This window comes from Piliocolobus tephrosceles, chromosome 13 (assembly GCF_002776525.5).
Source record: "Piliocolobus tephrosceles isolate RC106 chromosome 13, ASM277652v3, whole genome shotgun sequence".
Lineage (NCBI taxonomy): Eukaryota > Metazoa > Chordata > Mammalia > Primates > Cercopithecidae > Piliocolobus > Piliocolobus tephrosceles.
Window position 1 is genome coordinate 15,497,170 of NC_045446.1, and position 63,421 is coordinate 15,560,590.

General features: G+C 50.2%; 3 protein-coding genes across 12 annotated transcripts in view; 2 read left to right on the forward strand and 1 right to left on the reverse strand.

Annotated features, from left to right (window-relative positions):
* The window catches only part of SMTNL1 (smoothelin like 1), a 7,529-nt gene extending 3,030 nt beyond the window's left edge, over positions 1-4,499 (reverse strand). Inside the window, exons 1-6 of the mRNA XM_026449506.2 lie at positions 3,762-4,499; positions 3,382-3,514; positions 3,220-3,271; positions 1,106-1,261; positions 796-910; positions 491-642 (exon numbers count right to left, since the gene is read on the reverse strand). Coding sequence (XP_026305291.2) covers positions 491-642; positions 796-910; positions 1,106-1,261; positions 3,220-3,271; positions 3,382-3,514; positions 3,762-4,499 — 1,346 coding nt within the window. The remainder of the gene's footprint in view (positions 1-490; positions 643-795; positions 911-1,105; positions 1,262-3,219; positions 3,272-3,381; positions 3,515-3,761) is intronic.
* A 10,343-nt stretch (positions 4,500-14,842) lies between these two features.
* TIMM10 (translocase of inner mitochondrial membrane 10) lies at positions 14,843-17,159 on the forward strand. Of its 2 annotated transcripts, none has more exons than XM_023215582.1 (3): positions 14,843-14,979; positions 15,342-15,516; positions 16,717-17,159. In XM_023215582.1, the coding sequence occupies exons 2-3, from the start codon at positions 15,446-15,448 to the stop codon at positions 16,916-16,918; spliced, it is 273 nt and encodes a 90-aa protein (XP_023071350.1). In that variant the 5' UTR covers positions 14,843-14,979; positions 15,342-15,445; the 3' UTR covers positions 16,919-17,159. The 2 variants fall into 2 exon arrangements, with proteins under 2 accessions (XP_023071350.1, XP_023071349.1); XM_023215581.1 differs by having other exon boundaries at positions 15,401-15,516.
* Positions 17,160-29,735: 12,576 nt separating this feature from the next.
* SLC43A1 (solute carrier family 43 member 1) lies at positions 29,736-60,455 on the forward strand. 9 transcript variants are annotated; one of them, XM_023215583.3, is made up of 16 exons: positions 29,911-30,030; positions 30,243-30,374; positions 31,348-31,514; positions 44,315-44,492; positions 44,601-44,656; positions 44,789-44,865; positions 47,762-47,854; positions 49,485-49,618; positions 51,499-51,677; positions 53,466-53,612; positions 53,703-53,741; positions 53,975-54,113; positions 55,921-56,062; positions 56,323-56,396; positions 58,105-58,228; positions 59,728-60,426. In XM_023215583.3, the coding sequence occupies exons 2-16, from the start codon at positions 30,340-30,342 to the stop codon at positions 59,872-59,874; spliced, it is 1,731 nt and encodes a 576-aa protein (XP_023071351.1). In that variant the 5' UTR covers positions 29,911-30,030; positions 30,243-30,339; the 3' UTR covers positions 59,875-60,426. The 9 variants fall into 9 exon arrangements, with proteins under 9 accessions (XP_023071359.1, XP_023071353.1, XP_026305288.1 ...); XM_023215591.3 differs by lacking the exon at positions 30,243-30,374 and having other exon boundaries at positions 29,736-30,030; positions 44,270-44,492; XM_023215585.3 differs by lacking the exon at positions 30,243-30,374 and having other exon boundaries at positions 29,768-30,030; positions 59,728-60,455.
* The last annotated feature ends 2,966 nt before the right edge of the window (positions 60,456-63,421 follow it).

Sequence of the window (63,421 nt, forward strand, 5' to 3'; positions counted from 1 at the left end):
TTTTTTTTTGAGACAAGGTCTTGCTCTGTCACCCAAGCTAGAGTGTAGTGACTCAATCATGGCTCATTGCAGCCTTGACTTCCTGAGCCCAAGTGATCCTCCCATCTCAGTCTCCCGAGCAGCTGGGACCACAGGTATCCACCACCATGCCCAGCTAATTCTTTGATTTTTTGTAGAGATGGGGGTCTCACTATGTTGCCCCGGCTGGTCTGGAACGCCTGGCCTCAAGCGATTCTCCTGCCTCAGCCTCCCAAAGTGCTGGGATTATACAAGTAAGCCACTGCACTTGACCTAAGCAGAGATTTTTGTCTGTTTCACCCACTGCTGTATCCCCAGAGCCTGAAACAGTGCCTGGCCCTCAAAAAATGTCTGTTGGGTACATGAATGTGTGGCACCAGCATCAGTTTAATTGCCTCACTACTCAACCCCTGTGAATCCAGTCCTCGCCTAGGATCCCATCCAGCTCTGCCAGCCCATGGCTGTGGCTTACTCTGCTGTGGAGAAGGCCAGGGTGAAGTTGTGCCGGCGCTTCGTGGGGTCCAGCTCTGTGTAGTCAAAGGCGTCAGGGAAGAACTTGTGGATGAGGGCACAGAAGGCCATGCCACTGCTCCAGCTGGAGGAGAAGTTCTGGATGTCCACGTGCTATGGCAGGCAGGGCACAGGGGAGGCCTCAGTGAGCCTCAGCCAGATGGTCTGGACTTGGCCCCCTTCCCACCCTCCCACCTTTTGGGGTTTGCACCACTCGAACCCTCCCTGGACCCCTGCCTCACCCATGCAGCTCTGTCCCATGCCCACCTCGTATTTTTTTGTCATGGCTCGGCACCACTCCAAGAGCATGTTCTTGACACCACCAATGGCTGCCCCGGCTGCCTTAGTGTTCCGGAACAGGGCTGTAGGGCCAGACGCTGCCCTGTGAGGGGAGAGGGGTGCAAGGCCAAGCCAGAGAGGCAGGAGGCCATGAAGGGCCCCACTGGGAGGATCCCCAGCCCTCAGGTGTCATTCCTCCTGCCTTGGTCTGGGCTGTTCCCACAGCCCCTGAGGCTACCCTCCCACCAACCTAGGGTTCCTATGGGAAAACCCAGTTCAGCCCCGGCCTGTGTCCTACCCGCCAAACTTGTCCACGATGGCTTTGCGGTTCTGTGCTCGGGGCCCCCGGGGCCGAGCAGGGGCTGATACCCTGCGCTCTGGTGCCTTCTCCTTCTTCTCCCCTGAGGGAGGGGACTCGGGGGGACTCTGGGGCACATCGCTGGGTGAAGACTCACTATATGGAGAAGTCCAAAGAAGCATGAGAGAGGCTGGGACCAGCACTGCAGGACGCAGGGAGGGGGCTGTGGGGCTGGAGGGTGGGCGGCACTGCAGTCTAAAGGGGTGTGTGCAGTTGTTACACACATTTTTTCTGTGCCCAGCACTGGGAGAACATTGAGAAGGAATCGTGAGTCTCGGGCTAACCTGGAGGAGCATGTGGTCTGGTGAGGACATGTGGGTAGAGCTAGGACACATCTGAGGTCTGACCTGAGTTTGGAACCTGGCTTTGCTTCTTTTTTTTTTTTTTTTTTTTTTTTTTTGAGACAGAGCTTTGCTCTTGTTGCCCAGGCTGGAGTGCAGTGGCATGATCTTGGCTCACTGCAACCTCCACCTCCCGGGTTCAAGCAATTCTCCTGCCTCAACCTCCCAAGTAGCTGGTATTACAGGTGCCCACCACCACACCCAGCTAATTTTTGTATTATTAGTAGAGATGGGATTGCGCCATGTTGGCCAGGCTGGTCTCGAACTCCTGACCTCAGATGATCTGCCCACCTCAGCCTCCTAAAGTGCTGGGATTACAGGTGAGCGCCACCGCACTCGGCACAGCTTTGCCTCTTATTTGCTGTGTGATTTTGGGATTGTCACATCGTTTGAGCCTTAGCTTCCTCATCTGTAAAATGAGAACAAGAATACCTACCTGTCCTATGTAAGAAGGTGAATGTAAAGCATCCAGTAGTGCCTGCTCAGTGACTATTCACTGGTTATCTTTCTCTAAGAAAGGGACAAGGAGGCCGGGCACGGTGGCTCATGCCTGTAATCCCAGCACTTTGGGAGGCCAAGATGGGTGGATCACCTGAGATCAGGAGTTCAAAACCAACCTGGCCAACATGGTGAAACCCCGCCTCTAGTAAAACTACAAAAATTAGCCGGGCGTGGTGGCACGCACATGTAATCCCAGCTACTCAGCATGCTGAGGCAGGAGAATAGCTGGAACCCGGGAGGCAGTTTGCAGTGACCTGAGATCGCGCCATTGCACTCCAGCCTGGGCTACAGAGCAAGACTCTATCACAAAAAAAAAAAAAAAAGGGAGGACAAGGAGGCAGATTTCAGCTCCATATAATTCCTCTAATGACTGAAGTTGTGCAATGGCAAGCATAAGCCTCTTATTTTATCCAGCACCTGCCACGGACCAGTCACTGGGCTAAAGTGCTTTGCACTTGTTACTCATTGAAGCCTGAGAATAATCCTACGAGGTAGATACAATTGGTACGCCCACTTCACAGATGAGAAGAGGTTCAGTGACGTGGCCAAGGTCACACAGCTGGTACATGGCAGAATCACTATCCCAACTCAGGCTTTCTGATCATGCTTTTTGGGTGACTGGCACCATGGACACGTTCAGCTGAAAGATAAGGAGCTCCTGTGAAGTGTCAGGGATGCCGCAGGGCAGACTTCAGCCATAACCATGGGAAGTGGACCAGGTATCCTTCGTGTTCCTTCGTGTTGTTTTTTTTTTTTTAGAATGTCTTGCTTTGTCACCCAGGCTGAAGTGCAATGGCACGATCTCGGCTCACTACAACCTCCGCCTCCCGGGTTCAAGTAGTTATCCTGCCTCAGCCTCCCAAGTAGATGGGATTACAGGCACCCAACACCATGCTCAGCTAATTTTTGTATTTTTGGTAGAGACAGGGTTTCACCATGTTGGCCAGGCTGGTCTCAAACTCCTGACCTCAGGTGATCTGCCCACTTTGACCTCCAAAAGTGCCAGGATTACAGGCGTGAGCCACTGTGCCCCGCTATGCCCCTGGCTTCTTTGGTTTCCTGGGCTCTGCCCTGGGAGAGGAAGCTGAATGCCAGGAATCCTGGAATATCTTGAAATCAGGTGCTGGAGGAGCCCAGACTGAGGTGATGGTGGATGCTGAGGGAAGCAGGAGGTAGGGGAATTGGAGCTGGAGCCCCAGAGTTTGACATTACCTGGCTGAAGGACTGGTCTCTGCAGAAGCTACGGAGTCTGGACCCAACCCATCTGGAGGAAAGGCAAAGGAGGGAGGGGAGCTGGGGCTATCCATGACATGTTCCCTGCTCCCTCCCGCAGGTGCCCCTGCGGCATCCTGTGGGCTCTGGGTTCTCACTCACCTGTGCTGAGGTTGTGCCCCTCCCCCGTGGGGCTCTCAGGCCACTCCTCTGGGGAGCTGGGAAGCACCCCTGCCCCTCCCTCTGGCTCTTTTTCCACGTCCTGCTCCTGCTCTTCACTGGGACTGCCTGGCTCCTGGAATGAGCATGATCTGTGTGAGCTCTTGGTCACACAGCACCTGCCCTGGCTTCGAGGACTTCAGAAAGATCTGAAAGGCAGTCTGGGACTACGGTGCTGCACCCCTTGTCCCCACTCCCCGGCCCTGGGCTCTGGAAATCATCAGGAGGAAGACCAGACTTTCCCAACTGACTGAAGCAGAGGGGACTTGTTTCCAGGAGCAGGAGATGACAGAGCCTCCTTCCCCCTTTCCTGCCTCACTCACTGCCTCCTCCGCCTCCTCCACTTCCTCCTTTGCATCAGCCTCCTTTGTTGTATCGTGTTTGGCCTCCTCTTTCCCATCGGACTCCTTGGGTTCAGCCTTAGCCTCATCCTCCACAACAGCCTTCTTCTGCGATTCAGCCTTGGCCTCTTCGTCACTAGCCTTCTCCTTGGGTTCAGTGCTGCGCTCCTCCCTCTGGCCTGTCTCCTTCTGAGAGGCTGTCTTGGCCTCCTCCTCCTCAACAGTTGCCTTAGGTTCAGGCTTGTCTCTGTCGTTGGCATCGGCTTTCTGCCCAGATTCAGGTTTGGCCTCTTTCTCCTCCGCCTTCTGCTTCTCAGAGGCCGGCACGCTCTCCTCCTTTTCCTCAGCCTCCTTGGGTTCAGATTTGGTCTCTTCTTTCCTGCCAGTCATCTCCTGAGAAGCCGCAGTGGTCTCTTCCTTCTCACCATTCTCCTCTTTAAGTTCAGCCTCAGCATCCTCTTTCCCACCAGCCTCCCTCTGAGATTCCACCTTGACCTCATCTAATCCATTTGCTTCCCCCTGGAGTTCCGCTGAAATGCCATCCTCAGCTGGTGCCTTTTCCTGCTTTCCTGCCTCGGCAGGAGGCCCCTCATTGATGGCCTTTCCAGCTGTGCCTTTGGTCTCCTCTGCAGGGGCTCCACCTCCTGACATCTCAGGGTTGTCTGCAACTGGGGAGACGGTGGTCCCATCCTCAGAGGGCTTCCCTTCCTTCTGCTCCATCTCTGGAAAGAGAAGACAAGCAGACCTGGTCATGCCCCATCCCAGCATGAGGTGAAGACCCCATCCTCAGAGAGCTCTGGTCTGGGAGTCAGGAGGTCCGTGGTTCAGTCTTGGCTCCTACCCGGATATGAGACCCAGGCCTGAAGGACAGAGAAGTGCTTGCCCAAAGCTGGGATGGTTGGGCTACATTGACATGACGTTGGATGGTGTTCACCTGATGCCCCTCTGTAGGTTCTGGCTTTGGCTTTAAAGAACATTGAATCACATAATGCCTTTTCAGTCATGTTGCCTCTTTTTGATGAAGCCACTGAGGTGGTCACAATTTTATTGTATTAGTTATTTTTTGAGAGGGGGTCTTGCTCTGTCATCCAGGCTGGAGTGCAGGAGTACAATCTCAGGTCACTGCAACCTCTGCCTCCTGGGGTCAGGTGATCCTCCAACCTCAGCCTCCTGAGTAGCTGGGACTACAGGTGCTCACTACCACACTTGGCTAATTTTTGTATTTTTTTGTAGAGAAGGGGTTTTGCCATGTTGCCCAGGCTGGTCTCGAACTCCTGAGCTCAAACAATCCACCTGCCTCGGCCTCCCAAGGTTCTGGGATTACAAGCATGAGCAGTGCCTGGTCACAATTTTATACTGGCATCCTAGAACACCTGTGGAACAATTGCTACTCTCCCCTGAGAGCCTAGGCAAGCAGAAGTATCTAGATAGAATTGAATAACACCATTTTGTTTCCATTGTATTTATTTTTACAGTTACCTTCTATTTCTGGTAAGTGATGTTGAGTTTCCATTTCCAACAGTGATACAGTGTCTTTTAAAAATACATTTACTGAATTTAAAAATAAGTTGATTCAAAGGAAGCCATTCAGGAAACTGGAATATAGGTGGTGCAGATGTAGCAAAATCATAAAGGTGGTGTATAAAAATGGCTGAAATGGCCGGGCGCGGTGGCTCAAGCCTGTAATCTCAGCACTTTGGGAGGCCGAGACGGGCAGATCACGAGGTCAGGAGGTCGAGACCATCCTGGCTAACATGCTGAAACCCTGTCTCTACTAAAAAATACAAAAAACTAGCCGGGCGAGGTGGCAGGCGCCTGTAGTCCCAGCTACTTGGGAGGCTGAGGCAGGAGAATGGCGTGAACCCGGGAGGCGGAGCTTGCAGTGAGCTGAGATCCGGCCACTGCACTCCAGCCTGGGCGACAGAGCGAGACTCTGTCTCAAAAAAAAAAAAAAAAGAAAAAGAAAAAAAAAAAAGGCTGAAATTTAGGAACCCCAGGGCCAGCTGGTCTCTGGAGCCTTGCCAGCTCTGCCAGCCTATGGTTTTTGGAAAAGGTGGACCTGGGCGAAGAAGTGTTTCCTTGAGTGAAGAATGAAGCTGTACTTTCCCTGGCTTCTGCTTGGCAACCTGACCCTCCTACTGCCCCCAGAAAGCATGCGGGCAGATCATGACATCTTAACTCGGAGTTTCCTATGTAAGTACTGTATATACCGGAGGATCTACAAAACAGGTGTGTAGGGGCCTCGGGTTAGCTCCTTCATGCCCCTGCCCTTCTTGGGGGGTGTAGTTACAAAGGAAACAATCCCCAAATAGGGCTCAGGGCATGACTCAGGCAGTAAGAAAAGTGGACACTCCTGTCACGCACTAAAAATACCCCTTGCCCTTGGCAGTACCATCTTTCTCAGTGATAGTACCGAGGGCACCTGGGTAAATGGGCAGAGGACAGGAGGCAAGAAGACGGACAGGGCTCTGTTCCCACCACCCACTTGGGTCTTACCTAGAGTCCTGGGGTTCCTGAATTCGATGCCCTCACTGTTTCCTAAAAGTAGGCTGGGATTTGTAAAGATGCTCACACTGTTCTATGATTCCTGCTAGAGCCCCCTTCCTTGTTCAGTGGCTCCAGCAACGTCTTAAAGTAAGAAAGAAGATGATACCAGGCATGGTGGCTCACGCCTGTAATCCCAGCACTTTGGGAGCCCGCGGCGGGCAGATCACAAGGTCAGGAGTTCGAGACCAGCCTGGCCAATATGGTGAAACCCCATCTCTACTAAAAATACAAAAATTAGCTGGGGGTGGTGGTGGACACCTGTAATCTCGGCTACTTGGGAGGCTGAGGCAGGAGAATCACTTGAACTCGGGAGGTGGAGGTTGTAGTGAGCCGAGTTCGCGTCACTGCATTCCTGCCTGGGTGACAGAGCGTGACTCTGTCTCAAACAAAAAAAAAAAAAAAAAAAAAGAGGGAAGTTGAGCCAGGGCGATGGATGTACATCAGCAGATATGCTGGGAGCCGGGAAGTTGTGGAACTGGCTGTGACCTGCATCTTCCAGTCCCGACTGAGACCTGAGCAAGTCCTTTTCCCTCTCTAGGCCTCAGTTTCGACTGACAATGATGGGGTTCATTTGGGTCAGGTTATCCACACTGTGTTCTGTGGAAAACTAGGGTCTCCCGTGACATGGAGGGGGTTTCCTGTGGGGTTGGGAGCAAGAGTATTCTCTGGCTAAGGTTGCTCCACAGAAAAGCCTACTCTTTACCCTCTTAGAGATACACGGTTTCAGCCAGGCGCAGTAGCTCATGCCTGTAATCTTAGCATTTTGGGCCGCCGAGGTGGGAGGAGTACTTGAGCCCAAGAGTTCAAGACCAGCCTAGGCAACATATGAAATTCTGTCTCTATAGTAAAGAAAATAAAATTAAACAAAACAAAAACAGATACACAACTTCATTAGCAATTAAGTAGATTTTAGAAATCAGATAGTCAGGAAATCTTAACCTTGCTTATACTTCATTTAACTCACTTTTCTCCAAACCTATTTGACCATGACTTTTTTCCCCCTCCCTTTGTTTTCTTTTCTTTTTGCTTTGTTTTTCCTGAGGAGCATCTACTGCCGTCTCTAGCAGCAGAAGAAAGCATGGCAAATGCTGGTCTAACACCATCCCTTCCCCTTCTGCTCTCTGCTCTTGTTTGGAAGGTGACATGGACTAGTGGTGAAAATCATTGATTCTTGTGTCTTCCTGTGACGGGATCCCAGCTGGCATGGGTTACTAATTGTGTTAACCTTGAGCAAGCTATCCATCCTCTCTGTGTTTTGATTTCTGCAGATAACAGTAGGTCCCATCCCATAGGGATGGTGGAGGATTAAGGAAGCCCATGCTTAGAAAATATTTGGAGCCAGGCGTGGTGGCACATGCCTGTGGTCCAGCTAATTGGGAGGCTGAGGCAGGAGGATCACCTGAGGCCAGAAGGTCAAGCCTGCAGTGCACTATAATGATGCCTGTGAATAGCCACTACACTCCGGCCTGGGCAACAAAGTGAGACCTCAGCTCTTAAAAAAACAAAATAAAACAGGATTCGGAGGCATGCTTGGCATGAATGAGTACTCAGCACCCATCAGCTCGTATGGTGTAGGTTGGCTGTGACCAGCCCTGGGCCAGGGCAAGGTCCTGACCCAGCCTCGAGGGCATTTATCAGTGAGTCAAGGCAGAGAGACCTGAATGCCAGTAGGATGATAACAAGCCCTTTTTATACCTCGAAGTGTGACACTATTTGGCTAAGACATAGGTAATCATCAGTCATCTTTTTTTTTTTTTAAGAGACAGGGTCTTACTCTGCTGCCTAGGCTGGAGTGCAGTGGTTCAATCATAGCTCCCTGTGACCTCGACCCCCTGGACTCAAGGGGTCTTCCCACCTCAGCCTCCCGAGGAGCTGTGACCACAGGTGTGCGTCATCACACCTGGCTAATTTTTTTTTTTTTTTTTTTTTTTTTTATAGAGATAGGGTCTCACTATGTTTCCCAGGCTGGTCTCAAACTCTTGGCCTCAAGCGATCCTCCTGCCTCGGCCTCCTAAAGTGCTGGGTTTATAGGCATGAGCCACTGAGCCTGGCAGCTCTAACCATCTTTCTTTCCGTCTACATGCTGCATACTTAGGGTGGTGGAGGGGAAGGGTAGATGCACGCACACGCACACGCACACGCACCTAGGCTATCCTGCATGTTTATCACCTCAGCTTTCCACCCTCCAGGCTTGTCACAAATAGAAAAGCAGTGAAGATGCTCAGAGTGCTGAGAAACCAGGACGCCACCACCCACCGTCAGCATTCATACCAGGATGCCACCACCCACCCCCAGCATTCATAGCCCTACTGTAGTTTACAGCTTACGCTGCAGACGCCCTGCTTTCTCTTGGTCATTTCTTGCTGTGATCCTTCAGAATAGGTTATTGGGCCCATTAGGGAGCCAATAGGAATTTGATGCTCAGGGAATTGAAGTCCCTCGACTAAAGTTATAGGACAAATGGCCTGGCCCTATCTAGAATCCAAGTGTCCCAACTTCCACTCCAGAGCTCACACCAAATATATGCTCCCACTAGCTCCTCAGCCCAGTGTCCCTCCAAAGGCCCTGGCCCAGAGTTGGGGCACCCCACCAGTTGGGAAGGGCAATCAGATTCAGCCGAGGAGTTTCTCTCTCTTTCTTCTAGGTGCACAGTAGGCCCTTCATGAAAGTTTCTCCGCCCCTCCTATCTTTCTCTACTTTCCTTCCTCCTTCCTTCCCCAGGAAGCCTCCAGACCATCCCTGTTTTGTGTCCAAAGCAGCAGTGCAGATATCTACCCCCCCTCTCTTCCTGTTTCTTCTGGCAGACCAGGAGGAAAGGGACCCAGGAGCCCAAGAACCAAGCCCCCAGTAGTATAAACACTGGATGTTCTGTGATGTGTCCGCCACCCACTGCAGCGTCCTCTGTCATCTCGTTGTCCTTCATGCCCTCCCTTGGAGAAGCCGATCTCAATTGCTTAGTCTAGGAGTGCCCAATCTTTTGGCTTCCCTAGACCACACTGGTAGAAGTAGAAGTGTCTTGGGCCACATGTAAAATATGTTAACACTAATGATAGCGGATGAGCTAAAACAAAAATTGCAAAAAAAAAAAAATCTCATAATGTTTTAAGACAGTTTATGAATTCATAGTGGGCCACATTCAAAGCCATCCTGGGCTGCAGGTAGCCCATGGGCTGGACAGGCTTGGCTTAGACAGTCTACCCCCCAACCCAGCTTGACTCTCGAGACTCCCAAGGTCCCCTCCCCTGCTCTGAGGCCTCCTCATGGATGGCCACTGGCAGTCTGCTCTGTAGGTGCCCTGGTGCAGGGCTGAGACCCCTGGCATCTAAAGAGAGTAGATATCGTGCTGGAGAGAATTAGAAAGGAGCCCGGATTTCTCCAGCTGGGGGGCCCTCCTGGGAGGCTCTGGCCCTTGGAAGGTGGGAGTGAGAATTGGCAGATGGGGAGGGGCCCTTAGAAAGAGGCCCCGGGCTTCTCCTACCTGTGGGGCTTCTGTCTGTGGCTCAGGAGCTGTCTTTCTTCCAGCTGAGCGGCCTCACTCCCAGGCTGCCTTTAAGCCCCAGTGGCCTCTAGCCCCCAGCTCTTTGGTCCCGCCTCCCCCCTTCCTCTCCCTCTTCCACCCCCCCTCCCCCCCACTTCAAGAGGCTTGGGCTGCCTGAAGAGCATTGTTTACTAGCCTGTTGGTACAACACTTTCCCTTAGACTGGGAGGCTCGGATTTCCCGTGGAAGATCTGACAGGTGGCACCTTTCAATCACGGCACGTCCCTCCCGCCCTGAGCCTGGCAGCATCCGTCCTGTGGTCACCTTTCTTCCCAATGGATTCTCCTAACCATAGGGACCTTGACAACCATCTTCAGGACCCATTTGGAGCATGGCCCTGGCCTCCACTGCTCAGCCAGAGCCCATGCGAGGCCTCCTCTGCTCCCTTCACACCCGCCCCTGCCACGTTCCTTACATAGGCCCTTTCCCTCGTCCTCAGACAAAAGCAGCTGCTTAAGGCTGGGCTAAGGAGGGGATGAGTGGGGCAGCTGCCAACACAGGGGATGTGTCTCCGGGCTCACAGCTGACTGAGAGATTTGGAGGGGGAGGGGCAGAGAGGGCAAAAGTGATGGGACAAGCTGACAGATCACTGGATGGAGCCTGGAAAATACAAAACTCCTGAGTTCTATTTTGAGCTGAAGTGACAGGTACACATTAGGCTCTGAACACATTTTTATACTAAGAAAAAATTGAGTATTTTAGCACATTTTGCTAAGAAAAAAAAACAAAACAAGCCTGGGCTCGGTGGCTCATGCCGGTAATTCCAGCACTTTGGGCGGCCGAGGCGGATGGATCACTTGAAGCCAGGAGTTCAAGAACAGCATGGCCAACAGGGTGAAACTCTGTCTCTATTAAAAATACAAAAATTAGCCAGGCGTGGTGGCGCATGCCTGTAATCTCAGCTATTTGGGAGGCTGAGGCACAAGAATCACTTGAACCTGGGAGGCAGAGGTTGCAGCAAGTCACACTGCACTCCAGCCTGGGTGACAGAGACTCCATCTCAAAAAAAGTCTTCACTTTCTTTGTGTTTTTTATGATCTAAGAAAGGCACTGCTTTTGGAGAATGGGTGCAGGGGACACTCTTACTACTACGAGGCTTGGGACCCCCCAGTCCTCCTACCCGAAGGCCCACCACTGGGCCACAGTGGCCTCCTTCCTATTCCTTAAATAAATCCATCCCTTTTCAGACTCAGGACTGGTTTTCCTTCTACTCTTTGTAAGACTGGCTCCCTCTCACTCTTCTGGACTCAGCTGAAATTTCATTCCCTCAGAGACGTTTTCCATGACCTTCAATTCCTCTCCATCATTTCAGCTGTTTCTATTGTCCTCATAATACTGTTTGTATTGTCCTCATAATACTAAATCTCAAATTACCTTATTCATTTCCTTATTATCTGTCTCTCTCACTAGGCTTTAAGCTCCATGAGGGCAGGGATTTTATCTACCATGCTTGTGGCTGTATGCCCAGAGCCTAGCAGAATTGCCTGACTCATAGTAGGTACTTGATAACTACATATTGAAGGAAATAACTAATTAACAGAAATATGACAGGAACTTGGAGGTCTTACCCGGGATGATCTGAAAGAGAGATCTTTTTGTGCATCTGCGTTTGGGTACTAGTGATTAAATAGTTCAATATTAATGGTTGCCGGCTGGCTCTAGTAATACTTGAAACCCGGCTGGGATTATAGGCATGAGCCACCATGCCCAGCGTATTTTGCTCTTTTCAATGTTTAATGACAGTAGGACAAGAGAAATGAGTTTAAACAAAAAACCAGTAAGCCAGAGAGAAGATGTGGAAGAACTCACCAGTCTTGGGCAGATACACTCTGGATGGTGCTGTTTTGAGAAAAAAGTGAAGAAGCATAGATAGAAGTGGGGAGAGCAGTCAGGAGACAAACTCAGTGACCCTGGTGCAGGATGGTGGTGACTTGGACCACAATGTCAGCCATGGAGGTGAGAAGAAGTGATGGGAAACAGTAATAGTGCAGAGAGTGATTTGTTTTCTTTTTTGTAGTGATTTTTAAAACTTTTTATTTAGAAATAATTATAGGTTCACAGGAAGTTGCATTAATAGTACAGAGAGGTCCTGTACCCCCTTTAGTAACTTCCACTAAAGGTTAAATCTCACATAACTATATTCAATATCAAAGCCAGGTAATTAACATCGGTATAATGTGTGTGTGTAGTAGTTCTATGACTTTTCTTTTTTTTTTTTTTTTGAGACAGAGTCTCACTCTGTTGCCCAGGCTGGAGTGCAGTGGCACAAACTCGGCTCACGGCAACCTCCACCTCCCGGGTTCAAGCGATTCTCCTGCCTCAGCCTCCCAAGTCACTGGAGTTACAGGTGCCTGCCACTACACCCAGCTAATTTTTTGTATTTTTAGTAGAGATGGAGTTTCACCATGTTGGCCAGGCTGGTCTCGAATTCCTACCCTCGTGATTCGCCTGCCTCAGCCTCCCAAAGTGCTGAGATTACAGGCATGAGCCACTGCGCCTGGCCAGTTCTATGACATCTTATCACCTGTGTAGATTCTTGTAACCACCACCACAATCAGGATACAGAATTATCCAGCAACACAAAGATCTCTCTTGTGCTACCCTTTATAGGTACACTTCTATCTCTCCATCAACCCTAACACTAGGCAATCAGAAATCTCTTCTCCATCTCTATAATTTTGTGATTTTGAGAATGTTACTTAAATGAAATCATACAGTATGTAACCTTTCATAAGGTCCAGTATATATTGCAAGATTCCTCTTGTAAGAACCCATCTCCTTTTCCCACACAGTTTCTTAACTTTCCATAATGTTGCCTATATTTTTTCTTTTTTGCAGGGGGATCAGAGTTTCACTCTTGTTTGCCCAGGCTGGAATGCAATGATGTGATCTTGGCTCACTGTAAGCTCTGCCTCCCAGGTTCAAGCGATTCTCCTGCCTTAGCCTCCTGCTTAGCCTCCTAGGTAGCTGGGATTACAAACATCCGCCACCACACTGGGCTACTTTTTTTTTTTGAGATGGAGTCTCCCTCTGTTGCCCAGGCTGGAGTGCAGTGGCCTGATCTCAGCTCACTGCAAGCTTCGCCTCCCGGGTTTACGCCATTCTCCTGCCTCAGCCTCCCGAGTAGCTGGGACTACAGGCACCCGCCACCTCGCCCGGCTAGGTCTTTGTATTTTTTAGTAGAGACGGGGTTTCACCATGTTAGCTAGGATGGTCTCGATCTCCTGACCTCGTGATCCCCCCCGTCTTGGCCTCCCAAAATGCTGGGATTACAGGCTTGAGCCACCGTGCCCGGCCCGGGCTGCTTTTTTTTTGTATTTTTAGTAGAGATGGGGTTTCACCATGTTGGCCAGGCTGGTCTCGAACTCCTGACCTCAGGTCATCCACCCGCCTCAGCCTTCCAAAGTGCTGGGATTACAGGCGTGAGCCACCACACCTGACCAATGTTGACTATATTTTCAAAAGCAAACCAAGGCAAGATATGTCCATCTTTACAGGAGTATCATAGCAGCATTATTGCATAATAGGCAAAAACTGGAAACAATCCAAACATCCATCAACAGGAGAATGGATAAATGAATTGTGGCATACTCATACAATCAAACACTAGACAGAATAAAACAGAAGGAATAACAGATACACACAACAATATGGAGGAAATCTTACAGGTATATTGAGCTAAAGAAGTCAGGCACAAAATAGAAAATAATTAGTAATTCCATTTACATGAAGTTCAAGAACAAGGAAAACGAATTGATGGTGATAGAGGTCAGAATAGTGGTTAACTTCAAGAGGGAGTATTGATGGGGAAGGAACACGAGATAACTTTTTGGGGTGCAGGAAGTATTTTGTATCTTGATCTGGGTGGTGGTTATACAAATGTATATATACACATATATATTTAATTAAGCTTGAGATTCGTGTATTTTATGCACTTTATGAATATTATACCTCAATCTTTAAAATTCAGGGCACAAGGTTTGACAAAGATGAGTCTTCAAAGCAGAAAGGTCAATTGTTTAAAATCGGGATGGTCTTGGACAATTAGGGAAGCATATGATGACCACACATATAAAATGTCTAGCTCACCTTTTCCAATGGGCAATGTGCCCTTGCGTCATCAATTTACATCTTGTAAATTTATTTTACTAGGAAATTGTGTGACAAATCAAGGGACTGAGTGTTGTTTCCTTCTTTTTAGTGGGGAATGAGTGAATGGTGCAGTTTGAAGAACACATTAAGTCTTGAAAGTTGAAAAGTTCACCAGTACCCTCCTTCTCCCTTACCCAAGATTAGCCCCGGTGGCAGCCGAAATTGCTTTTATTAATCTCTTTGTGGCTCAGGACCTCTGACTGTTGAAGAAAACATATTTTACACGTCTTGTCTTTCTACGAGCAGGAAGCCTATCTCGCTTATCGTTGCAACCCTAGAAGGAGCTTAGTGTGACCTACACACAGTAGTAATCGCACAACGTCCCATGGAGCACTGCTTCTCAAATTTGGTTGTACATACGAATCACCTGGGGAATTTTAAATTGTATTGATGCCTGGGTCCTACTCCCAGAGATTCTGATTTAATTGAAATGAGGTGAGTCCTGGGCACTGGGACGTTTAAAAACGTTCCAGGGATTTTAACGCGAAACAAAAACAGAATCGCTGTTTGGGGGCGTTCTTCCTTCTCCACGCCTGATTTGCGCTCAGGAGTCGGCTGTCAGGAACCGGGATGAGGTTCACTGATATCTGTCGCCACGCCTCTTCCTACAGAACCAATAAACTGAAGCGGCTCTGTGACATCCCAAGGGACTTGAATTATAAGCGGGCCGTAGACGCTCTGCACCCCGCTCAAGCCTCTATGGTACTTTGGCGTCCCCTCTAGCACTGACAAGTCGCCTTCCTCTTCGCCCGGCGCCGGCCGCTCCCTCTCTATGATCGCCGAGTTCCCGGCGCCGTCTCGTTGGTATTTAGTTCCGGAAGCGAGTTTGAATCAAAGGAGAGGCTGAACTTCCCTCCCGGAAGTAACCCACGTGCTTCCGCTGGATCCTTCTATAACGGTAACGTTATAGTTTTTGTCAGAAGTTGGGGTCTCCGTGAGCATTGTGATCCGTCCCAGGCAGTGGTGAGTGACCGATGACCTCTGAATTCAATGTGGCCCTGATTATGGCGTCGCCATTTCAGAGGTGCAGCCTTTGGGCTGCGTCCCGGTCGCCTCTGTTTAGCGTACGATCTCATTCCCAGGGCCCTGGAGGTTCAGGCTCATGGGTTAGAGCGTTCTGCCTCGGTCTTCGATCTTCTGAATAGAGGTGACCTCCAGGGACTGGGGCATCAGAGATCCGGGGCTCGATTTCCAGGCTCGCCATGGACGTCCTGTGCGACCTTGGGCGAGGCCTCAGTTTCCACATCCGTGAAATGGGGTGGTTAAGCTCACTGAGGTTAGTGGCCCGTGGTGGTCTGGCGCCGTGAGTCCTCTGTATCCTCTAGCCCCAGGGGTAGGAGAGTGAACGGCGGCGGTGGATGCTGATGGTGATGTCTGCTCCCAGGATTAGGAGGCCAGAAGGAGATACTTTCCACGGTGCTAGGCTGAGATGGATCCTCTCAGGGCCCAACAGCTGGCTGCGGAGCTGGAGGTGGAGATGATGGCCGATATGTACAACAGGTAAAGAGAGCTATGTGCTACCCTGTCTTGGAAAATAAGTCTTGGTCACCCATATCGAAGGTGAATGACTTACAACAAATTCCCTCCTGAATGTAGGGGAGCCTGAGGCCCGTGCTTACCCTCCCCATACCCACCTCCAAGGTTGATCCTAATGTAGGTGCAGTCACTAGAATGGGTTGGGCATTTAGATGGGGATGGAACTGGCAGTGCAGGAGCTAAGCAGAAAGAGAAACTCCAATCCAGGCTCTGGTTAGGTTCCAAGAAAAGCTGAGTATTTGCCTCTTGATAAATAGCTCATAGCCAGCCCATTTAGTAGTTAACATTTTAAAACCCTTTATTCTGTGTCAGGCTCTTGTTAATCTTAAAAATAATCCAGTGGGTTAATTTTATTAGTCCCATCTTAAAATGAGGAAATTGATGCTGCTAGAGGTTAAGTAACTTCCTTAGGGTCCGCAGCTGGTGGGTAACAATGCCAGAACTAGCACCTCAGTCTGGTTCTGCAACTAGTGCTCATAACTATTTGGCACATTTGGGAACAAATCCTGGCTCCACCAATCACCAGCAGTATACTTGGACATGTTACTTGCACTGTTTGACAATTGGTTTCCTCATTATGAAAAAGACATAATGATACCTACCTCATAGGGCATCATAAATATTAAATCTAAAAATATATTAAAGTCCTTAGCCTCAAGCCCAACACTTAGTAACAGTGAAATGTCTGCTATTTTTATTGGCTTAAGCTCTCTTGATTGGTTGGTTTATCCTGATGGCTATAAATTAGAAGGATTGTTAAGTGTAGACTGTGAGGTCAGATGACCTGGGTTCATATCCCAGCTCTATGTGATTCTTAGAAAATTACTGAGCCTCTGTTTGCCTTAATTTTCTCATCTGTAAAATGGGGATAAGTATCTCTTGGGGTTATTATAAGCATTGCATAACAGAATGCAGGTAAAGCACTTAGCATGATGCCTGGCACATAGCCAGTCCTTAACAAATTGTTTCTACTTAATTAGTCATATACATGGGCTCAGGCAAGTTTCCTACTTGCAAGGACCTTCCAGTGGTTGAGGTGTAAACTGAGGATTTACACTGCTTTCTTGGGGAAGGTGAAATCAATATAGCAGGGCTGGAATGGTTGAGGGTTCCTGGGATGTCACAGGATGCTGCTGACATGACCTTGCCCCTCCCTCCCTCCAGAATGACCAGTGCCTGCCACCGGAAGTGTGTGCCTCCTCACTACAAGGAAGCAGAGCTCTCCAAGGGCGAGTCTGTGTGCCTGGACCGATGTGTCTCTAAGTACTTGGACATCCATGAGCGAATGGGCAAAAAGTTGACAGAGTTGTCTATGCAGGATGAAGAGCTGATGAAGAGGGTGCAGCAGAGCTCTGGGCCTGCATGAGGTCCGTGTCAGTATACACCCTGGGGTACACCCCACCCCTTCCCACTTTAATAAAAGTGCTCTCTGTTGGGTGTCATCTGTGAAGACTGCCAGGCCTAAGCTCTCTGTTGCGAGTCTTCAAGATCCTGGAGTGGTAGCGCTCTCTCCTGGTGAAGGAGTATTTGTCACACTGGAATGTGACTGTGTGTGTATGTATGTGTGTGTATATATATATATATTAAAACAAGTTTATTGACACCTACTATGTGCAAAGCAGTGTGCGTGGCATTTGAGAGTAAAGAAAACAGACACAGCCCCTACCAGCAGAGGGAGACTAGTGTAGTGTTTAAGAGTAAGACAAGCCAGTCACAGTGGCTCACACCTGTAATCCCAGCACTTAGGGAGGCTGAAGTGGGTGGATCACTTGAGGTCAGGAGTTCAAGACCAGCCTGGCCAACATGGCAAAACCCCGTCTCTACTAAAAATACAAAAATTAGCTGGGTGTAGTGGCGGGTGCTTGTAATCCCAGCTACTCAGGAAGCTGAGGCAGGAGAACCGCTTGAACCCAGGAGGCGGAGGTTGCATGAGCCGGGATTATGCCACTGTACTCCAGCCTGGGTGACAGCGAGACTCCATCTCCAAAAAAATGTAAGACAGCTTAGGTATGCCTGCTGTCTGCCGCTTTTTGTGTGGCCCTGCACCTGTCACTTTTGTGTGCTTTAGCTTCCGGATCTGTAAAATAGGGTTAGCCCCCTGACTAATCCTGTTTTACAGATGAGGAAGCTGAGGATTTAAGAAGTAAGTTGCTTGCTGGAGGTCACACAAGCAGAGCAATAACATGGAGGCCAGACCCAACTGCTGCGTTTGCTGTATCCAGATGGGATTGTGGTTGACACCAGTGCCACTGTGACAGTGGTACCTTCAAAGTGGAGCTTCCTGGTAGAAGTGTCCGGGAAGTAACTAGATCATTGGAGTAAAGGAGATAGAATAGAGGCAGTGAGTTTGGGACTTGTGAGTGCAGGTTCAAGCCAGACTGCTTAACTTGGAGTTTCTACTGAAATTTTCTAGCAGTGTGATCTTGGGTGAGGCATTTTAACTACTCTGTGCCTCAATTACCCCATCATAAAATGGCAGTAAGTTTACCTACCTCATTAGGTAGTTGCAAAAATTAAACGTGTTAATAACCAAAGCACTTAGGAGAGTACCTAGCATACACTAAGTATGCAATAACATTAGCTTTTTTCATTGCTAAGTTTGGTGGGAGTGAAGATACCGGATGTACTGGAAAACTTCAAAGCCATTACTCATGTCTTAGGGGTAGAAAGCAATAAAGCTCCTTTCCAGGTACTGAAGTGCAGATTTTGGTCAACAGGTGGCGCTGTCTGCTCATGGTCGGCGCTGCTGTGGACAATTCCGCACATTTTACCATTTGCCTATTCTCTGCTGGCCTTGTTCTTGGAAGAGAGGACAGGTGAGGAAAATCGATGTTGTGCATGCCCTCAGGTTTAGCAAGAAACATCAAGAATTCTCTGTTAGCACATAGACGGAACATCTAGAAGGGGTGGTAGGAGCGGGGATTAGAGGTTCCAGCTGGAGGCAATGGCACTTGCAAAGGCTTTGTTGAAGTGGCGGTAAGTGTGGAGGTGGAGCATTCAGGAAAGGAAAGCTTCAGCTTCAGTGTGGCTGGAGTGCTGAGTGTGAAGAGAGGTGAAGATGAGACTTGGAGGCTGGGCAGACAGCTCCACAACAGCTTGGTGAGCTGTGATAAGGTGTTTGGATTTTCTCCTACTAAGGGCAACAGCAAACTATTGAAGAGTTTAAATCGTTCAGTGATAATGACGAGTTTGCGTTGTGGTGGCTCACGCGAGCTGCCAGCCAGGTAGACAGTGGCAGAAGATAGTCGATAAAGGACTAAAGGGTGATGAGGCAGGAAGCCAGTGAGGAGAGAAAGGGGGTGGATGATGTGAGTGACAGTAAATCATTTATTGAGTTGCTGTCGTGCGCTAAACTCTGTGCGAAATTCTTCACATGTATTATTTCAGCTAATCCATCTAACAACTCTCTAAGGCAGGTACGATTGTTCCCAGCTGAGGAAGCTGAGGCTCTCAAAAGCTAGTAACTTGCCTAAGGTTGTGCAGCATGCAAGTCATCCAGCCAGGATTCTAACTTAGACACCAGAGACCACTTTTAACCCCTGCCCTAGGACAGGGGGAAATATGTGAGATATGTGTCGAGTTTCATATTTCATTCAACAATATTGTTGGCCTGCGACATGCGAAGAGCTGTGGAAAGTGCTCAAAGTGAATTAGATCCCTATGAGCAAGTGGGACGGGGGTGGAGTGGACAGTAAGAGAGTTGGAACACACATAAAAGGGTATAAGAAATAACAATTAGGCCGGCCAGGGGTGGTGGCTCACATCTTTAATCCCAGCACTTTGGGAGGCCGAGGTGGGCGGATCAGTTGAAGCCAGGAGTTTGAGACCAGCCCGGCCGACATGGTATAACCCTATCTCTACTAAAAATACAAAAATTAGCTGAACTGGTGGTGCACGCCCGTAATCCCAGCTACTTGGGAGGCTGAGGCATGAGAATCCCTTGAACCTGGGAGGCAGAGGAGGTTACAGTGAACCGAGATTGCACCACTGCACTCCAGCCTGGGAGACAGTGGGACCCTGTCTCAAAAAAAGAAAACAAAACAAAACAATGAAGTAGGTACTTTCTGCCATAGGGAGGAGTCATAAACTGCTATAATAAATAATTAATAAGATAATAAACGGGTGTATTTTTGCTTATCCATTTTAAAAATCAGAAAATGTCTCAAAAAATGAGGGTGTTGGCTTCTTTTGAAAATTTGGGCCGGAAGTGGTGGCTCGTGTGTGTAATCCCACCACTTTGGGAGACTGAGGCAGGTGGAAGGTGGATCGCCTGAGGTCAGGAGTTCGAGACCAGCCTGACCAACATGGCGAAACCCCGTCTCTACTAAAAATACAAAAATTAGCTGGGCTGGTGGTGCGCATCTGTAATCCCAGCTACTCAGGAGGCTGAGGCATGAGAATCACTTCAGCCCAGGAGGCAGGGGTTACAGTGAACCGAGATTGCACCACTGCACTCCAGCCTGGGAGACAGTAAGACCCTGTCTCAAAAGAAAAAGAAAAAGAAAATTTGGAAGATCTGACAACAATTGACCTGCATTCCTGCTTGGCATCAGCCTGATGGAGGGTGGGCAGAGGCTCAGTTGTCTGCCAAACCTCCCCCGACCGATGTCTTCCCTCCCTGTCATCATCTGCTTGACCTGTAGGCATTCAGTGTGTGCCTTCTGCTCTGGGTGCCCAGATAAATCGGATGCTATATGAGAAAACATTCTGTACATGTCTTGCAGTAGGCAGCCTCAAAGATTGCTGGGGCCTCCAATGATCCCCCCTTCCTGGTATTCATGCCTGTGTATAATCCTCTCCAATGAGTGTGTACTAGACCTAGATACGTGCTTCTAATAAGCAGAACACAGCAAGGGTAATGGGGTGCTACTTTTAAGGTTAAATTACAAGAGTGTAAAGTCTGTCTTGTTTGTTTCCCTCTCTTGATCTTCCTCTCATTCTCTCTCTCCCTCTCTCTCACTCTCTCACTGTCTTGTTCTTTCCTCTTGTTTACTCTGATGAAGCAAGCTAGCAAGCACCCATGTTGTGAGCTAAGCTGTGAAGAGGCCCATGTGGTGGTAAGGAACCGAGGGCAGCCTCCAGCCAGCAAGGAACTGAGTCACTCACCATATGGGTGAGCTTGGAGGCAAATCCTTCCCCACTTGAGCTTTCAGATGACTGCAGCCCTGGCTGACGCTTTGCAGGCTTGCGAGAGACCCTGAGACAGAACACTCAGCTAAGCTATATCCTATCTCCTGACCTAGACAAACTGAGATAATACATGTAGTTTTAAGCCACTGTGTTTTGGGATAATTTGTTACTCAGCAGTAGATAACCGATGCATATACCGTCTACATAACTGTTTCAGTTGTCTGAGACTATATTTAGTCATTTTACACCTACATCAAGAATATGCCAGGCACCATTCTAGGTACTTGGAATACATCAATTAACAGAAGAGGTAAAGAGGCCGGGCACAGGGCTCACATCTGCAATTCCAGCATTTTGGGAGGCCAAGATGGGAGGAATGCTTAAGCCCAGGAGTTGAGACCAACCTGGGCACAAGCGTGAGACACTGTCTCAAGAAGAAAATTAGTTGGGCATAGTGGCATGTGCCTCTGGTGCCAGCTGCTCAGGAGGCTGAGGTGGGAAGATCGCTTGAGCCCAGGAGTTTGAAGCTGCAGTGAGCCATGGTCACAAAACTGTACTCCAGCTTGAGCAACAGAACAAGACCCTGTCTCCAAAAAAAAAAAAAAAAAAAAAAAAAAAAAAGGTAAAGGTCCTTGATTCTTGCCCTCTTGGAACTTGTATTCTAGAGGGGGATGGTTTTTCATAGTAGAAGTCTGTGTTGGCAGCGCTGTTTGAAGCTCCTTTAGCATCTGGGGAAAAGGTTCTTCTTTCAGATCTTAGGCCTCTTGGAAAATCTGACAGAAGTCACAGCCTATCTCCTGAATGCACATAGAATTTTGCATGCAATTTTAGAGATTTACTTTTTTTTCTTTTTTTTTTTTTTTTTTTAGACAGTCTTCCTCTGTCACCCAGGCTGGAGTACAGTGATGTGATCTTGGCTCACCACATCCTCCGCCTCCCAGGTTCAAGCAATTCTCCTGTCCCAGCCTCCCAAGTAGCTGGTATTACAGGCACCTGCCACTGTGCCCGGCTAATTTTTGTATTTTCAGTAGAGAGGGGGTTTCACGTTGTTGGTCAGGCTGGTCTCAAATTCCTGACCTCAGGTGATCCACCTGCCTCGGCCTCCCAAAGTGCAGGGATCACAAGCGGGAACCACTGTGCCCAGCCACAGTTTAGAGATTTTCATAAGAGCTCTTGTGGGCTGACCTGAGAGGAGTCTTGTGACAAGCATTGTTTTAGGTGCTGGGGCAAAGAAGATAGAAAATCTAAACCAGTTGTGGCCAGATACGGTGGCTCACGCCTGTCATCCCAGCACTTTGGAAGGCCGAGGCAGGAGGATCGCTTGAGGCCAGGAGTTTGAGGTCAGCCTGGGCAGCACAGTGAGACACTCATCTCTACCCGCCCCCCAAAAAAGAGATGTTCAGCAGGGTGTGTAAAGGAATGTGTCCCGTTGTCTTGGTGCTCAGGGAAACTGCCCTCCAGAAAGTAATAGGTGAGTGGGATTTGAAGGATGGTTAGGAATTTGTCAGGCAGGAGGCATGGTGGGTGGTGGGTTCTGTGTTACGTGGTGAGAGGAGAGTGGTGAGGAAGGTGGACACAGGCCCTTGCCCTCTGAACTGTTGGAGGAACAAATGTATGATGAGTTTTATCAAAGGGAAACTCAGATGTTACATAGGTTACATTGCAAAAGGATTTATTGCTGGAGTCAGTCAAGTTACTACAAGAGGTCAGGCACTTAAAGGAAATGACCATTAAGATCTGAAGAGTTGCCTGGGCACAGTGGCTCACGCTTGTAATCCCAGCACTTTGGGAGGCCGAGGAGGGTGGTCATTTGAGGCCAGGAGTTCGAGACCACTGGCCAACATGGTGAAAACCCACCTCCACTAAAAATACAAAAATTAGCTGGGCGTGATGGGGGGTGCCTATATTCTCAGCTATTCGGGACGTTGAGGCAGAATAATTGCTTGAACCCAGGAGGCGGAGGTTGCAGTGAGCTGAGATAGATTGCACCATTGCACTCCAGCCTGGCAACAGAGCGAGACTCTGTCTCAAAAACAAACAAACAAACAAACAAAAGATCTGAAGGATTAGTTGGCTAGGCTAGTGCAGAGAATGTTCCAGGCCCAGGAAGAACTTGAGGTAGGAGAGAGCATGGAGTATTAATGGGTGTGAAGGAGGTTACCATGGCAAAAACACAGAAGGCAGACCCAGATGGCACAGGACTCAGGGGCCATCACTGGGAGTTTGTGCATTTCCCCAAGGGTCACAGGAAGCCTTTCAAGGGATGTGGCCTGATCAAATCTGCATCTCGAGTAGTCCATTCCGATGTGCTGGTGGGGTCATGTGTGGGTGGTAGGATTGGGAAGACCAGGTTAGAGGGTTGCAGGAGTCCAGGCCTGAGCTGATGGTGATCTGGGCTTGGGGGACAGTAGTGGCTGGAGATGACAAGTCTTTACGTGGTAGGACCCACAAGCTCGCTGATAGGCTGGATGTGGAGAGTGAGGCGGGGAGAAAGCCTGGGATGACTTGAGTTTCATGTCTTAAGCCACTGGGTGGAAGAGGGTGGTGCTTTTATGATACGGGCAACAATGGAGGCAAGGCAAGTTAGGGAGGAGGAAGGTCAGTTTCGGTCATTCGAGATTATTGCATACTCTTTATTGTCTCAGAAGATCCAATGTAATCAATCAGCTGGTTACCTTTCCAGCTGGCACCTCACACCACAGGCCCTGGATCCTATGTGTTTTGTTCACACCATCCCTCTTTTAGCTCTCGGAATGTCTCTGCATCCTCCTGTTGTAAGATTTTTCATTTGCTGTTTACTCCTCTGGAGGGTTGATAAATTCTACTGATTCTGACATGGAACATTCTTAGCACAAGCCTCACCCTGAAAGATTCCTCCCTGAGCCCCAGTCTAGATGAAATCCCCTTCTCTAAGCAGATGTTCTCATGGCGCCATGTCTCTCCTCCATGGTGCTTCCTGTAGATGACGTAACACTTGATTTGTCTGTGACTCTCTCCCACTGGGCTCTGTGTTCTCTGAGGATAGGGTCTGTGTCTTATTCACCATTGAATCCCTAGTGCCTGACACATGCAAAGGTTGTTGTTGTTGTTGTTGTTTTAATTGAGATATAATTCACACACCATACAATTCACTCTTTTAAAGAATACAATTTAGGCCGGGCGCAGTAGCTCAAGCCTGTAATCCCAGCACTTTGGGACGCCGAGACGGGTGGATCACGAGGTCAGGAGATCGAGACCATCCTGGCTAACCCGGTGAAACCCCGTCTCTACTAAAAAATACAAAAAACTAGCCGGGCGAGGTGGCGGGCGCCTGTAGTCCCAGCTACTCAGGAGGCTGAGGCAGGAGAATGGCATAAACCCGGACGCAGAGCTTGCAGTGAGCTGAGATCCGGCCACTGCACTCCAGCCTGAGGGACAGAGCGAGACTCCACCTCAAAAAAAAAAAAAAAAAAAAAAAAAAAGAACACAATTTAGGCCGGGAGCAGTGGCTCACACCTGTAATCCTAGCACTTTGGGAGACCAAGGTGGGTGGAGCACTTGAGTCCAGGAGTTCAAAATCAGCCTGGGCAACATAGCAAAATTCCATCTCTACTAAAAATACAAACATTATCCAGGCATGGTAGCACATTCCTGTAGTCCCAGGTACTCGGGAGGCTGAGGCAGGAGGATTGCTTGAGCCTGGGAGGCGGAGGTTGCAGTGAGCTGAGATCTTGCCACTGCACTCCACCCTGGGTGACAGAGCGAGACCTTGTCTCAAAAAAAAAAAAAAAAATAGAATAAAGTATACAATTCAGCCTGTTGTATATTCACAAAGTTTTACAATGATCACCATTATCTAATTGTACAACATTTTCATCACCCCAAGAAGAAACCCCATACCATTAGCAGTCATTCCGCATTTCCCATTGTCTCCCCTCTCCAGTCTCTGGCAACCACTAATCTACTTTCTGTCTCTACGGATTTGCCTATTCTGGGCATTTCATATAAATGCAGTCATACAACGTGTGGTCTTTTATGTCTGGTTTCTTTCACTTAGCATAACGTTATCAAGGTTCATCCATGTTGTAGCATGTATCAGTACTTCCTTTTTATGGCCAAATAATATGACATCGTATGGGTATACCACATTTTGTTTCTCCATTCATCAGTTGATGGAGTACTGGGATGTTTGCACTTTTTAGCTCTAATGAATAATACAGCTATAAACACTTGTGTACACATTTTTGTGTTAACAGATATTCTCAGTGCTCTTGGGTGAGTGGAATTGCTGGGCTATAGTGGTAACTCTATGTTTAACTATTTGAGGACCTGCCAGACTGTTTTCCGAAATGGCTGTACCATTTTAGTTACATTCCTCATGCAGATTTTTTTTTTTCTTTTTTGAGACGGAGTCTTGCTCTGTTGCTCAGGCTAGAGTGCAATGGCGCGATCTTGGCTCACTGCAACCTCTGTCTCCTGGGTTCAAGTGATTCTCCTGCCCCAGCCTCCTGAGTAGCTGGGATTACAGGCACCTGTCACCACACCCAGCTAATTTTTTGTATTTTTAGTAGAGATGGGGTTTCACCATGTTGGCCAGGCTGGTCTCAAACTCCTGACCTCAGGTGATCCACTCGCCTTGGCCTCCCAGAGTGCTGGGATTGCAGGCGTGAGCCACTGCGCCTGGCCCAAAGATTTATAATAACTATTTGTTAGGCTAAATAATTCATTACATACTGAATTGAATTGGATACTTTTATTTTGAGCATTTAACAGACTGGAAGAATGAGGCTCATGAGATGGAGTGATTTGGACAAAATCGCACAAATAATCACCTGCAGGGCCAGGATTTAGACCCACCCTGTCTCAGTGTTCTTGTCCACTAAGCTGTGAAGCAGCCACTAGCCAGGAGCCCACATGACAGCAAATGTGATAATGCTGTTATACGTAACCTATGAGTACTGTCAGGAGAACAGAGTTGAGGAAGGAATTCATTTTGAGGGCAGGGGAGAAGGTTGATAAATCCTATTGATTCAGATTTGGAATCTTTCTGGTCTCTTTCCTCTTCTCTGTTTTTTATTATTTTATTTATTTATTTAAAGACAAAGTCTTGCTCTGTTGCCCGGGATGGAGTGCATTGGCGTGATCTCAGCTCACTGCAACCTCCGCCCCCCAGGCTCAAGTGATTCTCCCACCTCAGCCTCCTGAGTAGCTGGGATGACAGGCATACACCACCACTCCTGGCTATTTTGTTTGTTTGTTTTGTACTTTTTGTAGAGACAGGGTTTTGCCATGTTGCCCAGGCTGGCCTTGAACTCCTGGGCTCAAGAGATCTGCCCGCATTGGCCTCCCAAAGTGTTGGGATTATAGACTTGAGTCACCATGCCCGACCTATTTTTTATTATTTTAAATGTGAATCATTTTTGTTTGCTTGTTTCTTCTTTTTCTTTGTTTTTTCTTTATTTCTTCTAAAAACAAAACAAAACAGGATCCATGTGCAGAATGTGCAGGTTTGCCACATATGTATACGTGTGCCATGGTGGTTTGCTGCACCTATTGTCCCATCCTCTAAGTTCCCTCCGCTCAGCCCCCACCCTCTACTCCTCAACAGGCCCTGGTGTGTGAGGTGCCCCTCTCTGTGTCCATATGTTTTCAATGTTCAACTCCCACTTATGAGTGAGAACATGCAGTTTTCTATTCCTGTGTTTTTGGTTTTCTGTTCCTGTGTTAGCCTGCTGAGGATGATGGCTTCCAGCTTCATCCATGTACCTGCAAAGAACACGATCTCATTCCTTTTTCCTTTTTTTTATTTTTATTTTTATTTTTTTGAGACAGAGTTTCGCTCTTTTTGCCCAGGCTGGAGTGCAATGGCACCATCTCTGCTCACCGCAACCTCTGCCTCCCAGATTCAAGTGATTCTCCTGCCTCAGCCTCCTGAGTAGCTGGGATTACAGGCATATACTGCCACACCTGGATAATTTTGTATTTTTAGTAGAGATGGGGTTTCTCCGTGTTGGTGAGGCTGGTCTCAAACATCCGACCTCAGGTGATCCGCCCTCCTCCGCCTCCCAAAGTGCTAAGATTATAGGCATGAACCACCATGCCTGGTCTCATTCCTTTTCATGGCTGCAAAATGTGATTATGGTGGTCTCCTACTGCTTTAAGGTTTCTGTCCTTTCCAATATATCCTCCATTAATTAAACACAAAAACCTGATGATAACTCTCGCCTTCATTAAAAACAAACAAAACCGGCCGGGCGTGGTGGCTCACACCTGTAATCCCAGCACTTTGGGAGACCAAGACGGGCGGATCACGAGGTCAGGAGATCGAGGCCATCCTGGCTAACCCGGTGAACCCCCGTCTCTACTAAAAAATACAAAAATCTAGTCGGGTGAGGTGGCGGGCGCCTGCAGTCCCAGCTACACGGGAGGCTGAGACTGGAGAATGGCATAAACCCAGGAGGCGGAGCTTGCAGTGAGCTGAGATCTGGCCACTGCACTCCAGCCTGGGTGACAGAGCGAGACTCTGCCTCAGGAAAAAAATAAAATAGAAAAGAAAAGAAAAAAAAAAAAAAAATCAGCCTGGGGGTGGTGCGTGCCTGTAATCCCAGCTACTTGGGAGGCTGAGGCATGAGAATTGCTTGAACCTTGGGGGTAGACGTTGCAGTGAGCTGAGATTGTGCCACTGTACTCCAAACTGGGCAACAGAGCTGGAATCTGTCAAAAAAAAAAAAAAAAAAAGAAATGAAGGAAATCTGTCATTCCCACAAGAAGGGATAGCAGGTATAAAGACTGGGAGGTGTGAAACCGGCTGGCTGACTCTTCATCGCACATATGCTGAGTGCCCCTTAGGTGCGGGTGCTGTTCTGGGTGCTGGGATACACAGCAGTGGATGAACACACCAAATGAGGCCTGTGTCCTCATGCAGCAGGCAGTCCAACCCCTTGGAAACGTGGGTTGGGATGAGGTAGAGCAAGTGTTCAGCCATGGGGGTCCATGGACCACTAGAGTCTCATGGAAAGGGCCCATGAAAATCTTGAAATGTGAATGTCAATGAGTGTGTGTGTGTCCATGTTCACACAAGCATTTTTGTTGAGAGTAGATCAATAACATCTTTATTCTTTTTTTGTTTGTTTGTTTTGAGACGGGGTCTCTGTCACCCAGGCTCAAGTGCAGTGGTGAGATTTTGGCTCACTGCAGCCTCGACCTGCCGGGCTCAGGGATCATCCTACCTCAGCCTCCCCAGTAGCTGAGACTACAGGCACAAACCACCATGCTCAGCTAAATTTTTTGTAGAAATAGGGGTCTCACTATGTTGACCAGGTGGGTCTTGAACTCCTGGGCTCAAGTGATCCTCCTGCCTCAGCCTCCCAAAATGCTGGGATTACAGGCATGAGCCACTGCCACCGTGCCCACTGTCTTTTGTATTCTCAAAGGGATCCATGACCCTCCTAGCTTAGAAAGTTGACTCTAGGGCCCCCTGTGCAGAGCTGAGGAGTTTGACGTTGATCTGGACGTTCTGGGAGGCAGTACTGCATTTTAAGAAGTTAAACCGTCAGAGCCTGATGTGTGCTTTGGCCAGTGAGAACTCCTTGTGCCTTTCCCACCGCTAAGCCTTTGCTCTTGCCGTTCTCCTTCTGGGAGGGGCCGTACTTGAATGCTGGGCCGACCTGACTCTGCATCCTACCTCTAACCTTGCTCCAGCTGCAAGCCTACAGTTTTCTCCCTCTGTGAAAAGCTATGAGGTTCAAGTGAGACCGTGATGTCTTGAGGAATTAATAACAATATTTTTATTTTGGAAAGTGTTCTGTCTATGGTAGCCATTAGTTCCTCTCTTGGCTTGGTGGCTCATCTGTTCAGGGGTTCCCTTTTATCAGAGGCCTTCTTGGAGCTTTCTGTAGTCACTCTTGTTTTGTTTTTGAGACAGAGTCTCACTCTGTCACCTAGGCTGGAGTGCAGTGGCATGATCTTGGCTCACTGCAGCCTCCATCTCTCCAGGTCTAGTGATCCTCCCATCTCAGCCTGCTGGGTAGCTGAGACTGCAGGTGCGTGCCACCATGCCTGGCTATTTTTTTTTTTTTTTCTTTTTTGTAGAGATGGGATTTCATCATGTTGTCCAGGTTGTTCTGGAACTCCTGAACTCAAGCGATCCTCCTGCCTTGGCCTCCCAAAGTGCTGGAATTACAGGCATGAGCCACCGCACCTGGCCACCACTATCACTTTTTTTTTTTTAATTTTAATTTTAAGTTCTGGGGTACATGTGCAGAATGTGCAGGCTTGTTACATAGGTAAATGTGTGCCATGGTGGTTTATTGCATCTATCAACCCATCACCTAGGTATTAAGCCCAGCATGCATTAGCAGCACTCTTAACACACAATTAAACTCACATGTAATGAGATTACTTCTCATTACTCCACACCATAGTAGTCTATTTTACAGATGAGGAAACTGAGGCTCAGGGAGGCTGAGAGATTTACCTGGAGTCAATCAATTATTGATCTGGAAGCGTCTGATCACCAGGTCTTCTGAAATAATGACAGCAGCAACAATTAACATTATGCTTACTATGCCAAATGCTATGCTCAGCATTTTACCTGCATCACAATCCTGATTGCTTTGGCCAGTTAGATAGGTTCCATTTTAACCCAATTTAGGGAGGAGGAAGCAGAGGCTCAGAGAGGTAACTTGCCCTAGGTACCCAGGGTAGTCAGTTGAAAAGTCAAGACTCAGACCTCGATCTGACTAACTCCAAAGAAACCCGTGCCATTCTGCCTCTGGGAAAACACTGCTCCCAGCTGCACAGTTCAAAACCGCACCCAAGCCAGCCCTGAATAGCGGTCAGTCGGCTTCAGCCGAATCGCACTTTGTTTTGAACAACGATACAGAGGGCGCTGCCTGACGTCAGTCTGGGGACTTGGGGGAGAAGATGGGGGTCCAGGGTGGAAGTGTAGGTGCTGGGGCTATGCCAGAGGGAGAGTGTCCGGGACCAGCGGGCGAGTCACGTGCGCGTGAAACTCGACCTAAGGGGAGGGGAAGGGAAGGGAGCCCCCGCCCCCACCTCGGGGCGCAGCTCTGGACGCGTGTAAATACAACTATTAACTCCGCAGATCCAGTTCTTCCAAGCCCGGCTTCGCAGACCTCTGGCCCCCGGCGGGTTCCCAGTTCCCCCGCTTCTTCCGAGGGGACAGCGGAGGCGAGGCCACCGGGCTGTCAGGCTGAAGCTCCGTGGCAGCCGGGTCCCGCACGCAGAGAAGACCCCAGCGCGGGCGCGGCTCACGGCTGGGCCAGCGGGACTCCGGACGCGCCGCGAAAGCGTTGCACTCCCCGAGGCGTCCGCTGCTGCTGGCTGCTCATTTGCCGGTGACCGGAGGTGAGCAGCGTGGGCAGGGAGGGGGCGCGCGTAGGGTCTCCGTCTGTGCGTCCGCTGAAAGACACCCAGGCCGGCTCCCGCCGACACTGCCAGGCTCCCCAAGGAGAGCCCGTTACTTGCGCCCGTGGTCCCGCGGCACAGTGTCCAGTCTCGCCAAGCAGGTCCTTCCCTTTTCTTTTCTCTGACCCCTCCGACTCTTCTTTTCCTCCCAGGCCCCCGCTCGCTGCACTTCCTCTGCTTAGAGCTGCGCGTTTGCCAGAGTTCCAGCGGACCTTCGGGAGCGCTTGAACCCAAAGCCCCATTTCACAGATGAGAATACCGAGACCCCCTGGAAGAAGTGACTGGTGCTTCCTCCCCTCGCTCTGGGTCTTTCTTGCCCTTCTCCTCTCCGCTTTCCTGGGTCTCACCCGGGTTGTAGCTCCCCGCCCCCGCGCCGCCCGCGTTCGCTATCCTCCCGCCGAGGCTGCAGCGGCCGTGGCGGGGGGAGCTGGGGCTCCTTCCCTCCCTCTGGTAAACACACCCGCCCGCCAGCCCATCCGCCACCGCTGCCCTTATAAAGTCAGCAGCCGCCAGACTTCCTGCCGAAGTCCGAGCCCCCTCCCAGGGCTGGAGGGGGGAGGTGGGTTCCAAGGTGCAAAGCCTGGTGCCCCGCGCCCTGCGGAGTGAGTGAGGGGCGCGCAGGGGAGGAGGGGACTGGGGAGAGCCCGTCCTGGGGCTCCCTCCACGTGGCAGCTGTTGGCTTGGCCGGAGAGACTCTAGGGTCGTGGGTCGCCTGATACGGAAAGGGGGAAAGCTTGTTGTCGCCCGGCCCCAGAGGGGAGGAGAGGTCTTGGAGGGGCAACTGGAAGATAGGGTCGTAGGGTAGCCTTGAACTTGCCCTTCTTCCTGCAACTTCTGGGGGTCTTTCCTGGCGCGGGAATCCGGACATGGGCCAGCGGTGCTTCAGAGCGCGCTCTGCCTCTTGCTGCCCTCTGGGGGCTTGGGCAAATGCGGTCTTGCTCCCCAGCAGCCCGGCCCTGCGCGCCCTGGCCTGGGTGGGAGAACGCGGCAGCCTGCCAGGAAGCTGCAGCGCGCAGACGGGACCTTCCTTGTTTCCGATAGTGGCCCAGCGGGAGCCTCGTGCCGCGTGCACCCCTGGCACTGCTAGTGTGCGCGGAGCCAGCTCCGTGGCACCGGCTGGGAAACCTAGGGCTCTATGGGGCCTCCATGAGGGGCTCCTCGAGGGCTGGCCCGAGAGGTCTCGGGTGCCACCATGATGCAGGACCCCTCCCTGGGGCCACTGGGGGGCCCTTCACCCAGCGCTCTGTTTCTGTGCAGGCTCGCGGCCAGCATGGCCCCCACGCTGCAACAGGCGTACCGGAGGCGCTGGTGGATGGCCTGTACGGCTGTGCTGGAGAACCTCTTCTTCTCTGCTGTGCTCCTGGGCTGGGGCTCTCTGCTGATCATGCTGAAGAACGAGGGCTTCTATTCCAGCATGTGCCCAGGTATGCCTGAAAATGGGCTGGGTGGGTTCTGGGGAGGGATGGCGAAGGGGTAGGTGGAAGCCGGAGAAGGTTAGGTGGCCAGGTGGGTCAGGTTAGGTGCAGAAAGCAGGGTATGCAGTTGGACAGCCTCACTTCTCGACCTCTTTAAACTTCAGGGGAAGAATGGGTGGCACTCTGCCCACTGTATCTCATTTATCCAATCCAGTGGTCACTGAATGCCAGGTGTCCTGCTGGGCATCCAGACCCTGGGACTAATAGGCAGAGTCCTAAGCCTCTGACAGCCCCAGGCCTAGAGCTCTTTGAAGGAGAAGTGCTGGGAGAGGAATTTCTTAATAAGCCTATCATAAGACAAGGGAGAACTGTACAAAGTGGAGTATGAATGTAAAGGGCCCCACATTCTTCCCTTTTCAGGGCCTGGGAGTCCCCAGGTTTTCACATTACTGATTTGGACAAAGTTACATAGCCTTATTTCCTCTAGGAGGGCATTGTGGGGGGGCTCTGGTTTCCACTTCAATCACCTTGTGTGAGTGGCCCAGAACCTGGGAGTGGGAATTCTAACACTCTTTGGGAGCAGTAACTACAGCCATAGGCTGTCTGCAGCTGCCTTGGGGCAGGGAGTTACCCCTGCTGGTGTCTGGGACTTGTCTCTGATGGGTGTCTTCCTATTCTGGGAAGGGGAGAGCTGTGCTGACAAGCGCTGCCTAAGGAGCTGGGTGGAAATGGAATTTGGCTCTCCTCTCTGTTTATCCCCTTTCCACAACCTCCGTGTTATGGAGTAAGCTTGGAAGGAAGGTTAGCTTGGATTTGAATCCCAGCTTCCATCACTTTTATCAGTTGGTGACTTTGGTGAGTTCCTTAAACACTGAGCTTCAGTTGCCTGGTCTTCAGAACGGGGATAATAATATCGATTCCATGGGACTGCTGTGAGAGTCTGCAGTGCTTAATAAATGTTAGTGTCTTTCTGGTTGCTCCTTGCAGCACAGCACCTGATGTGACTATGGGAGAAAACCGATTCCTTGAGGGTTGGAGATGGGGAGGCCTTGATCACTGCTCTGAGCAGCAGCTGCTCCACCGCAGGATCTGCCCCATCCAGCCATGGTTATCTGTAAAGATGCAACAGGTGGCACCGAGAGATGGCGACTCTCCCATGCCTCCTGGCCCCAATTATGGGGTGATAGGGGCTGGAGGAGGTGGGGTTGGCAGCCAGGCTGGGATGGCTGTGTGGTTCAGGAAGAAGAGGCCTGAGATGAAATGATACACATAGCAGGGTGGCTGCAAGAACCAAGTGGGAGGGCTATTAGGGACCCACATGACATCTAAGTCCCCTGTGAGTTTATCCTGGAAATAGGAGAGACCCTGCCTGCCCTTGATACCTGCCACTGCCCCCCATGTTACTTCTTTTGTTTTCTTTTTTGAGACAAAGTCTCACTCTGTCACCCAGGCTGGAGTGCATTGGCATGATCTTAGTTCACTGCAACCTTCTCCTCCTGGGTTCAAGCGAGCTCGTCTGGCTAATTTTTGTGTTTTTAGTAGAGATGGGCTTTCACCATGTTGTCCTGGCTGGTCTCGACCTCCTGACCTCAAGTGATCCGCCCAGCTCAGCCTCCCACAGTGCTGGGATTATTATAGACATGAGCCACCACGCTTGGCCTACCCCTTGTGTAACTTCTTCCTGCCTTCTCCACCTGGTGCTGGTGGTGTTTCTTTAAAATCAACTTTCTTGAAGATTACATCATACATCTGACAAATTTATATGCCTCAGTACCCACCACACAGTATTTAGAATCCCCTAAAACTCCTGCTTCTCTTTTGAGGGCTCATCCCTCCACCTGCACTTTTAAATATGTAAAATATGTAAAACAGCTTTATTAAGACATAATTTCCATGCCTTACAAGTCACCCATTTCAAATATATAATTTAACGGTTTTAGTGTGTTCAGAATAGTGCAACCATCACCAGAGTCCATTTCAGAACAGTTTCTTTATCCTCAAAAGTAACTCTGTACCGATTAGCAGTACTCACACCTCTCACCCCCACCACCCCTCAAAGCATTAGGCAACCACTCATCTATTTCCTGTCATAGCTTTGCCTGTGATAAAAGTTCGATTTACCTATTCTGAACATTTAATTTAAATGGAATCTTGTAATATGTAGCCTTTTGTGATTGGCTTTTTTCACTTGGCATAATGTTTTCAAGGTTCATTCTTGTAGCATGTATCAGGACTTCTTTTTATTGCTCAATAATACTCCATTGTATGGATCAACCAGCATTTTATTGTCAGTTGATGGACATCTGGGTTGTTTTCACGTTTTGGCTATTACGAATAATGGTCTGGCTGGGTGTGGTGGCTCATCTGTAATCCACACTCATTTCAAGGCCAAGGCAGGAGGATCCCTTGAGGCCAGGAGTTTGAATCTGCAGTGAGCTATGATTGCACCACTACACTCCAGCCTGGGCCACAGAGTGAGACCCAAATGTTCTTCTGGATTTTTTTTTTGAGACAGGGTCTCGCTCTGACCCAGGCTGGAGTGCAGCGGCGCAATCACAATTCACTGCAACTTCAACCTCCTGGGCTCAAATGATCCTCCCACCTCAGCCTCCAGAAGAGTTGGGACTACAGGCCCACATCACCACATCCAGCTAATTTTAAATTTGTTTTGTAGAGACTGGGTCATGCTATGTTGCCGAGACTGGTCTCGAACTCCTGGGCTCAAGTGATCCTCCCTCCTGGGCCTCCCAAAGTGTTGGGATTATAGGCTTGAGCCACCGCACCTGGCCCTTGTTCAAGTTTTTAATGTCAACGTATTCTTTCATTTTTCTTAGGTATTGCTGGTCAGTTGTAAAGGTAACTATGTTTAACATTTTGAGGAGCTGCCAAATTGTTTTCCAAAGTGGCTACACTATTTCACATTCTTAAAAAAAAAATTTTTTTTTTTTTTTGAGATGGAGTTTCTCTCTTGTTGCCCAGGCTGGAGTGCAATGGCACTATCTCAGCTCACGGCAACCTTCGCCTCTTGGGTTCAAGCGATTCTCCTGCCTCAGCCTCCTGAGTAGCTGGAATTACAGGCGCCCGCCACCATGCCCAGCTAATTTTTGTGTTTTTGGTAGAGACGGGGTTTCACTATGTTGTCCAGGCTGGTCTCGAAATCCTGACCTCAGGTGATCCACCCCACCTCGGCCTCCCAAAGTGCTGGGATTACAGGCGTGAGCCACTGGGCCTGGCCTCCTTTAACATTTTTTAAATTTAATTTTAATTTTTTAATTTTTAATTTCTCATATATGTATTTTTAAGACTAGCCAAGCGAAGCAGAGGGAGTGGAGAAGGAACTGATTTTGATTGATTAGGTGTAAACACCACTGCAGTGAGACCAGCCTGTTTTACATTCCTGTTAGCAGCGATGAGTGTTCCACTTTCTTTGTAGCCTCAACAATGTGTGTCGTTGCCCATCTTTTTGTATTTTGTATTTTTTTTTTTTTTTTTGAGACAGAGTCTCACTCTGTCGCCCAGGCTGGAATGCAATGGCACGATCTCAGCTCACTGCAACCTCTCCGCCTCCCGGGTTCAAGCAATTCTCCCATCTCAGCCTCCTGAGTAGATGGGATTATAGGCGTCCACCACCACGCCTGGCTAATTTTTTGTATTTTCAGTAGAGATGGGGTTTCACCATGTTGGCCAGGCTGGTTTTGAACTCCTGACTTCAAGTGATCTGCCCACCTCAGCCTCCCAAAGTGCTAGGATTACAGGCGTGAGCCACTGCGCCCGGCCTGCCCATTTTTGTTTTTTTTTTTTTTTTTAATCATAGCCATCCTAGTGGATGTAAAGGGTTTTTTTGTGATTTTGATTTGTGTTTCCCTGCTGACCAATGATGCTGAGCATCTTTTCATGTGCTTATTGGCTTTTGGTATATCTTTGGAGAAAGGTCTATTCAGATCCTTTGCCCACTTTAAAATTAGGTTATCTTTCTATTACTGAGATGTAAGAGTTCTTTATATTCTAGATACAAGTCTTCTATATATGATTTGCAAAAATTTTTCTTCCATTGCTGGGTTGTCTTTCAGTTTCTTTTGGTGTCCTTTAGTGCACAACAGTTTTTTATTTTTATTTATTTTTATTTTTAAATTTTATTTATTTATTTATTTTATAAATAATTTTTATTTATTTATTTATTTATTTATTTATTTATTTATAACAGACGGAGTCTCGCTCTGTTGCCCAGGCTGGAGCACAGTGGCCTGATCTCAGCTCACTGCAAGCTCTGCCTCCCGAGTTCCAGCCATTCTCCTGCCTCAGCCTACCGAGTAGCTGGGGCTACAGGCGCCCGCCACCTCACTTGGCTAGTTTTTTGTATTTTTTAGTAGAGACGGGGTTTCACCATGTTAGCCAGGATGGTCTCGATCTCCTGACCTTGTGATCCGCCCGTCTTGGCCTCCCAAAGTGCTGGGATTACAGGCTTGAGCCACCGTGCCCGGCCCACAACAGTTTTTAACATTGAAGTCCAATTTCCTATTTTTCTCTTTTGCCACTTGTGTTTTGGTGTCATGTTTAAGGAACTATTGCCTAATCTCAGGTCACAAAGATTTACACCTGTGTTTTCTTTCTTTCTTTCTTTTTTTTTTTTTTTGAGACGGAATCTCGTTCTGTCGCCCAGGCTGGAGTGTAGTGGCGTAATCTTGGCTCACTGCTGCCTCTGCCTCCTGGATTCAAGCAGTTCTCCTGCCTCAGCCTCCTGAGTAGCTGGGACTACAGACGCCCATCACCACGCCCGGCTAATTTTTGTGTTTTTAGTAGAGACAGGGTTTCACCATATTGACCAGGATGGTCTCAATCTCCTGACCTCGTGATCCACCTGCCTTGGCCTCCCAAAGTGCTGGGATTACAGGTGTGAGCCACCACACCCGGCCTGTGATTTCGTAGAGTTTGGTAGTTTTAACTCTTATAGTTAGATCCTTGATCCATTTTGAGTTGATTTTGTATGTAGTGTGAGATATCCACCGGGTGTTGTAAATTGCCCAGAAGTGGGTATGCTTCTAAATCTGGCTGTTAGGGATTACTAGAGGTGACCACAGTGAATTCTTCTCTTTTTCTCAGAATTAATTTCTTTTCTTTTCTTTTCTCTTTTGACAGAGTCTCTGTCACCCAGGCTGGAGTGCAATGGCTTCATCTTGGCTCAGTGCAACCTCTGCCTGCTGGGTTCAAGCAGTTCTCCTGCCTCAGACTCCTGAGTAGCTGGTGTTACAGGCATGTACCACCATGCTTGGCTAATTTTTGTATTTTTAGTAAAGACGCAGTTTCACCAGTTGGCCAGGCTTTTCTGAAACTCCCGGCCTCAAGTGATCCATCCGCCTCTACCTCCCAAAGTGCTGGGATTACAGGTGGGAGCCACCGTGCCCAGTCCTTTTCTCAGAATTTATTTGTTGTTTTTTTTGTTTTGTTTTCTTTTTGAGATGGGGTCTCACTCTGTCAGCCAGTCAGGAGTGCAGTGGTGCGATCATTGCTGCAGCCTCGAACTTCTGTACCCATGTGATCGTCCCACCTCAGCCTCCTGAGTAGCTAGGATTACAGGCGTGTGCTTCCACACCTGGCTAATTTTTTTAATTTTCCAGGACTTATTTGTCCATTCTTGCAAAGTGGGGTACAACATGCCTCTCTCTACCTACCTCTCTTCCCTTCAAGGGGCGCCAGCCTAAATCCTTGAGGCTGTCGGGCTGACTGCGGGTGCTGTTCCCTGATCGGCCTCAGTCATTCTGCATGATCAAAAGTGTCTGCTTTCTGTTTCTTGGAACTTTATTCACTTTGGGTGTCAGTCTTCCTCTATAGTGTCCCAAGAACATAGACCAGGAATCTGTGTTGCTATAGTGTGTGGAAAGAGGCAGGCTTCCAACTCCGCTATGTGCTGTTGGGTGATTGAAGCCAGTTACTTAATTTTCTTTTTCTTTCTTTCTTTCTTTCTTTTCTTACCTCGCTCTGTTGCCCACGCTGGAGTGTAGTGGTGCGATCTCACCCCACTGCAACCTCCGCCTCCCAGGTTCAAGCAATTCTCCTGCCTCAGACTCCCGAGTAGCTGGGACTACAGGGGCATACCACCACACCTGGCTAATTTTTGTAATTTTAGTAGAAATGGTGTTTCACCATATTGGTCAGGCTGGTCTCGACCTCCTGACATCAGGTAATCCACCTGCCTTGACCTTCTAAAGTGCTGGGATTACAGGCGTGAGCCACCGCACCGGCACTTAATTTTCTTAATACCTCAATTACCCCATATGGTAAAATGGGGCCAATAATCCCTACCTTATAGCGCTGTTGTGAAAATGAAATGAGGGTAAGCAGATAACATTTCAGACTACGGATGGGATTGTTACTACGTTCTGGACCTGGCTTTGCTCTTATTTGCATATAACCTTATCTTCTCTGGATCTCCATTCTTTCCAAGTCTATAAAACAAAGTAGACAATTGTCAACCTTTCTCCCAAAGAACAGTGATGTAAGGATCAAATGATGTCATTTAACAAAAATATAAAGAGTTCAACAAATGAGAAACTCATTATTATTATTACAACTATTATTATTTTAGAGATAGGGTCTTGTTCTCTTACCCAGGCTGGAGTCCAGTGGTACAAACATGGCTCAGTGCATCTTCAGCCTCCTGGATACAAGTGATCCTTAGGTCTCATCCCCCTAAGTAGCTGGAACCACAGGCATGTACCACCATGCACGGCTAATTTTTTATTTTTTATTTTTATTTTTTGAGACAGTCTTACTTCGTCGCCCAGGCTGGAGTGCAGCAGCGTAATCACTGCTCACTGTAACCTCCGCCTCTCAGGTTCAAGTGATTCTCCTGCCTCAACCTCCCGAGTAGCTGGGATTACAGGCCTGTGTCACCATGCCCGGCTAATTTTTTTGTAGTTTTGGTAGAGACGGGATTTCATCATGTTGCCCAGGCTGGTCTTGAACTCCTGGCTTCAAGTGATCCACCTGTCTTGGCCTCCTAAAGTGCTGGGATTACAGATGTGAGGCACTGTGCCTGGCCTGGAACTCATTATTGAAGCATTCACTAGTATTGGCTTTGGGGTTACCTGGTTGCATCCTCTGACCTACTTATAAGGGTATCACAGCTAACGGAGCCTCTGTTTCTCAGAATTTAGGCAGAAGCCGTTCGATTTATCACAAACTACTCTATATCCAGCATAAGTGTCCAAATAAAACAGTTGCTAAAGTTCTTTAGGCATTTACTATTTGTTAGTTAGATATTTAGTTCTCACTACAAATCTGCGATACAGATATTATTATTATTAACCCCATTTTATAGAAGAGAAACCTGAAGCTCAGAGATACCAAGTAACTTGTGCGAGGTCACACAGCTAGTATATAAAGGGTGGAGTAAAGATTCAGTTTCACATTGGACTCCAGAACCTTTCTACTGGGACTCATGGGAATAGTGTGGATGTCCCCGACCTCCAATGGCCCAGGGCTCTCCTGGAGGAATCCAGCCATAGACGAGAAACCAGCGAGAGCCCAATCCTAAGATTTTTGTTGTTGTTGTTTGTTTGTTTTTGAGACATGGTCTCACTCGGTCACCAGGCTGGAGTGCAGTGGCATCATCAATGCTCACTGCAACCTTGACCTCCCAGGCTCAAGCAATCCTCCACCTCTGCCTCCTGAGTAGCTTGGACTACAGGTGCACACCACCACACCCGGCTAATTTTTAAATTTTATTTGATTAATTAATTATTATTATTTTTTGAGACAGGGTATCACTTTGTCACCCAAGCTGGAGTGCAGTGGTGTGGTCTCAGCTCATTGCGGCCTTCACCTCCCAGGTTCAAGTGATCCTCCCACCTCAGCCTCTGGAGTAGCAGGGACTACAGGTGTGCACCACGATGCTCAGCTCATGTTTTTATTTTTTGTATGGATGGGGTCTCGCTGTGTGCCAGGGTTAGTCTCAAACTCCTGAACTCAAGCGATCCTCCTGTCTTGGCCTCCCAAAGTGCTGGGATTACAGGCATGAACCACCACACCCAACCCCTAAGGTGTTTTTGCTGAATGTGACTATGTCTGAGGCAGGAAAGGGAAGGAAGCATCATGGGGTTAGGAAAGGAAGGGTAAGCAGGGAGACAAAGAAAATGGGATCATTTTGTGAGTGTTCGCTGTGTGTGTATGTGTGACAGTTCTCAGAGCCAGCCTCTCAGGTGATTGAGACCACTGTCCCCGTTTCCCAGATGAGATAATGGAGCCTCAGAGAGTTTCTGCAGCACAGCTAGTGGAATTAGAATTTGAACCTGGCGCTTCCAGACTCCAGATGCTTCACAACCATCCCATTTTCCAGTGTTTCCTAGACCTAGTCATTTGCAGTTCACTTTCATGATTTTACCATTTCTATGTGCCACAGCTACTGTTATTTACTAATAATTCCTTTTGAATCAGTCTACTTAAAAAAATAGTTTCATTCTAACGTGTAGTATTCTTGGAATATTGAGTTTGCTGTTACCCACCCCCACACATTATACATATACATATGTGTTTCTCGTACATATATACATCGTTTTTTGTTATTTTTATTTTGTTATTTTACTTTTTTATGTTATTTTATTGATTTTATGTTATTTTGTTTTATTTTTTTTGTTGTTGTTAGTTAGTTTTTTTAGATGGAGTCTCTCTCTGTAGCCCAGGCTGGAGTGCAGTGGTGTGATCTCAGCTCACTGGAACCTCCTCCGCCTCCCAGGTTCAAGTGATTCTCCTGCCTCAGCCTCTGGAGTAGCTGGGATTATAGGCACCCACCACCACACCCGGCTAATGTTTACATTTTTAGTAGAGACAGGGTTTCACCATGTTGGCCAGCTGGGTCTTGAACTCCTGATCTCAAGTGATCCACCTGCCTTGGCTTCCCAAAGTGCTGGGATTACAGGTGTGAGCCACTGTACCTGGCCAATGTATGTGTTAAATAAACATTCAAATAACAAATAACCATGAAACCTCAAAAACTGCTCCATGTTACTTCCTGAACCCATCTGGAGTGCCTACACACTGCATACCACATATTGGGAAACACTGCTTTCCCTGGCTCCGAAGCCCAGCTTAATCACCGGCCCATCCTATGCTTTGCTTTATTTGTCTATAAACGTTGGGGTGGGGGGTTGATGCCAAAGACCTTTTTTTTTTTTTGAGATGGAGTCTCCCTCTGTCGCTCAGGCTGGAGTGCAGTGGTGTGATCTCAGCTCACTGCAAGCTCCGCCTCCCGGGTTCACACCATTCTTCTGCCTCAGCCTCCTGAGTAGCTGGAACTACAGGTGCCTGCCGCCACACCCGGTTAATTTTTTTTTTGTATTTTTTAGTAGAGACGGGGTTTCACCGTGTTAGCCAGGATGGTCTCGATCTCCTGACCTTGTGATCCGCCCACCTCGGCCTCCCAAAGTGCTGGGATTACAGGCGTGAGCCACCGCACCCGGCCCTGCCGAAGACCTTTTCTGTTGTCATTAACATGGACACAACTCTAAGAGGTCTTGGCATCTTGGGCTGGCTCCCCTCTTAGTTCAGAATCTGGATTTTATCCAACTACTCAGAGTGATCAAGCCTTATGAATGAACTCATTGGTGAAACTCATAAAAGGCTGATCGATAAAACAGGAATGAATGTATGAATTGACACTAAGTCATTAGCAGTTAATGGGACTGGATTCTCCTTTAGTGGAAAAGCACATGGTCGTTTCTGGCACTGACGTGTGCTTGAGAAACTTACTAAGCAAACTGGCGCATGTAACACAGAGGCCCTTTGGTGCGGTGGAAAACTGTTGACTTTGGAGTTTATCTTGAGTTTGAATCTGAGCCTGCCTGTTAAAAGCTGGGTAACTGAATTGCTTTGCATCTTGGATCCTTACCATTTAGAAAATGGTGACCATTGTACTCACCTTTTAGGGTTGTTGCAAGGTTTAAATGGGATTCTCTATAGAAAATACTAGCACGAAGTAGGTGTCAGTTTGCATGCTAGTGGGATTGTTTGTGAGGGAAATTGTCATTTGATTATCAAACACTTAGGAGCAGGAACAGTGTCTAATTCAGGGACTGCAAATGGAAATGCCAGTTGGGGCCAGGCATTTGCTAATAATTGGGTAAAGCAGGGCAGGTGTAGGATAGCAAATGTATGGGAATTAAAAGAGAGGTGAGGACGTGTATGACCTTGAGAAGGCAAGCCCTGGCAAAAAGGGATGGCCTCCACTCAGCTACAGTCATGCCCAGATCTTCTAACTTTTTAAAGAGAAGTCAAAAATCTGGATTTTTATGTGATAACTCCTGAATTTAAACTGGCACCCAATTATAATTTACAACACTATAAGGATGGATCAACATTGCCAACCAAGCAAAACATGAGTGGGGGCCGTTGCTGGTCACTGGTGTGCAGCTTCTGGTCTAAATCATCTTTGCATTTCTTCTTACTTTACACATTGTCCCAACACAGTGCTGGTGTGTAGTAAGTGGGTGTAGAATGAATAAACCAATGCAGTTAACCTGTAGAGAGGCTGGGGACAGTTGCTCATGTCTCTAATCCCAGCACTTTGGGAGGCCCAGGCGGGCAGATCACTTGGGCCCAGGAGTTCGAGACTAGCCTGGGCAATATGGCAAAACCCCGTCTCTAGAAAAAAATACAAAAACTAGCCAGATGTGGTGGTGTGCACCTGTAGACACACCTACTCAGGAGGCTGAGGTGGGGGTATCACTTGAGCTTGGGAGGTCAAGGCTACAGTGAGCTTGGAAGTCAAAGGTGCTGTGAGCTGTAATTGCACCATTGCACTCCAGTCTGGGTGACAGAGTGAGACCCTGTCTCAAAAAAAAAAAAAAAACACCTGTAGAGAAATGAACAGTGATCACAAAGATCACTAAATTATAGGGCTAGCCTGATCCCCAAAGGCTGTGTGGTCCAACCCCCTAAGTGCTTCCTGCAGGTGTCTGAGCACTTTCCCCACCTCCTTGGCAGCTGGTACTAAAGACTCTTTGTTGTCCAGGACAGTTCCTTCCCTGGTTGGTCAACACTCAGGATTTGCCAAGCCTTTGTGTTCTTCCTTATGTTAACACACAGATCCCTTTACCCTTACTCTTCTGCCGTCTGCATGCCCTTTGGATACGTAAAGTCAGGTTGTTTTCACCACTGAGGGCAGATGTTCTATACCACCCCCTAGTATCCAGGCATATCACATTCCCTTTTCCCCTTGTTGGTTTTTTTGTTTGTTTTCTTTTCCTTTCTTTCTTTCTTTTTTTTTTTTTTGAGACAGGGCCTTGCTCTGTCACCCAGGCTGGAGTGCAATGGTGTGATCACGGCTCACTGCAGCCTTGACCTCCCGGGCTCAAGCAATCCTCCCACCTCAGCCTCCCGGGTAGCTGGAACTACAGACATGCATCATCATGCTCGGCTAATTTTTAAAATATGTTTTGTAAAGACAAGGTTTCCCAGTGTTGCTCAGGCTGGTCTTGAACTCCTGGGCTCAAGAGATGCACCCACCTTGGCCTCCCAAAGTCCTGGGATTACAGGTGTGAGCTACTGCACCTGGCCTGGTTTGTTCTTTTAGTAGCACCTGTCACTAGAGCTGAGAACTTCCTGTCTCATGCAGTGTGGATGCCCAGCTCCTAGAGTTATGTGCTTACCACATGACCCACCAGGAGGGTCAGCTACCCCTTCGTCAGATCCTTCAGGAGCACTTTCTCTGGGCCAGGCACTGTGCAAAGCTCTTTGTTTACTGTCTCCAGTTTAATCTTCCTAAGGAGGTCGTGGGTTAGGCATTCTTTGCTCCAGTTTGCAGACAAGGAGGAAGTTACTTGGTCAAGGGGCACAGCTAGTAAGGCTGGTGGTGGGAATTCAGACCCTGGTCTGTCTGCCTGCCCTAGGTGTACCCAGAGTTTGCCCTTGGCAATGCTGCCAAGTGACAAATTGGAGGCCTAGGGGCAGCCACCTCATGACTCACTGAGCATTGAGTAAAGCAAAGCAACCCTTTATCTCCTATCACTAGCTTTTCTCCTTAACTTGTCACAACTCCGAGTTGGCAGTTTACCGTTAAGGACAAGTCCTCCAGGTGGACTTCTAGAGGGGACTGGAGGGCAGTGACCGGTCCTCGTTCTGTACCTCAGCTTCATCACCTGGGGAATGGGATACTTTATTAACTGACTCATGGAGCTGTTACGTTTAGAACAGTGCCTGAAACACAGTTAAGTGCTCAGTAAGTATTAGTAATTATTTTTCAGACTATCATTTATCGGGAAAGCGTCCTCTTAAGTTTTAGTGAATTCTTTCTAAATGTCTTTTATTTTTTTTATTTAGAGATGGGGTTTTACCGTGTTGCCCAGGCTGGTCTCAAACTTGTAGGCTCAAGCGATCTGCCTGTCTCAGCCTCCCAAAGTGGTGGGATTACAGGCATGCACTACCGCGCCTGGCCATTTTAATGAATTCTTGTTATAGCCATTAGAGCACCACTCACTGCCTTTGCCTCTAGATATGGGGGCACTTCTTGTTGGGGGTCCACAACCCCCTAAGCTTGGACACTGAGTGCATATTACAACTTGGTAGATACTTTTATGTCCAGTATTTCATTTGAGCTAGTTGAAGCCTCAGGCTGTGTGTGTACTAGACTCTCCCAGGGTCAGGTACTAACTGCTGCCGTTTCTGGAGCAGCCCCGTCAGAGGAGATGTGACTCTAGGGTACCCCTAAAGGCACCTGGCATGGGATTTGAAAGCAGGCCCCCTGACTGCAGGCTGCTGTCTCCTGTGCCCAGCTGTTCCTGTTGTCATGTGCTGAGCCCTCCCTTTCCCCTCCTCAGCTGAGAACAGCACCAACAGCACCCAGGATGAGCAGCGCAGGTGGCCGGGCTGTGACCGGCAGGACGAGATGCTCAACCTGGGCTTCACCATCGGTTCCTTCGTGCTCAGCGCCACCACCCTGCCACTGGGGATCCTCATGGACCGCTTTGGCCCCCGACCCGTGCGGCTAGTTGGCAGGTGAGGTGGCGGGGCTATGGGGAACTGGAGGACAGGGACCGTGCTGCAGGGGAGGGGGAGGGGAGGCGCTCACAGGCCAACCCCTTGCCCTTCCCTATGTCTCCACAGTGCCTGCTTCGCTGCGTCCTGCACCCTCATGGCCCTGGCCTCCCGGGACGTGGAAGGTGAGCTGTCTGTCCTCTTGTCGCTCCACAAGAAAAGAATGGGTGGGATGAAGGTGGATGTGTACCCCAGCTCCTGCCCTTGACTTCCCACAGCTCCCCAAATGCCCTCATCTGCCGCTTTCCCCTTTCCAGTTCTGTCTCCATTGATATTCCTGGCGCTGTCCCTGAATGGCTTTGGTGGCATCTGCCTAACGTTCACTTCACTCACGGTGAGTGTTCCAGGCCTGGCCTGGTCGCAGAATTCCCCCGAGTTTGGTGAGGGCAGAGTGAGTGGGCTGGGGGAGGGGCCTGTGGACGCAGATCACTACATCAAGTGCGTGTGTGGAGAAACTGCAGGGTGGCTGCAAAGGGCAGGTGTGAGGCTGTGCGTGTGTGGATGAGGCTGTGTGTCAGGCTGTATGTTAATGTGTGTGTCTGTGTGTACAGAGCCCATGAATGTCTATGGAGCTCTGTTCTAGGTCCTGATTGACTACAGCACAATCAGGACTGACCATGTCATTCTCCCCGCTGGAGGTTACATTTCGGGAGTGAGGGGCACAGATAACCCAATAAACAAGTAAACTAATTATGTCAGTAGTCATGGGTGCTGGGAAGAAAATAAAACTGGGTAACACGATCGTGAGGGGGAGGGAGCAGCTTGAGACAGCGTGTGCACGCTTGCCATGCCGTGGGAGAGTGGGTGTGTGACCCTGTCCCTGTGAAAGCCATGAGTTGGTAGGTGTGTTTGTGAGTGTACCAGGTTGAACCATATGAAATTGTCGACACTTCGTCATGCACGTGGCTTGACCTATTACATGTGGTGAGTTGTGTATGTGTGTTGTTCTAAGTGTGTTTATTTATGTGAGTGTGTAAACGCGTTAAAGGCTTAGGAGTGTCGGGAGGGTGGAGGGGAAGGTACCTGGCCGGGCTGGCTCGGACTGTTTATCTCTGAGAAGGGCTGCCTGACTGGGTGGTTTTGGCTGAATTTCACCTCGCCCCAGCATCCGCCTTTAATTCCAACCGGGGGCGTTTCACAACTCTCAAGGAAGGAAGCGGATCCCTTTCTCCCCGCCCCTCAGCGCAGCCCCTTCTCCCTGCTGTGCAACTTGGCCCAGGGTCCTAAATCCCTTCTCTCCGGGGCTTGGCCTCAGACCCTCCGTGGCGGCCCGGTGGGGCTTGACCAGCGGCTCCTCCCCGCTATATCCCCGCCTCCTGTAACTTCCAGCCAATGGCAGGGTCCGGCGCCGGCGCCGCCCCTCAGCCGCTCTCCGCTCCCTCCGGCCGGCCCCGCCCCCTGGGCCGCTGCGCTTGGCCTAGACTTGGACCCGCACGTCCGGTGCTGCGTCCTGCGGGCCCAGCTGCTGTTGCCACGCGCGCTGCAAGGCCGCCAGCCCGGGGTTAGCCGGCCGGCCTCGCTCTACCCACGGTTCTGGGCGGAGACGGCGTTTGTGGCCCCTTGGAGGGGAGAGGGCCCTGCCCTCTCCAGGCCTGGCACCCTTCCCTGGCGTCCTTGGCAGCGGTGCCTCACAGATGCAGGGTGCAGGAAAACCTCTGCCTGAGTGGGTAGAGGTTTTCCCTGAGCCAGCCACTTCGGTGGGAGGGGGAAGGAGAATTTAGTTATCTTCTGTGTTTAAACACTTTTTTTTTTTTTTTTTTTTTGAAGCAGTCTCGCTGTGTGGCCCAGGCTGGAGTTCTGTGGCGCGATCTCGGCTCACTGCAACCTCCGCCTCCCAGGTTCAAGCAATTCTCCTGCCTCAGCCTCCCCAGTAGCTGGGACTACAGGCGTACGCCGCCACGCCCGGCTAATTTTTTTGTATTTTAGTAGAGACGGGGTTTCACCATGTTGCTCAGGCTGGTTGCGAACTCCTGAGCTCAGGCAATCCACCCGCCTCGGCCTCCCAAAGTGCTGGGATTACAGACGTGAGCTACCGCGCCCAGCCTAAACGCCTTCTTTACCAGAGCTATTGAGGCCTCCTTCAGAGTCTCAGTTTCGCCCTCTGTGAAGTGGGGTTAGGCTTTGTACGAATCCTAAGGTCCTTCTCAGCTGTGGGATCTAGTGACTCCGGGAGGACGGTGGGGCCAGAGGAGGGTGTGTGCGAAGGGCATCCTGACTTTGCCTTCCCCTGCCCTGAGGGCTTGGCTGAGGCAGGTGAGCGGAACACATGATCAATTAAATTCTCTCCTGGTGGGGGTTCTGACCCTGCTGTGCGTCAGAGTCACCTCCTCTGGAGACTTGGTCTGCCCTGCCTCCCTTCCCTCCCTTATTTCCACCCTCACCTCCCAGGACGTGATTTGTCCTGATTAAGCAGAAACTGGGCTAGGATACCAACCGAGAGGGTTAAGAGGCACCGCCTATTACCGGGACACAGCCATGGTCACAGCCTTGGGTTAGGGCTGGGACAGTCTAACAATGGGGAGAAAGCCATTAATGTGCTCGGTGAACTTGAGTACACTTTTCCTCCCCGGGTGTCAATTTTCTAATCTAAAATGGGTTGGATAAGATCACTGTTTCTTTATTTTCTTTTTTTTGGTGGGTGGGGACATAGTCTCCCTGTGTCACCCAGGCTAGAGTGCAGTGGAGTGATCTCAGCTCACTGCAACCTCCACCTCCTAGGTTCAAGCGATTCTCCTGCCTCAGCCTCCCGAGTAGCTGGGATTACAGGCGCCTGCCACCATGCCCAGCTAATTTTTGTATTTTTGGTAGAGATGAGGTTGCACCATGTTGTCCAGGCTGATCTTGAACTGCTGACCTCAGGCTTCCCGCCAGCTTCCCAAAGTGCTGGGATTACACGCGTGAGCCACTGCGCCCAGCCCGGATCAGTGTTTCTTAAGCACCTATTCCCTGCGTTGTTCAGAGGTGTTACGTACCAAACTTGGGAAATCTGGGATTAAACACAATTAACAAAATGTCTCTCTGAGGGGTGTCTGGGAGCCTTTTTGAAGCTAAAGTGCACTGTGAGTGTGTAGGCAGGGGGCAGAGTACAGTTTCTCACATTGATTTTTCTGTTTGTTTTGCCTTGGGGCTTTTCTGCTGCGTCTCCCGGGGCTGTTGTATGGAGCAGGGCTGGGAACGCTGGGCGAGGGTCAGAGTGTCCCCACCTCATGGGTGCTGCTTTCCCCCCTCAGTTGCCCAACATGTTTGGGAACCTGCGCTCCACGTTAATGGCCCTCATGATTGGCTCTTATGCTTCCTCTGCCATCACATTCCCAGGAATCAAGGTATGGAGCTGCTTGGGGGGCCAATGAGGCCACCTGGGGTTTTTTTTTTTTTGTCTTGACACAAGAACTGGGTGGGGCTGAGTGAGCAGCAGCTAGTGCTGACCCACGGGTCTGACTTCTGCACTCTCCTTTCTCTGTCATCATCCCAGTGCAGGCCTTCCCCCTCTCTCCTGGGCCAAGGCAAGCTTTCTCAGCTGATCTCCCTGCCTGATTCTTTTTCTCTGTAATCTGTCACTCACATGACTTCCAGAAGGATCCCAGATGGGGAGCTGGCCCACACACTGCTGAAAAACCTTCAGTGGTTTAGCTTCACCTACAGAATCAAGTCTAGCCCCTTCACATGCATTCAAGGTCCCTGACTGGCTGGCTTTATTCAGCCTTTGGGGCCACATTTTTCCACACCTTCCAGAGAGGCTGGGTGGTTTGGTCCAAGGTCACAAAGTGAGTTTATGCCAGGCTGGATCCTGGACAGGTCAACCTGGTGTACCTGGAAGCCAGGAGACCAAAGTTTTAGCTCAGTGCAACTGGGGGCCCCTATTTCCTCTGTGAAATATCAAAGCACCCTTTGACTGAGCCATGCCATGCTCCTCAACCTCCATTGTGGGCAGTACCAAACTGCATACCGTTTTGCACTTTACAAAGAGTACCAAAGAAGAAGGCACTTGTGCTCAGTGTCTCCAAAGGAGTTTGAGAGAGCGCATGGGTAGGGGGCCATCAGTTGTTCTGGTGGGCAGGCACGGAGGGTGGGCAGTTCTCCCTTCTTTTCAATTGAAGTAGTGTTTGAGGAGCCAGATCTTACCTCCACACATTTGGGTGTGTGGCCCTTTGAAGCTCTGTCCTGCCCCTTAGGGAGGAAGAGGCCCCAAGGTCCAAGACTGCAGAGAAAAAGGCTTGAGCGGGAGCCTAAGGGGAGAGCAGACATTAGTCATCCTGGTCACATGGCATGGGGAGGACAAGAAGACAGACGGTCTTCTCTGTGCACCAGCTTCTTCCATGAGAGGGGCTGGCGCAGTTGCACAGAATCTCATTCAAATGAGAACTTACCTGCCCTGGGGTTGAGAGCCCTTAGGCAGAGCACTTGCACCTCCCTCTCCCCGACCCCCCAGTGGTTGCACTGGGAGCACCTGGGAAAGGTGAGATAAGGCCGAGCTTGAGCAGTCTGAGTTTGCCTTTTCCCCCGGGGAACGTGCCAGGAAGGGGCAGGATAAACAAAGTTAGGCCCGGTAAACCTAGAGTTCTAAGTTTCCTTTGTACATACTATGAAATGGACATTTTTGTGTGAACATGAACATGAATGTTTGTGGAGTCATAGGCAAAAATGTATGTATCTTTTTAAGATAATGGAAATTTCAGAGACATTTTGAGCCAGTGGCCAGCAACCTCAGGCTTTGTGGAGACTACTTCATAGCTTTCTAGGGGAGCTCAAGTGAAAAAGAAAGAGGAATGATGGGTCTTCTCTAAACTTCTGAGTCTGACTCTAAACTTCTGGTCTTGGTTTCCTCATCTGCAAATTGGGCACAAGGACAAGGGGAGAAGAAACCTTCTTTAAGGCCTCTGAGGCCTGGGATCTACCTTGGTGGGGTCTGGGGCCAGGCAGTCTCCCCCACGGGCCTGCCCCCTCCTCTCACAGCTGATCTACGATGCCGGTGTGGCCTTCGTGGTCATCATGTTCACCTGGTCTGGCCTGGCCTGCCTTATCTTTCTGAACTGCGCCCTCAACTGGCCCATCGAAGCCTTTCCCGCCCCTGAGGAAGTCAATTACACGTGAGTGACTGGAGTGGGCGGAGACTCTCCCTGGGGCAGAGAGGGTGGTCAGGGGTGTGGTGATATGATAGATGGAATTAACTTGGGATTCAGAGAGACCTCGGCTTGGACCTCTGCTTGGCAAATCGCTTGAGCCCTCCAAGCTCTGCATTCTCATCTGTACTGTGAGCCTGTTCCTACCTACCCACAGGTCGCTTTTGTTTGTCTTTTTAGAGGGAGTGTCTTGCTCTGTCACTCAGGCTGGAGGGCAGTGTCTTGGTCCTGGTTCACTGCAGCCTGAAACTGCTGGGCTCAAGCGAACCTCTCCCTCTGCCTCCCGAGGTGCTGGGGTTACAGGCACATACCACCATGCCCAGTTAATTTTTTTATTTTTTGTAGAGACGGGGCTTACTGTGTTACCCAGGTTGGTTTTGAACTCCTGGACTTAAGTGATCGTCCTCACTTGGCCTCCCAAAGTGCCAGATTACAGGCGTGAGCCACTGTGCCCAGCCTCCCATGGGTGTTTTTAAGTGATAGAGTTGGTACATAACAGGTGGTCAAAACACGGTAACTATTTATTTATTTATTTATTTCTGAGACAGAGTCTCACTCTGTCACCCAGGCTGGAGTGCAGTGGTGTGATCTCAGTGAACTGCAACCTCTGTCTCCTGAGTTCAAGCGATTCTCCTGCTTCAGCCTCCTGAATAGCTAGGATTACAGGCACGCGCCACCACACCTGACTAATTTTTGTATTTTTTAGTAGAGACAGCGTTTCACCATGTTGGCCAGGCTGGTGTTGAACTCCTGGCCTCAAGTGATCTGCCTGGCTCGGCCTCCCAAAGTGCTGGGATTACAGGTGTGAGCCACCATGCCCAGCCTATGGTAACTATTTATGTGAGTGCAAAAGTAATTATGGTTTTTGCCATTAAAAGTAATGGGCCAGTTGCAGTGGCTGATGCCTGTAATCCCAGCACCTTGGGAGGCCAAGGAGGGCGGATCACCTGAGGTGGGAAGTTCTAGACCAGCCTGACCAACATGGAGAAACACCATCTCTACTAAAAATACAAAATTAGCTGGGTGGTGCATGCCTATAATCCCAGCTAGTCGGGAGGCTGAGGCAGGAGACTCGCTTGAACCCTAGAGGCTGAGGTTGCAGTGAGCTGAGATCACATCATTGCACTCCAGCCTGGGCGACAAGAGCAAAACCTCCATCTCAAAAAAAAAAAAAAAGTAATGACAAAATATTGTTTTCATCCTTTCTGGGTTTGGAGATCAGAGTAGGAGGTACCTCAGCAATAGCACCTGATGCCATGTAGTCCCAAAAAGAGGGACATGAAAGAATCAAGCACTCTGCCTTTTGTGGGGCCACCTGAACGCCAACTTTTTCCAGCCCCCTATCAGTGCAGCCGAGGCAAGAGGTGATGCTCCCCACCAAGCACATAAGGTGACATTACAGAGCTGACAGTTACGCCAGGCACTGTACTTAGCCCCTATCCCATCCTCAAACAGCTGTATGATGTAGATTTGGTATTAACTCCATTAACAAAAGCGCAGGGAACAAAGTGACTTTCCAAAGGTCATGCCATTCAAAGGAGGGTGAATCTTAGGTTGGACACAGGCTGTCTGACTTTGGAGTCTGAGGTCTTAATGCCGCCTCTGCCATAGGAACAGCCCAAGTGAAAAACAGCTGATCCACTCTTCATTTACTTGGCATCTGTGCTATGGTCCCTGAGCCAAGCTCTGAGCATCACAACCAGGAGCTCTGCATTAGGGAGCTTGCAAGCACATCAGTGCCGGGTAAAGGGGTGCTGGACACCGCTGGGACGGCGGCCGAGCACTAGGCTGTTGAAGGTGGGCTCTGTGTGACTGGTTCCCCTACACTCTGGCCTGGCTGCCTGCAGGAAGAAGATCAAGCTGAGTGGGCTGGCCCTGGACCACAAGGTGACAGGCGACCGCTTCTACACCCATGTGACCACGGTGGGCCAGAGGCTGAGCCAGAAGGCCCCCAGCCTGGAGGACGGGTCGGATGCCTTCATGTCGTCCCAGGATGTTCGGGGCATCTCAGAAAACCCTCCTGAGAGTGAGTGTCTGGTCAAGGTGCCAGCCTTGGGGATCAGGGACGGTGGGTCCTCATATTCAGGGAGCACTCATGCTTGAGTATTTATTCGCGCCCCTCTTCAGTCCTTACAGCATCCCATGATGTAGGTGGGGCATGCTCTGCATTTACAGATGGGCAAATCAAAGCTCAAGTAACTCTGGGCAGTTCAGATTCAGGGTTACCCTGCTGGTTTCCAGGGATGGAGGAGGGAGGAGCTCCTTGTACCCATGGAGTACAAGGGGGATTGGTCTCTGGGGCCTGTCAGGGACAAGGTCTTTGGGCCTGTCGGGTAGCTGGTTTCCTCACGGCCCCTTGCAACCTCTGAGCTTATTGCATCAGGTGCAGCCAGGCCCACGAGCCTCCTGGCAGGGGTCCTCCACACCTGGCTGACTTTTGCCCCCTGCTGGTCACAGGAGGAGCTGCAACCTGCCTGGGCTGCTGCTCAGGAGGGACATGAAGATCCCAGGACTGTCAGCTCCATAAATGGAAGGAGCTCCTTGGAGTCAGTTGAGGGGTTTGAGTCCTGCTCTCCAGTTATAGGCTATGTGGCTTGGGTAGATCGCCTAACCTTGCTCTTGATTTCCTTACCTCTTAAACTAGCACTAAAAGCACCCCACAAACTGTAAAGTTAGTTGTGATGACTGAATGACACCATGGATGTGGACGCTCTCTGTAAAGTGCAAAACGGTGTGCAGTTTGACGGTGGTTACCCCCAGAGCCGATTCTCAGAGGGCGGCATGGCTAAGGGCATGAGCTGGAGTTAGGCTGACCTGCTGCTTCCAGCCCTGTGAGCTTGGGCAAGTCATTTAACTTCCTGAGCTGCAGTTTCCTCATCAGTAAAATGTGATAAGGACAGGGTTGTTGTAAGATTGATTAAATGGGATAATAAATGTCAAGTATGTAGCCCATAGTGAGTGCTTCAGAGTTTTTTTTTGTTTTTGTTTTTGTTTTGAGATGAAGCCTCGCTGTGTTGCCTAGGCACACCATCTTGGCTCACTGCAACCTCCACTTCCTGGGTTCAAGCAATTCTCCTGTCTCAGCCTCCCAAATAGCTGGGACTACAGGCGTGCACCACCATGCCTGGCTAATTTTTGTATCTTTAGTAGAGATGAGGTTTTACCATGTTGGCCAGGCTGGTCTCAAACTCCTGACCTCATGATCCCCCTACCTCAGCCTCCCAAAGTTTTGGGATTACAGGTGTGAGCCACCGTGTCCTGCCAGTTTTGTTTTTTGTAAAAATAGACAGGGTCTTGCTGTTGCCTGGGCTGGAGTGCAGTGGTACAATCATAGCTCACTGCAGCCTTGACCTCCTGGGCTCAAGCAATCATCCTGCCTCAGCCTCCTGAGTAGCTGGGAATACAGGTGTGCACCATCATGCCTGGCTAATTATACATATACTTTTTTTTTTTTTTTTAATTTTAGAGATAGGATCTCGCTATGTTGACCACCAGGCTGGTCTTGAACTCCTGGGCTAAGTGATCCTCCTACCTCTGCCTCCCAAAGTATTGGGATTACAGGCCTGAGCCATGGCACTCAACTGAGTTAATTTTACCACACGAAGCATAGGACATACATCCAGAGGGCACCTAAAAATGTTCTGAGCTGAGCAGGAGCCTGGAGGCAAGTGAATCTGAACTTTCCCGTCTTTGAAGAAACCAGTCTCTCTCCAAAGTCACATAGTGTCACTCCCCTCAAGAACTGCATGAGCTGGGACAATCAGAGGGCAGTGGAAGGTCTGGGGCTCAGGGGCGCCCCCTGCTGTCTCCCCAGGGTCTGTCCCCTTCCGCAAGAGCCTCTGCTCCCCCATTTTCCTGTGGAGCCTCCTCACCATGGGCATGACCCAGCTGCGGATCATCTTCTACATGGCTGCCATGAACAAGATGCTGGAGTACCTTGTGACTGGAGGCCAGGAGCATGGTGAGGCACCGCTGAGGCCCCTGGGGGTTGGGGGGCACAGGAGGGTCACCTTGGCTGAGCTCCCCTCACCATACCTTTCCCTATCCACAGAGATGAATGAACAGCAGCAACAAAAGGTGGCAGAGACAGGTAGGGCGAGGAAAGCAGGGCCCTGGCTCACGTCCACCCTGCTGCAACCCGCTTCTCAGGGGGCGGGACTCCTCTAGGTCTGGGCCCACCCAGGTAACCCTGGGCATTTGGGGGACGTAAGAGTCTGGGTTCAGAGGAAGGCTATTTTGGTGCTCTCTGGCCTCTGCTGGAAGGGGTAGTGGTGTCCACTGAGTGCCAGTTCCTGACCCCACTGCCCTTCCCATCCTGCCCAGTTGGGTTCTACTCCTCCATCTTCGGGGCCATGCAGCTGTTGTGCCTTCTCACCTGCCCCCTCATTGGCTACATCATGGATTGGCGGATCAAGGACTGCGTGGATGCCCCAACTCAGCGCACTGTCCTCGGAGATGCCAGGTGCCCGGCCTCTACAGGGATGGTGATAGCAAGTGGTCAGGCAGCGCTCTTCATTTTCTCTGCACGTTTACATCCAGCAGCTCATTTCTTTCTCCCAAGAACCCTAAGAGAGTAGAGGTACCTCCCCATTTTACAAATGAGGAAACTGAGGCTAGGAAGGGACCTGGCTTGCTTAATGATAAGAACAGCTAATGCAGCTGACTGCGCCACTCGGCACCTTGCCTTGTTTAGTCCCACAACACCTCTCTGAGGTAGGTGCATTAATATCTCCATTTTGCGGATGAGGAAACGGAGGTACAGGGTTGCACATTTAAGTCATTCACCCAAAATCACGTAGCTTTCAGTGGCAGCCTCCAGAACCTATGTTATAAGGGTACATGCTAAAGTCTTGTTAGGGCTAGAATAGGTAGATTTGGTATATTAGATATTTATTGCTGTATAACAAATCACCCCAAGGTTTGGCATTTTTAACCAACAAACACTTCTCATCTCATACAGTCTCTGTATGAGACATCTCAGCCGGATGATTCTGACTCACAGTCTCTCATGAAGACATAGTCAGGCTGTCAGCCAGGGCTGCAGTCATCTGAAGGGTTGACTGGGGTTGGAGAATGTATTTCAGTTCAGTTACCCCGATGGCCTCTCCATAGGGCTGCTCAGGACACAGCACCTGGTTTCCCCTTGAGCAAGAGGGCTAAGTGACAGAGACCCAGTATCTTCTCTCACATAATCTCAGAAGTAGCACACCATCACTTCTGTTACATTCTATTATAGGCACAGAGTAACCCTGATATACTGTGGAAGGAGACCGCACAAAACGGGATACCAGGAGGCAGGATCCTTGGGGGCTGTCTTGTTGGCTGGAGACCACCATTGAGGGTTTTGTTTTGTTTTGTTTTTGAGACAGAGTCTTGCTCTGTCACCCAGGCTGGAGTGCAGTGGCGTGATCTCAGCTCACTGCCACCTCTGCCTCCCAGGTTCAGGCGATTCTCCTGCCTCAGCCTCCCGAGTAGCTGGAGTTCACCATGGAGTCTTGAACCGAGATTCTGTGACTGCTTTTGCTCTTTTTGTGTTCATCCTGAGAGGATGGGAGAAAGAGACTGGGAGAGAAGGAAATCCAGTGGCTTCCCTCCCTGGCAGCAGAGCCTGGCCCTGGCACTGAGCCTTCCTCCTCTACCCTCTGCTCCTAATGGCGAGGGTCCTCTAGCAGGGTCCTTCTGTCCAGGACACACGGACCGCCTGCCCTCACCCCAGCCTACTGACCTCTCTCCTGGGCTGGCCTCAGAGCCCTTGTTTGTGCCAGAGAGAGGAAGCGCTGGACAGTTGGGCCAAGCTGCTGTCCCCAGGAGGGCATCTGCTTTTGTCCAGGGCGGGGACACCTTCCTGAGGACTTCTGATGAGAGACGATGAGAGATGGTGTGAGAGCTTCCCACTTCCCACCTTCCTTCCTATCCTTGGCTCTCAAACCTTCAAGTGTGCATGAGAATCACTTCGTGGGGGGTATTTGTCCAAATGCAGATTTGCAGATCTCCCTGCTGAGATTCCGGGGGCTGAGATGAGGCCTGGGAATCTGCATGTGAAGAAAGCATCCGCTTTGATGCTTGTGTCATTGGGTAGGGGAGCAAAACTTTGAGAAACATGGAGCTAGAGAACATGGGTTTCCATGGGTTTCCCATAGAAACATGAATTTCTATGTTTTCTGCTTCCCTGACATCGAAGGCACATCCGAAGGGGGAGGGGCCAGGCCAAGAACCAGGGAGTCCTGGGAATGTAGAGGCAGCAGCCAGTGACTTCCCGTTCTCCTCAGGGACGGGGTTGCTACCAAATCCATCAGACCGCGCTACTGCAAGATCCAAAAGCTCACCAATGCCATCAACGCCTTCACCCTGACCAACCTGCTGCTTGTGGGTTTTGGCGTCACCTGCCTCATCAACAACTTACACCTCCAGGTACCCACCTCCATCCTTCCCCCTCCCTGCCTCCTGAGACTCCTCCAAAGGGATGGTCCACCCAACACCTGCTTTTCAGGAAGTGCAGTTCTGGTCTTCTGACCTGGATCTATTTTCCGGGTTCTCCAGGAAGTGTTTCTAGTAGATTGGGTTGGCGAGGGGGTAGGAATTGAGGCCCAGTTGGCTTCTTCGCCCTACCCGTCCTTCCTCCAGCCTCCACACACTCTCCTAACCTCTTCACTCTCTCTTTTTGTCTTTAGTTTGTGACCTTTGTTCTGCACACCATTGTTCGAGGTTTCTTCCACTCGGCCTGCGGGAGTCTCTATGCTGCAGTGTGAGTCTGTTCGGCTGAAACGCCTTCCTGAGCTTTGCAACTGTGATCAGAGTACCCCAGGGCAGGGCTGGAAGGGCCCCAGGCATCCCCTCATGCGCCCGTCTCAGTCCCTCTGATGGCAGGGAGCTCACTTCCTTAAAGGCAGCCTATCCCGCTGTAATTGACTCCCCCTGTTGGAGTCTTCCCTTAGAGGAAGCTGAAATACCTGGCTTGATGACACGTTAGTCCTAAGTCTGCTGTTTGAAACGGCCCCCAGAGTGGCCTCCCCTCCATGCCCACCCTGAAGAAATTTCCTAAGGGCAGCCATTTGCCTTATCATTTTCCTCTTCATGTCGGGGACATGTTGGACAGTCCCCACTTGCCTCTCTCTCCTGGTTTCCCCTGCCGGCTGCTGAGGGACTCTCCCCTGTGTATGTGATGGAGTAACAGGACATTACAATAATGATGACAAAATCATAACCATTATCAAGTGCTCCGTTGGTGTAGGCAGTAGGCAGGATCCTTGACCATCACTCCCTGAGTTCAGCCTCACTGCAGCGGTCTCGGCAGAGGGCAGTTCTGTTTCCTTCATCTGCTCAAGCCAGAACCCTGGAGTTTCCTTGATTCTTTGCTCCCCCACCCTCCATGTTCACTCCATCCTCGGTGCAGCCAGCAGCAGGTGCACCCACACACCCCAAATCTGACCCCTCTTGTCACCTCCACTGCTGCCTCTCCAGTCCTAGCCACCAACATCTCTAGCCTGGATTACTGTGGCAGCCTTTAGTCTCCCACATCTGCCCTGGCCCCCCCGCCTCAGTCTATTTTTAATACAGGGGCTGCAGTCACCTGTCAGGACATAAGTCTCTTCATATCACTCTGTGGCCTCCCATCTCATCTGTCTCAGAGTAAAAGCCAAAGGCTTTACTATGGCCTAAAAAGCCCTGCAAGCTCTGGCCCCAGCACTTCACTCCTCTAGCTCCCCCTCCTCCCTTGCTCACTCTGCCACAGCCACAGTGGCTTCCCAGCGCTCCGGAAGTCTCAAGTGTGTTCTCTGCTTGGCATCTTTGCATGTACTACTCCCTGTTTCTAGAACATTCTTCTCCAGATATCTGCAAGGTGCCCAGTCTCACCTTCTCTCCTTCAGGTCTTTCCCTGACTGTCCTCTTCTCAGTGAGGCCTCCCTTGGCTGGCCCATGTACAACTGCAACCTCCCTACTGCCCCCTTCTCTGCTCAGCTTTTCTCCTTAGCATTTGTCACTGTCTAACACTCTGCATTTCTCTTGCTTATTGTCTCACTGCCACCTGCTCCATGGGAATGCCACCTCCTCGACGGCAGGAATCTGTTGGCTTGCTTGATCGCGATATCTCCAGCACCTAGAACAGTGCCTGGCACATAGTAGGTTCTCAGCTAAACATTTGTTGACAGAATACAGTGGACAGTCCTGTGAGGTCAGTGCCATCCCTGTTATTAGTGGAGGAGTGGGGCTCAGGAAAGTTGAGCTGCTTGTTAATATCACACATCCAGGAGGTGTCAGAACCCAGCTCAGTGGCCCCGAAGTTGCAGCATTTACCCTCAAGGCTGGGGACCAAAGAGCCCATGCAAAGAGCCTGAACGCTCAAGCACCACCCTGCCTGGCCAATGGGGACCATGGTGGGGAGGGGATAGGAGAGGTGCCGGCCTGGGCTGGAGAGGGCCACACACCCCTGATGCCCCCCATCTCGTGGACAGGTTCCCATCCAACCACTTTGGGACGCTGACAGGCCTGCAGTCCCTCATCAGTGCTGTGTTCGCCTTGCTTCAGCAGCCACTTTTCATGGCGATGGTGGGACCCCTGAAAGGAGAGCCCTTCTGGGTGAGAGCAAGGGTTGGCACGGGGGGAGCAGGAGCCACTCTCCTGGGGGCAGGGGTAGGGCCTTGTATGTGGTGCCATCCCTCACTCATCTCAGCCAGAGGCACCTCAGAGATCTTTAATCTGCAGGTTCCCAAGTTGTCTGCCTTTTAGAACCCCTCACAGAGTGTAATTCCCCAGCCCCCTGAATCGGGCTATCTCAGCCTGACCCTAGGAGTCTGTTTTTGTTTTTAATTTATTGTTATTTTTTATAGAGATGGTGTCTCGCTCTGTTGCCTAGTCTGGAGTCGCAGTGGTACAATCACAGCTCACTGCAGCCTCTGACTCTCGGGCTAAAGCGATCCTCCAGCCTCAGCCTTCTGAGTAGCTGGAACCACAGGTGATGGCTACCATACCTGGCTAATTTTTTTTTTAAATTGTGTAGAGATGAACAGGGTCTTGCCATGTTACCCAGGCTGGTCTTAAACTCCTGGCCTCAAATGATCTCACCTTGGCCTCCCAGAGTGCTGGGGTTACAGGCATGTGCCACAGTGCCTGGCCTCCCAGGAGTCTGTATTTAATAAACTCCAGGTACTTTGTGAAGTGGCCAGTCCTGACTCTTGGGCCTGTGTTCAGGTACCATTGGTCCAGTCCAGTTCTACCTAGTGTGGGATCCTGTCTCCAGCACCCCTGAAAGGGGATTCTTCTCTCTTAGCTTAGATACCCTCAGTGGTAGGGCACCCACTCCTGCATGAGGCAGCCCTGCTGCTGTTAGAAAGTCTTTTCCTTACGTTGAACTCATCTGCCTCCCTGATGCTGATCTTGCATCTGCCTTGTGGGGCCACCCACACATAAACCCTCCTCCCACAAGAATTGTGATGAAATAACCGCTTCTGTTTACCGAGCACTCGTTATGTGCTAAGCATGATGCATACTTTTTTTAACTTACATCTTTGCCACAACAGCCCTGAGAAGGAGGCACTCCGTAAGCATTGCCATTATTTGCCCAAAGTCACAAAGTGAGTAATGCAGAGTGGGATGTGAACCGAGTCAGAGCCCGTGTGTCCTGGGCCTTCCAAGCCTTCTGTCTGCCAGGCTGTACATCCCAGCTCCTTGAACTGTGTCTGAGAGCCTCCTCTCGCCACCCTGAATGGGATACCATTGGTTAACATCTCCAAAGGTCAGAGTGGTGAGCCCACAAGGCCCCATTCCCGGAGCAGCCTGACCAGCCCAGACTCCTACAGGGCTGTGCCTTCCTCATACCTACCCAGAGAGGTCCATATGGTGTGGGCACCCACCAGGCCCTGCCACTTGTTAGGCCTGAGCGGTCTCATCTCAGCCACTTTGCAGAATTGCTGAACATTGAGTGAGACACTGGTGGAACAATGACAACACATCATAAGTACTAGCTGTATTTATTCTGGCTCAGGACCTGGAGAAAAATGGCCACCGTCTCCTCCCTGTGGGAGGCTAAGGGCAGATGAGTACCTACTTGACTCTGTTTCTCTCTCCTTGCCCTAAAGGTGAATCTGGGCCTCCTGCTATTCTCACTCCTGGGATTCCTGTTGCCTTCCTACCTCTTCTACTACCGTGCCCAGCTCCGGAAGGAGTACACTGCCAATGGCATGGGCCCACTGAAGGTGCTTAGTGGCTCTGAGGTGACTGCATAGACTTCTGAGACCAAGGGACCTGCATGACAGGCAATCAAGGCCTGAGCAACCAAAAGGAGTGCCCCATATGGCTTTTCTACCTGTAACATGCACACAGAGCCATGGCCGTGGATTTATAAATACCAAGAGAAGTTCTATTTTTGTAAAGACTCCACAAAGGAAAAAAAAAAAAAAACCCTGCAAAAAGGTCCCCCAAAGCAACGCTCCATTGACTGAAGACAGTCCTTGTCCTAGAGGGGTTGAGCCTTCTTCCTCCTTGGGTTGGAGGAGACCAGGGTGTGGAGCTGCCTCTTAACTCTTTCTAGGGGTCTGCTTCCTGGTGCCTCTTGGGGGGATCTGCAAACAGGCTATCCCTAAGGTCCCATGTGCCATGAGTATGCACACATGCATGTGTCTGTGTGTGTGCGAATGTGAGAGAGACACGGCCCTCCTTTCAGAAGGAAAGAGGGGGCCTGAGGTGCCGACTGTGTCCTGGGTTGGGGGTTGGGGGTCGGCCCCTTCCAAGGGCAGGAGGGCGGGTTCCCTCTCTGGTGCTGCTGCTTGCAAGTCTTAGAGGAAATAAAAAGGGAAGTGAGAGACTGGCTGGTGTGCGCCTGTCTTTGGTGGGGGGTGGGGGGTGTCATCCTACACCCCCATCCTTCTTCACCCAGGCTCAGCTGGGCATTAAGTAGGACACTTGGCATGCCAGCCTGTTTGCCTCTGGCTGTCTGGCTCACCTCCCTGTTCCCAACCATGCCCTGCCCTTAGTGCTTGGAGGGAGTCCATTCTGCCCCGTACTTCCCAGGATTGGGGTACATCCAGGAAGCTGGCTTTTCTCCATACAGAGGATTAGGACAGAATGCTTTAGAAAGAATGCTAAGGTATGACTCAAACTTTCCCACCATAGCATCCCTAGGGCCTGCCGAAAGTAACTTTTTTGGAGTCTCCTATTTTATCTTAAAACTATGCAAATTTTGAGCTTCCTTGTTATACTATATTTACATTTACCTTTAACATTAAAGTGAGGCTTTAAAGTAAATAAAGTGAGGCTTTAAAATTATCTACATCAAGAGAAGACACCATCAGTGAGGACAAGAGATACTGCCGAAAGACATACCTTATTTATCCAGCCCTGCACCTGCTTGTGTACCTGGGACATAAGCCTTGGAGGTGAGAGCAAGTCCCCGAACGAAGGGAAAACTAACATTGGTTTAGGGTCTGTCTGTTCTACACAGCTATCTCATTTTATCCAAACTATAGCCTAAGAGGTTGGTGTTGTCATTCTTGTCGCTCTAGGAAGCAAGCCCAGAGAGGTTAAGGCACACACCCAAGGGCATACAGTGGTAGGTGGTGGAGCTCAATTTGGAACCTCGGCAGTCTGTGGAAAGGACAGCTTTGCAGAAAGGAGGTTCCAAGCTTCCAGTTCTCAGCTGCTCCTGGGGCCAAGAGTGACCTCAGAGGCCTTGGCCATCCCCCCCCCCCCCCCCAAAGGTTGACTTTGAAAGAAAGCACTCCAGATACAGTCATCTTTCCTCCCTTTATCTTTGTTTCTCTTGCGAAGTTGATAAGAGAGACTGACCCCCCCCCCCCCATTTTCAAATAGGAAAACCTGTCCACAGGGGTCTGGAGACTTGGCAAAGTCACATCGCAGGTCCCTGCTGCTCTGAGCCCAGACTCCCGACTTCCAACACTGACTTTTTTTGTTTTTGCAAAGTACAAAATCAGAATTGGACAGCACCCACCAGCGGGTTCGGCTGGCTTTCAGTGGACTTGCCGGGGTCTCTGCACTCTCTGTCCGGAATCCTCACTTTGCGAATAGTCTGGGGAGGTTGAGTGCGAGCCAGGAGCGGACGGGGGCGGGGGGGAAGCGCCACGTGCGCGCCAGGTCCTTGGTGTGCCCAGCAGGCGGCGCTGCGTGGCTGCGGCTGGCGACGAGGGTGCGGGGGAAGGGGAGCGGCGAACCAGGAGGGAAAACCCCTGCCTCTTCCCGGGTCTCGGGAAGCACCAGACCCTCTACCTGGTGCTTGCTCTGCCGGTCCTTTAAACTCTCCCTACACCCTCCCCGACCCCTATCCTTGCAAGCGTTATCTGCAGCCTCACCGACCCTCGCAACGGTGGTGGTGGTGTTGGGGGGTCTCGTCGCTTGCCGCTGGTCAGCCGGACCCCGGTGGGAGATGGAGGCAGGAATTCCGGCCTCCTAGGAGAAGGGCGTCTGCTCACTCCCCCACTCCCCGGGGCTTGGGGAGGGGGCTGGGCAGGGGCGGAAGCGAGCTGGAGCCGTGTTTGTCGCGGCGCTGCGGAGTGGAACAGATGGCTGGGGAGGGGAGAGGGTGCGTGGCGGGGAGGAGGAGGGGTGCGGGGGCCGGAGGATAGGGAACGAGGAATTTCGATGCCCGGAGTCTCCCAGGAGAAGCCCCCCTCCCCATCTTTTCCCAGAAAGGGGGGCGGATATGCGCCTGCCTTTTTTCCGGAGAGCCCTGGCCTCTGGCCTGTGGCAGACCCTGCCGCGCAATCCTCCGCCCCAGGGCGCGCCCCTCACCGCCAACCCCCCACTGCAGGACGGGGTGATGGGGTCAGGACCGCGGGGAGCGGCCCGGGTCGCGAGGGTTAATGGGGCCGCCCTCCCAGGGGCGAGGGGGCGGCGGGAAACGGGCTCGGGGTGGGGATCGAGTTCTGGGACTGCAAATAGCAAAGGAAAAACGTGTTAATTGGAGCTTTATGCAGATGAGCTAGGACTGGAGAATGTGGGGTAGAAGGAGGGACAAGGTCGGACCTCGAGGAGCGTTGGTGGGATCTGGCCAGGGGAGTGATTGATGCCTATCTAGATATCTGCTTGTTGAGCCTCCGGGGAGGGCCGCTGGTGCCCGGGGATGAGAGGTTCCTCTCTGACCCCCGCCCCAGAAACAAGGTGGGGGGCTCTCCAGGGTCTCCGATCTCCACGAAGAGAGGGCTGGGCGCACCCTGCAAATGTCTGCTTTGGTTTCTGGCTGCTGACCTGTCTCACCTTGGCTGTGGCCCCCTCCTCCCCGGTGTGGTTTGGTCTCCACTCACTTTGCCTCCTCCATCTGTTATTCCCCACACCTGGCAACACCCTTTCCACTCAGTATTGTCTGAAACCTTCCCCAAGTGTGACCCCTTCCCAGTTTGCATTCTCTTGTCTGCCCCTCACGCACCACTCCACCTCTGAGGCGTGTCTCTTACTTTGGAGTGCTTCATAACCCACCTCCACTTGCTAAAATGCAGATTCCAGGGCCCCGTTAGCTACCTGATTCAGCAGATCCGAGGGGCTCAGGAATCAGCTTCCTACTTAAATCAGATGCAAAAGGCCCCTATTTTGTAGAAACACTGGGCAAGGGATTGGTGGGCTGGAAAGATTGGGCAAGTCTCCTTCGACAGCCCCCACCCCTCCTCAGTGCTCACCTCTCCACAGAGGAGAATTGAAACTTTCACCAAGTGTAGTCCTCTCTGCTTCTGTGTGATGGTACCAGGCGTGGAGAGGATGGAAGGAAGGAAGGAAGGAAGGAAGGAAGGGGGGAGGGAGGGAGGGAGGGAAGGAAGGAAGGGGGGA

Bases quoted from the DNA above. Each gene is read 5' to 3' on its own strand.
- TIMM10 (XM_023215582.1), top strand. From the start codon at position 15,446: ATGGATCCTCTCAGGGCCCAACAGCTGGCTGCGGAGCTGGAGGTGGAG. The intron at 15,517-16,716 runs GTAAAGAGAGCT...CCCTCCCTCCAG, and splicing joins ATGGCCGATATGTACAACAG to AATGACCAGTGCCTGCCACC.
- SLC43A1 (XM_023215583.3), top strand. From the start codon at position 30,340: ATGAGAATACCGAGACCCCCTGGAAGAAGTGACTG. The intron at 44,493-44,600 runs GTGAGGTGGCGG...ATGTCTCCACAG, and splicing joins CCCGTGCGGCTAGTTGGCAG to TGCCTGCTTCGCTGCGTCCT. The intron at 44,866-47,761 runs GTGAGTGTTCCA...TTCCCCCCTCAG, and splicing joins TAACGTTCACTTCACTCACG to TTGCCCAACATGTTTGGGAA.